Source organism: Aquarana catesbeiana, linkage group LG02, assembly GCF_042186555.1.
Source record: "Aquarana catesbeiana isolate 2022-GZ linkage group LG02, ASM4218655v1, whole genome shotgun sequence".
NCBI lineage: Eukaryota > Metazoa > Chordata > Amphibia > Anura > Ranidae > Aquarana > Aquarana catesbeiana.
Window position 1 is genome coordinate 657,999,668 of NC_133325.1, and position 60,948 is coordinate 658,060,615.

Consider the following 60,948-nt stretch of genomic DNA (forward strand, 5'->3'; position numbering starts at 1 on the left):
GCTCGAAAACTTTGCCCAACACTAGCTAACAGTTTGTGTATTGCATGAACTGGAGGAGTGGGGGGTCACTGTGGCTATTCCTCTCCTTCTGAAAATGTGGCTGAGATAATCTGGGACATGAACAAAATGGATGTTGCATATAGTTTTCACGTGCCGAATGTGTACAACCATTAGTCACAGTGCCTCCGATCATCACCGCACCAGTCACAGTGTCTGAACAATTATTAGGCAAGTGATTATTTTTACCAAATCATCATTTTTATGCTTATTGTCCAACTCCAAGCTGTATAATCTTGAATGCATATTGGATTTAAGCATATCAGGTGCTGTGTATTTTATTGGGATTTTATGGGACAGACCAACACAAATTGGCACATAATTATGAAGTAGAAGGAAAATGATAAATGGCTCAACATTTTTTACAAATAAATATGTGAAAAGTGTGGCATGCGTTTGTATTCAGCCCCCCTGAGTCAATACTTTGTAGAACCACCTTTCGCTGCAATTACAGGTGTAAGTCTTTTTGAGGATGTCTCTACCAGCTTTGCACATCTAGAGAGTGAATTTTTTGCCCATTCTTTGCAAAATAGCTCAAGCTCTGACAGATTGGATGGAGAGCATCTGTGAACAGCAATTTTTTAGTCTTGCCACAGATTCTCAATTGGATTTAGGTCTGGACTTTGACTGGGCCATTCTAACACATGAATATGCTTTGATCTAAACCATGCCATTGTAGCTCTGGCTGTATGTATGGGGTCGTTGTCCTGCTGGAAAGTGAACCTCCGCCCCGGTCTCAAGTCTTTTTCAGACTCTAACAGGTTTTCTGTCCTGTATTTGGCTCCACCCATCTTCCCATCAACAGCTTCCCTGTCCTTGCTGAAGAAAAGCATCCCCTCAACATGATGCTGCCACCACCATGTTTCACGGTGGGGATGGTGTGTTCAGGGTGATGTGTTAGTTTTCCTGCCACACATAGCATTTTGCTTTTAGGCCAAAAAGTTCAATTTTGGTCTAATCTGAGCAGAGAACCTTATCCACATATTTGCTGTGTCCCCACATGGCTTCTTGCAAACTGCAAATGAGATTTCTTATGGTTTTCTTTCAACAATGGCTTTCTTCTTGACACTCTTCCATAAAGGCCACACAATCGGACTTTCCGACAACAAAACCATGGATTTTTGTTCGAAGGTTGTTGGCTCAAACTTGTTTTGCATACACAGTGTCACACAAATGTTGGCCAACAATAACGTAAGTGGGAACGTCGTGAAGTACAACACGTACTGCGAGCCGAGAAAAAGGAAGTTCAATAGCCAGTGCGGCTCCTTCTGCTTGATTCCGAGCATGCGTGAACTTTTGTGCAACGGGACTTGTGTACACACGATCGGACTTTCTGACAACAAAGTTTTGTTGGCAGAAAATTTGAGAACCTGCTATCAAACATTTGTTGGCGGAAAGTCCGACAGCAAATGTTCGATGGAGCATACACACGGTTGGACTTTCTGACAACAAGCTCACATCCAATATTTCCCGTCGGAAAATCCGACCGTGTGTACGCGGCATAAGAGTAAAATTTGCAGAAAATAAAATGGTGTGTATGGGGTCTGATGCCCCGTACACACGATCGGACATTGATGGGACATTCCGACAACAAAATCCATGGATTTTTTCCGACGGATGTTGGCTCACACTTGTTTTGCGTACACACGGTCGCACAAAGTTGTCGGAATTTCCAATCGCCAAGAACGCGATGACGTACACCACGTACGACGAGACTACAAAAGGCCAGTTCAGAACCAAGCGCGGCACCCTTTGGGCTCCTTCCTTTTGCTAATCTTGTGTTAGTAAAAGTTTGGTGAGAGACGATTCGTGCTTTTTCAGATCGTTTTCTGCTGTTCAGTTTGTGCTTGTGGGTTTGTATCTGCTCTTCAGTGCATGCAGCGAGTACCATTGACTCTTGTCATTGTGTTCTTGTTCGTTCGTTACTGTTTTTCAGGTCGCTCTTCACAGGCCTTGCTGTTCTTCAGTGCGTTCTGTTACTTCGTTCTGAGCAGCCGACCGTTTTCTAGCCATGTTGCGTATACGTACTCCTTGTAGAGTTCGTGCTGTGCGGGGGCTTGGTGTTGGGGTCCAGACCTTGACACAAGTCCAGTCCATGAACAGGGTGGGGAGGAGTTCGTGGACCAAGAATTGGTTGCTCCAGCGTGACCAGTTCTGTCATATGCCTTTGTTCCGTGAGATCCGTGAGAATAATCCTGATGATTTCAGGAACTTTCTCCGGATGATGGACCCCGTTTTTCACCGTTTGTTGGCTTTGCTGACCCCCTATATCAGCAGGCAGGATACCTGCATGAAGGAAGCCATCACTCCAGAGCAGAGGTTAGTCGCCACCCTGCGGTACTTGGCGATGGGGAGAAGCCTGCAGGACTTGAAGTTCTCGACAGGCATCTCCCCCCAGGCTCTAGGGATCATTATCCCAGAGACCTGTTCTGCCATCATCCAGGTCCTGCAGAAGGAGTATATTAAGGTAAGATTTTTATCCTTTAACATCACATTTTAATATATTTAATGTTTGATAATATATTGTATTTCTATCCTCTACCATGATTGTAATATGCTGTGAATGTCCCCTTTGTCCTCATGCATGCTGGATTTTTATGTAATTATTTATTTGTCCTTTATACATATTTGCCTTCACTTACCTCCCCAGCATGGTCTCCTGGCCCTATATTCACCTCATGTAGTCACTTAACAATGTATTTTGATCAGCTCCATAGTAGTGCTTTAACCCAAACACCCCCTAAAATGTTTTTAAATGTGATTTGTGCTTTAAATTCAGGCAGAGTGCCAGAGGCTTTTTTGGGGGGGGTCCCCAAATCATTTGGAACCCTCCCTCCCCCCAACTGCTAAGTCAGCTGATAACAATTCTCTATCTATCCTCATCTATCTGGTGACTTTGCCAAACCCATACACACTATACCCATCTCTTTTGTGGTCAGATTTATGGATGAATTCCCCAAAGCATATAGTGCAAGGGCCTGCCTGAATACTTTCAAATGGTACTGTTTAAAGTTTTTGTATCCTATTATTATTTTGATTGGTAATAGTAGAATTTCCAAATGTGCTCAAATGTGTACAATGTGTATTTATATCTTTGTATTATGACACTTCTTACCTGTCCAGTGGGCTGCCAATAGTGTAACTAAGGAGGGGCTAATGACTAATTTGTTTTTCTTGTTTGAAAATGAACCAACCCTGACGGCGCTTGAAAGTGGCCGTCCTGGCTTGCCCCCCCCTGAATGCCCATAATGTCCATCTAAGATACCTTGAATACTTTGCGGGTAGGGGGGCTATCAATATGCCAGACAATGTCTGAAACATTTTTCAAAAAAAAAAAAAAATTAACTACTAAAATCTTTGGTGACATTTACTGCTTGTGTTTCTTTTAGCTGACTCTGACAGAAATGTGGTGAGTCCTGAAAATGGCGTGATTGTGTAACATTACAAAGCATTGTTGGGTGTTATTTACTAAAGGCAAAGACACTTTGCACTACAAGTGCAGTTGAAACTGCACTTGTAGTGCAAAGTGGATTTTCCCTTAGGAAATAACCCCCATTGTCACTGAAAACACCAATTAGTGCACAACAAAAGTTTTGGAGCGTTGAAACAATAATCCACACATTCTTGATTAACAATCTTTTTAATACCAGCACAATCACATGTGCATTTAGAAAAGGTTTTTAAAACAAACCAACCAATTGTTTGTTGTATAACAATTTTTGGGGTCACATTAGAAAAAGTAGCAATGTCCATTTAAGATAAAACAGGCATGTTTAAAACCAACAAGAAAGACACAAATCTTGAACTTACAAAGTTCACATTTGGTAGAACTTGAAGGCAATATCAGACATGAGTATTTTCAAACTGTGTTTGATATTGCGTTCAGATGGGGTGAAGTCACCCCTAGAAAAGCCAAATTTTGAAGATGCACACCAATTGTCGAATGTCAACATGTGCTAGCTGCCATAACGGGGGATCAAGGGACGTGTTTTGTGGGTGCAACCCCTTCCTCACAGCTACTTTATTATTGAGGAAGGGGTTGCACCCCCAAAACGCGTCCATTGATCTCCCGTGATGGCAGATAGCACATGTTGACACACTGTGTGCCTCTTCAAAATTTGGCTTTTCGCAAATATGTAAAAAGAATGGTAAAAATTCTTAGCTCACAAAAAGCGCAAAAAAAAAAAAAAACTCTTCCTAAAACATCAATGATGTTCTTCATTTTTTGTTGAACATCATTGATGTTTTTAAGAATGTTTTCCAAGTCCCTATTACACCCCATGATCTCCCTGATCAGGATATGTGCACTTTCCGAATGCCCTTGATCCACAACATCACAATCACCTAAAAAGATAGAAACAAAAACACACTATATTATAAATCTGCCGGCATCCATCTCTTACCTGAGCCTGTGGTCGCAGACACTCATTTGTTGTGGTGCCAATTTCCACCACGTCTTCCTCCTCCTGCTCTGCTTGGGTGGATTTTCCCTTCTTCCAGAGGTGGGGGGTCTGTGTTCTCCTCGGATGAGGGGTGTCCTCCGAGTCTTTTCTCCCCTATGTAAAAAAAAAATATGTATACTTAGCACACAGATATTTGATGGCAGAAATAGGAATATGAAACATTACTTGGAAGTGGGGTACAATTGTCTATTTTGGCAGAGTTCCAAGATGTAGAATTTTTAGTGTCCTTTGTCAAGCTTCAATACTTTACCTATTTTGTACAAGCTTCACAGATGGAGACACCCCTATAGTATACACTGGAGCACCTGTGTGGGGCCCCCTAATAAAAAGGGTGTTCTCGTGTCCCACACTAGTGCTACAGCGTCCAGATGTGTAAACAGCTGCTGATTGTCCTCTCCTTACACAGAATCTAGTTTGCATTTCATTCTAGTTACAAACCCATCTACACAACCAAATTATTTGCAGACAAGTAGGCCATAAAAAATGTGGGCAAATGCATATGGCCAAAAAAATGGTGTTTTCTAGGCCGAACGAACAATGTTTTATACGAACGAATAATGTGCCCATGAACATGAAAGTTGCCATTTTAAACTGGATAACAGTTAAGAAAAGCACATGGAGCAGCACGAATGTAATAAACATAAAGAATCTCCGGATCTTTCTGTACTGCTCGTGCTCTCTTAATTTCAGGTCCGACCACCGCTTCCTGAGCTGATCTTTCGATTGTCGTACCCCAAAATTCCGGTGCAGACTCTTGACCACTTTCGCCATGATCTTGGCCTTTCTGACATTGGGGTTGGGGTAAGGTCCATACTTCCCGTCATAGTCGGCCCTCTTCAGGATGTCGACCATCTCCCCAAAGGACATATTTGAGGCCTTAAATCATCTCCTTCTGGATCGGGACGTTTCTGGCTCCGGGCTTTCCTCCTCCTCGTTGGTGTAATTATCTGACACCTGCTCTGCCTCCGCCATGTGCTCTTCCCCCACTGCGTCGAACAAGAAGGGGCGGGGAATAGACTAGAAAGAACATCAGGGGCGGGCGGAGTTTCACGCATGCGCAGTGTCTATAAGACGTAACACGCGTGCGTAGTATGTACGATCTGTGAGCGGAGGAAGAAGTAACGGAGGCGCCGATCTTGATTGCGAAGGTAAGATTTAACATTGGGCCTATACTGCTTCTAGATTGAGGCCTGTATTTGCACAAGTTTAGAAGACTTTAGGCTGACATTAGGGTTTGTCTTGTGTTGTGTCTTGCAGTGAAAATGGATATCTTGAAAGATAAGGACTTTATGCCAATCTTCATTGATATGTTCAGGGAGCTGCCCTGTCTATGGCGGATAAACCACCCTGAATATAAGAACCAAACAAAGAGGAAGGCAGCGCTGGATAATTATTGGAATTTGTGAAGTCGGTGATCCCCACGGCAGACATCACCTGTTTGAAGATCCTAATTGGTGGCCTGAGGAGCACTTATCTAAGGGAGCACAAGAAGGTCCAGGATTCCCAGAGATCAGGAGCTGCAGATGACATTTATGTCCCCAGGCTGTGGTACTATGACAGACTGCATTTTCTGGTAGGACAGACTGAACCCAGGCCAGCACTCTCCAGTCTTCCTTCCATGCTTCCTTCCCCCCCAGCTGAGGCTTCTGACACCCAACCTGGGCCTTCCAGGCAGCAACATGTGGAGGAGCCCAGCTTGAGCCAGGTATAGCATTCTTCTAAATATTTCTGGTTGTCCAATCAATTATGTTAAATAGATGTTAGTTTGGATTGCTAATTTATGATTGTGATTGATGAAGCAAAAACTAAAACCATGTCCCTTTTTCATACACAGGGAAGTCTCAGCCAGGAGGTGGCCGGGCCAAGCAGGCTGCCTGATACCCAGGTCCTTCCCCTCCACCTTCAAAGACAAAGTGTCAGGAAGAGGAATAACCTGGAGGAGGCTGCCATAGGCCTATTTTGGAAGGATACAGAGGCCCTGAGAACCCCCCACAGTGTGGAGGAGGACTTTGCTGGCATAACTGCCTGCAAAATGATGCAGATAGAGGAGGGCCAACCACTCCTGTGTGAGTTCTTAATTTTGGAAGCTCTCAATGAGGGGTTGAGGGGCCAAATAACATGTGCTACCCACATTTGTGACCTCACACATAGTCCTCCTCCTCCTCCAGGTCCTACTCCTCCTCCCACATCTCCAACACCAGAGCCACAGCCGGGAAGGAAGCGTGGAAGGAAGACCAGAGAGTGATGACCCTGGGTTCAGTCTGGTCTGGCAAAAGATGCAGGCTCTTGTAGTACCACAGCCTGGGGACATACATGTCATCTGCTGCTTTCCGGATCTCTGGGACTTCTGGACCAGACTGCACTCCCTTAGATAAGGACTCCTCAGGCCACCAATTTTGCTGTAAAATAATTGATGTGTGCCCTGGGGGTACAAGGCTTCGCCAATTTCTGCTGTTTCTCCAGCGTTGCCTCCCTCTTTGGTTCTGAGCCCTTAATAAAGGAATTTTTGGTTAAATTATACTCGCCTATGTGTGTTTTCCTTCAAAAAGGACAGTTTGTTTGTGAGGATTCAGGTACAAAAACTGGAGTTAGACTTACCGGTAACTCCTTTTCCATTGGTCTTCCAGGACAGCCCTTGAGAGATGGAGTCCCTCCCATCGACCCAGGAAACACATTGCCAAAACAGTTCAAAAGGCGGTCCCTGGCCAGTCATTTACCAAGAACCGAAGGATGGAACTGCAAAAACACAACCATAACAGGTAATAATGTTAGTACATTAACACAATCAAAAAGGGTGGGATCGTGCTGTCCTGGAAGACCACTGGAAAAGGAGTTACCGGTAAGTCTAACTCCAGTTTTCCCCAGTTGTCTTCCAGGACAGCCCTTTGAGAGGATCCCCAAGTACTCACCAGATTAGGGGGGGACCACAGCTTGGAGAACTTTTCTCCCAAAAGCCTGATCCTGACTGGACATTAAGTCTAGTCGATAATGCCTTGTAAAGGTGGAAAAGCTTGACCACGTGGCTGCTTTACATATTTGCTCCGGGGTGGCACCAGCTCTTTCTGCCCAGGATGCTGATAATGCCCTTGTGGAGTGGGCTTTAATACCCCCCAGGAGGATCTTTGTTTACTGTCTTATAACCCTCTGCTATAGCTAGCCTAATCCACCTAGCTATGGTGACTTTAGAAGCTTTTTGCCCCTTGCGTTGTCCCGAAAAAAGAACAAAAAGTGAATCTGAGATTCTGAATGGATTGGTTTCCCTAAGATACTCTAGGATACACCTCCTCACATCTAATAAATGAAAACGCTCTTCTTTCTTGTTTGAAGCATTCTGACAGAAAGAAGGCAGGACAATATCTTGTGAGATATGGAAATTAGATGCCACCTTTGGTAAGAACCCAGGGTCTGTCTTTAGGATGACTCTGTCTTCTAGAATTTGGAGGAATGGCTCTCTGACAGAGAGAGCTTGGATTTCACTAACTCTGCATGCTGAAGTGATTGCCACAAGTAGTACTGTCTTGAAAGTGACCAGTCTTAGAGAGGCCTTTGAGATAGGTTCAAAAGGTGACCCCAAAAATGCCTTTAGAACAACTGATAGATCCCAGGATGGGGCGATGTTAACTCTAACTGGTTTGTGTCTGGAGATTGCTTTACAGAACCTAGCAATGAAAGGATCTTCTTGCAACCTTTTCTCTAAGTACACACTTAAGGCCGCTATCTGGACCTTAATAGTACTAGGAGTTAGCCCTTTGTCTATCCCCTCCTGGAGAAACTGTAGGATATTTGCTGTATCCATGTGTACCTCACCCTGGCTGTTCAACCAGCTGTTAAATTTTCTCCATACCTTCCTGTAAATGGCTTGAGTGACAGGTTTTCTACTCTGTAACAGGGTCTGAATCACTCTATCAGTCAGGCCCTTGCTCCTCAATATTTCCTCCTCAGTAATCATGCTGAGAGGTTCAGCATGGATACTTGTGGATGAAAGAGAGGTCCCTGAGACAGAAGGTCTGGTCTGCAGGGAAGCCTCCGAGGAGGTTGGTCTGTCAACCGTAGCAACGTTGTGAACCATGGTCTCTTGGGCCAAAACGGTGTCACTAAGATTAAACGCGTTTCCTCCACTAGAAACTTCGCTAAAACCCTCGGGATGAGGTGAAGCGGAGGAAATGCATACGCTAAGCTGAAGGTCCATGGGGTCTGTAAGGCGTCTACTGCCCAGGGCTGATCTCCTGGGTGTAGCGAGCAAAAATTTGGAATTTTTGCATTCTCCTTGTTTGCAAACAGGTCCACTACTGGTTTTCCCCAGTAAGCTGCTATGTAGTTGAACACTTCCGGGTATAGAGACCATTCTTGATTCGACACTCGTTGTCGACTCAAGAAATCTGCAGTGTTGTTCAGCTCCCCTTTCAGGTGAATTGCAGAGATGGATGCTAGGTTGGATTCTGCCCACTGAAAAATGCGACTGCCCACCAACATTAGTCGATGACTTCTGGTGCCTCCTTGCTTGTTTATATAAGCTACAGCCGTCATATTGTCTGAACGGACCTGTAGATGATGATCCTGTATTGTATTCTGAAAGAATAACAGAGCCCTGAGGACAGCTGTTAGCTCCTTCCAATTGGACAAGAGAAGTTTCTCCTCTGACGTCCACCTGCCCAGTCTGAGTTGAGGTGGGCTCCCCAGCCCCAGCTGCTCGCATCCGTAGTTAGTATGGATGTGACAGGAGAGATCCAGAGAACTCCTTTGTTTAAATTCTCAGTCTCCTTCCACCACCAGAGGGAGTGCTTTACTCTGGTGGAGATTGAAATCTCTTCTTCCAGGACCTTGTCTTTTAATTGTTCCAACAGAAACCTCTGAAGGTCTCTTTGGTGGAACCTGGCCCATTGTACAGCTGGAATGGCTGCTGTCATAAGTCCTAAGACCGACATCACCTCCCTCACTGTACATTTGGCGCTGCTTTGAAGAAAAGACATTCTCTGTCGCAGATTCAATATCTTTTCTTCCGGCAGGACTATCCTCTGCTCTACTGACAGGATCTTGTACCCCAAGTACAAAATTTCCTGTGTTGGGGTAGTCTTGGACTTTTCCAGACTCACTATCCACCCCAACTGCCTCAGGCTGAGCTGTGTCAACTCTAGGTCCGGATGAAGTTGTTTCTCTGAAAGGGCCGTGAGCAGTAAGTCGTCTAGATATGGAATAATCGAGACTGACTGTAGTCTTAACGGAACTAATGCCTCCCCGAGAACCTTGGTAAAGATTCTCGGGAGGACGACAGTCCGAAGGGAAGTGCTCTGCATTGGAAATGATAAATTTTGGTGTCTATCTGGATCGCCATCCGAAGAAATTTCTGGCATTCCTTCCTTATCGGGATATGCAGATAGGCGTCCCTTAAATCCAGGGTAGCCATGAACACCTCTTTTTGCAGAAGATTCCTTATAGAGTAAATGGACTCCATCCGGAGCTCGGAGGTTCATGATTAGTCTGAACTTCCCAGACGGCTTTTTTACCACAAAAATGTGCGAGTAAAAACCGTCCCCCTGTTCCTGAATAGGGACTGGTGTCAATACCTCTTGATCCACCATTTCCCCTATTAACAGAGGTAAGGCCTTGGCCTTCTCTGAGTGTCTTGGAAGCCTTGTCACAAGAAACTTTGAGGGTGGATCGCTGTGAAATTCCAGCGCATACCCCCTTTTTATAGTGTTTAAGACAAACTCGTTTGAGGTTATCTTTTCCCACTGTGGGAGAAAATTCACTAACCTTCCTCCCACGGGAACCCTGATGTCACTGGGGTTAAAAAGTATGCCCCCTTTCCCTTTTTTCCTGTCCAGTGCTTTTTGGGCTTGAACTCCTTCTCTGATTTGGAGGGTTCCCTTGCGGGACGAAAAAATTTTCTTTGAAAATTTTTCTTTTTAATGGAAAAGGTTTTCTTTTTATCCGCCGTTCTTTCTAAGGCAGTATCTAATTCAGGCCCGAAGACTAGGTCTCCTGTAAAGGGGACACTACACAGGCGTGTTTTGGACGCCGTGTCCCCCCCCCCCCCAAGTTTTCATCCATACTGACCTCCTGGCTGCGACAGAAAGCGCCTCGGTTTTAGCCGTAAATTTTACGGAGTCGGTGGAAGCGTCAGAAATGAAACTGCCTTGAAAAGCATAGGGAAGGTTTTCAAGAGCTTCCCCCTAGGCGTGCCTGCTTTTAAGTGTTCCTCTAGTTGAGACAGCCAGAACTCCAGATTCCTATCAACACAAGAAGTGACTAGAGCTGGTTTTAGGCCTGCCATAGAAGCATCCTAGGCCCTCTTTAAGACTATGTCTGTTTTTCTGTCCATTGGGTCCTTTAAATGACCCATATCCTCAAAAGCAAGATCAGACTGTTTTGAGACTTTGGACAGAGGGGCGTCTAGTTTAGGGTTCTTATTCCAGACCGCCTCTGGGCTCTCATCAAAGGGGAATCTTCTTTTGAGGGAATTTGGAAAGAAGACTTTTTTGTCCGGCTCGGCCCACTCCTTGCGGACAAGGTCAGAAAGCACATTATGTATAGGGAATACCTTAGCTTTCTTTTTCCCCAGAGCCTCATACATTTTATCATGTCTGGTCAATTGAGTTTCTTCCTCATCAATTTCCAGCGTATCATAAATAGCGCTCAACAGCTCGTCTACATCCTTCAGAGACAGCTTGTATTTTGCTGCTTTGTTAGCTACAGCCTGATCCTCATCCTGATCTGAGTCTGCGTCAGAAGATTCAGGGCTAACTAACACGGGGCTATGCTCCCTGACTATACGGGGCTCCCCAGAACTGGGTGTTGTAAGGCATGGTGAGGAGGGAATCGCAGCTGCTTTACTGGTGGAAGCAGACGTGTTTACATCTGCGATTAACTCCCGGAGAGATTTAAAGGTTGATGCCATTTCATCTTTAAAAGAGCCAAGGAATTTTGCCAAGGGAGAGTCTGCCTCTGTTTTTAGTAAGCCTGCAATACAGTGTCTGCATAAGGCTTTGTTAGAGCCTGAGGACAACTTATTTCCACAATTAGGGCATTTTTTGCGGCCTGACTTGTCTTCCCTTGGAGCTTCCTTACCCTGAAATAAAGAATAAACTATCTTAGCATCAGAACCTTTTTTAACTCTCATTAAAAACACCTGTGCTGCAATCACCACTGCATAAACCCGGGACTGTGAGGTAACCACCACCATGGGGTACTACAAATCCCAGCCTTATAACAAAACCCCAGAAAAAACCACAGTAAGGGCTTGCTCAGCAGCCTACCTGGGTTTGGCTGGTGCCTGCATCCACCGGAGTGTCCTGGGAAGTAGCCTCCATGGTCCCCCTCACAAGCTCCGGATCCAGCCGCTAGTCCGGTATAGCTGGACGCTGGTCGGGATTTGTAGGCCCAGGTTGGGCTTTCCCCTCCTCCTTGTGCCTCTAGAGACCCGGAACCGGAAGTCTCGGCACACAGGATGATGCGATTCCGCCGGAAATTACGCTTGGCGTCTCCGACCCCCACCGCTATTGCAGCAAGGAGCTGTGATGGAAGAATCCATCTTCACTGCTCCTGGGGGGAACCTGCACCAACCTGCCACTGGCCACCTCGGCACTGGAAATAGGGGGGTAGCGGGTCTGCTCCTTTTCAGCCGGACGGTACCCGAGCCCAAAAGATTAAAGGTAGGACTAACCTGGAGCCGCTGGATAGGACCCGGTCCCCCTGTGCGGCTCCACTCCCCTCAGGCAGCCCCTGAGAGATAGAGTCCTTCTCCTGGTTCCTGACAACATGTTCCTCCGACGGAGGAAACACAAATGACTGGCCAGGGACCTGAGGGACCGCCTTTTGAACTGTTTTGGCAATGTGTTTCCTGGGTCGATGGGAGGGACTCCATCTCTCAAGGGCTGTCCTGGAAGACAACTGGGGAAAATACAATGTTTCAGGTTTCAAAAATACAATGTGAAATTAACAAGAGACACCTACACCAAGCAATCTCCTTGAGATTAAATAATACAAGATACCAATGGTGTTGTGGTAACTTGACACACAAAACACACACAAAAATATTATGGAGTAAAACCAAGAAAAAAGATAAAAAACATCAGCCTTGAAACAAATACAAACACAAAAAAAAACAAAAAAAAAAAACAGCCTTGAAAAAAATACAAAACAAAAATAATACAACAAAAAACAAATTTGGTCAGATGTGACAAATGAAAATATATTGAGGGAATCACAATAAATAATAAAGAAAGAAGTTTGCGAGAAGTCTGTGTGAATATGAGCAGCAAAACTACTTAATTCTTCGCACATTATAAAGAAGAAGAGAGTGCGCTGTATTAAACAATTTTAAACATTGCAGCATGACGAAAATGCTCTATCCATTCCAAACGCTAATTTTACCAGACCGAGCTGTTCCGTCTCGGAATTTCTTCTGAGCATGCGTGGCACTTTGTGCGTCGGAATTGTCCACACACGGTCGGAATTGACGCAATCGGATTTTGTTGTCGGAAAATTTTATAGCCTGCTCTCAAACTTTGTGTGTCGGAAAATCCGATGGAAAGTCCAATAGAGCCCACACACGGTCGGATTTTCCGACAACACGCTCCGATCGCACATTTTCCGTCGGAAAATCCGACCGTGTGTACGGGGCATTATTGTTGTTCTGTGGACAGATTCTCCCACCTAAGCTGTGGATCTCTGCAGCTCCTCCAGAGTTACCATGGGCCTCTTGGCTGCTTCTCTGATTAATGCTTTCCTTGCCCGGCCTGTCAATTTAGGTGGACGGCCATATCTTTGTAGGTTTGCAGTTGTGCCATACTCTTTCCATTTTCGGATGATGGATTGAACAGTGCTCCGTGAGATGTTATCAAATTTTATTTTATTTTTTTATAACCTAACCCTGCTTTAAATTTCTCCACAACTTTATCCCTGACCTGTCTGGTGTGTTCCTTGTTCTTCATGATGCAGGTTGTTCACCAAGGTTCTTTAACAAACCTCTGAGGGCGCCACAGAACAGCTGTATTTATACTGAGATTAAATTACACACAATTGGACTCTATTTACTAATTAGGTGACTTCTGAAGGCAATTGGTTCCACTAGATAGTAAAAACGCTTGATTTAACCACTTAAGGACCGAGCCTCTTTCTGAGATTTGGTATTTACAAGTTAAAAACCGTTTTTTTTGCTAGAAAACTACTTAGAACCCCCAAACATTAGATATTTTTTTCTAACACCCTAGAGAATAAAATGGCGGTCGTTGCAATACTTTCTGTCTCACCGTATTTGTGCAGCGGTCTTACAAGCGCACTTTTTTTGGAAAAAATATACATTTTTGAGTTAAAAAATAAGATAACAGTAAAGTTAGCCCAATTTTTATACATTGTGAAAGATAATGTTACGCTGAGTAAACTGATACCCAACATGTCATACTTCAAAATTGAGCCCGCTTGTGGAATGTCAACAAACTTTTACCCTTAAAAATCTCCATAGGCGATATTTAAAAAAATTTTACAGGTTGCATGTTTAGACTTATAGAGGAGTCTAGGGCTAGAATTATTGCTCTCGCTCTACCGATCGAGGCGATATCTCGCATGTGTGGTTTGAACACTGTTTTCATATGCGGGCGCTGCTGCAAACCACCTGTGCCTGCTGTCACTTATGCTGGCCATAGACTAACACATTTTTCCTTTGATAATTTTCATTTTAAGATCGTTTGTTCGATTTTGTAATTAGTGGGGTCAAATTGTCATTCGTTTTCAACCACAGTGACGGGACAATTTGAAGGAGCAGAATATAAAACTTCTCAGTCTAATTCATTTTCGGACAGTGTATGTGGTTTTCATTCAAAAATTACATTTTGTTTTTTATAATTGAACGTTAAAAGCAAGTGTAATTTTCGAATGACATTCATTGAATGTACAAAGAATTTTTGTATAAATATTCTCATCCAAAAATCAATACGTGTATGGCCAGCGTAAAGCATTTAGTAGCAGCAGCATGCCCTTTATAGTACAAAAATTGCAGATAATTACTACTTTAACTGCTTGCCGACCGCCTCAAGCAGATATACTGCGGCAGAGGGGCTCGTACAGGCAAAACCACGTACCTGTACGTTGCCCTTTAAGAGGAGGCCAGCGGCAAGCTCCGTGAGTCAGGTCACGGATCCCACGGACTCGATCGCTGCGGGGATACCCGCGATCGCCTCACGGGGAGATGCTGATGTAAACAGTATCTCCCCGTTCTGCCTAGTGACAGTGTCACTCGATCTCTACTCCCTGTCATCGGAGCAGAGATCAGTGACGTGTAACATGTAGCCACCCCCCCCACAGTTAGAAACACGCCCCTAGGACACACTTAACCCCTACACTGCTACCTAGTGGTTAACCCCTTCACTGCCAGTGTCATTTACACAGGAATCAGTGAATTTTTATAGCACTGATTGCTGTATAAATGACAATGGTCCCAAAAATGTGTCAAAAATGTCCGATGTGTCCGCCATAATGTCGCAGTCACAATAAAAATCGCTGATCGCCACCATTAAAAAAAAAAATCATTACTAAAAATGCCATAAAACTATCCCCTATTTTGTAAACGATATAACTTTTGCGCAAACCGATCAATAATCGCTTATTGCAATTTTTTTTACCAAAAATATGTAGAAGAATACGTATCGACCTAAACTGAGGAAAAAAATAGTTTTTTTTAGATATTTTTGGGGGATATTTATTATAGCAAAAAGTAAAAAATAATGCGTTTTTTCTAAATTGTTGCTCTATTTTTGTTTATAGCGCAAAAAATAAAACCCGCAGAGGTGATCAAATACCACCAAAAGAAAGCTCTATTTGTGGGAAAAAAAGGACGTCAATTTTGTTTGAGAGTTCTCAAATGGGAGTGGTGCTGCGCTAATCCTTATATGCACGCCAGTGCATAGATGCAGATAAATTGGAGTAATAACTGGCTGAGAGGTAAATTGCCTACACTCGATATACTAAATAATGTTCAACTCAAACAAACGGTGAAAATAAACATGTATTGTGCTTAAAAAATTTACATAAATAAACATGAGTGATGGTGGTCAAGCAACGACTAAATAATGCTAAATCAAAATAGTGACATACGTATACACATTGTGCAGTATAGATACTTCATCTATAATAAAAATACATAGGTACATAGATTACTGGAGCCAAAAAATATAAAAAGGCAAAAAACACAAAAGTGCAATGTTATAATGAATGTCCGTGGAGATCATCCCCTGATGAAGCCACGTGACCCGTGACGCCACGCATAGGGACAGGCACCTTCCACTGTCAGCAGCGTATGAGCTCGCCGCTCGTTTGGATACATTTCACCCTCTGTCACATTACTGTGTGAGTACCCTTGTTTATTTTATGAATAAAGCTCTGAATATTTTAAATGACTACACTATATGGCATCCTTGTCTCTCCTTTGGTCGCTATGTCCTTGGTGGATCTGAGGTATACTGAATGATAGTCCGGAGCCCAGGACTCACCCCCACAGGAGACACCACAAGCGCTGATTGTTTTATGCTGTAACCTCAGTATAATGAGGTAAGGGGCCACTACCTTCCAGTGTAGGATTTCTGCATGAAGAGGACTTTCTTTATACACTTCACATGTCCACCTATGCTAGCAAATGATGCAAGAACCTAACTATTGCCTATACACTCTGGTGTCCGTTTATGAAGCAGTGAAATCTATTCACTGCTTCGTTCTCCGACATTCACAGTGAAGATCTTTCTCCTCTGTGTGCCAGTTTATGAAGCTTTGTAGATCGCTTCACCTTCGGAGGAGTGAAGAGATCTACAAATGCTTCAAACAGTGGAGAACGGCCCCTGATACTGGAATCTCGTGAGACTTTACGAGATTTCAGCACCAGAAATACAGAGATGTCAGTTTATTAAGCGGTGATAAATTATCACCGCTCAATACACGGACGATTAATGTTAATAAAATAATGAGTCCCCCTACATTATATACATATGTATACACACACACACATTATATATACATGTATTTACACACACATTATATATATATATATACATATACACATTATATGTATATATGTATACACATAAATATGACAGGGGGACATGCTAACAGTGTTGGGGGGTCTGAACGAGGCATAAGGAAGTTAAAAATCTTCCTCCTTCCCCCTCAGATCCCCCCAGATTTCCTCTTCACTCCCCGATTCACCACCTCTGAGCTGGTGAACCTGGGAGTGTGAATTCTGACACAGATCACCAGTGAAGCGCTGAGATCACCGCTTCATAAACTGGCCCTTCCTGTGTCATTCAATGAGGATTCTCTGTGTGTAGAGATAATCAGCGGGAGAACAAGTTCAAACATGTTCTCCCCCGATTATCACTGTTTCATAAACTGTTTATGGACTGTGATCAGCGGCGATCCTCAGGATCACCACTGATCACTGCTTCATAAACGGACACCTCTGACTGTTTGGCACGTTTGAAGAAGCATTGGAGCAAGTTGCTACTGCACATGTCACTTTTATTTCATAGTGTTTTGCTGCTACACAAGTCACCTTTTCTTGAACTTTAATATTGCCTTTATATAATTGCAAGCACGTATTATTGGCACTGGACACTTTAGTGGATCTGAAATTGATCTCCACGGACATTCATTATAACATTGCACTTTTGTGTTTTTTGCCTTTTTATATTTTTTGGCTCCAGTAAGCTATGTACCTATGTATTTTTATTATAGATGAAGTATCTATACTGCACAATGTGTATACGTATGTCACTATTTTGATTTAGCATTATTTAGTCGTTGCTTGACCACCGTCACTCATGTTTATTTATGTAAATTTTTTAAGCACAATACGTGTTTATTTTCACTGTTTGTTTGAGTTGAACATTATTTAGTATATCGAGTGTAGGCAATTTACCTCCCAGCCAGTTATTACTCCAATTTATCTGCATCTATGCACTGGCGTGCATATAAGGATTAGCGCAGCACCACTCCCATTTGAGAACTTACATCTGTTTCTAGGGCCAGGCTGGACCCTATTCGGTGCAAGCTGCTTTTCCCCTATTATTAATTTTCTGCATGGTAGCGCAGGAATAAAATACTTGACAATTTTGTTTGAGAGCCACGTCGCACGACCGTGCAATTGTCAGTTAAAGCGACGCAGTGCCGAATCGCAAAAAGTGCTCTGGTCAGGAAGGGGGTAAATTCTTCCGGGGCTGAAGTGGTTAAGGGATTCAATTATACTGTGAAACCGTGAAAATAGTAGGGATGCACCGAATGGTTTTTTTGGGGCTGAAACCGATACCGAAAATAAATCTTCCTTAAGCCCGAAAACCGAAACAGCACCGATACCGAAAGTGACTGTTTTTAAAAATATCTTTATACAGGAGATGGTCAGAGACTGGGGACATGGTACAGGAGATGGTCAGAGACTGGGGACATGGTACAGGAGATGGTCAGAGACTGCAGAGATGGTACAGGAGATGGTCAGAGACTGCAGAGATGGTACAGGAGATGGTCAGAGACTGGGGACATGGTACAGGAGATGGTCAGAGATGGTACAGGAGATGGTCAGAGACTGCAGAGATGGTACAGGAGATGATCAGAGACTGCAGAGATGGTACAGGAGATGATCAGAGACTGCAGAGATGGTACAGGAGATGATCAGAGACTGCAGAGATGGTACAGGAGATGGTCAGAGACTGAGGACATGGTACAAGAGATGGTCAGAGACTGAGGACATGGTACAGGAGATGGTCAGAGACTGCAGACATGGTACAGGAGATGGTCAGAGACTGAGGACATGGTACAGGAGATGGTCAGAGACTGAGGACATGGTACAGGAGATGGTCAGAGACTGAGGACATGGTACAGGAGATGGTCAGAGACTGAGGACATGGTACAGGAGATGGTCAGAGACTGCAGAGATGGTACAGGAGATAGTCAGAGACTGCAGAGATGGTACAGGAGATGGTCAGAGACTGAGGACATGGTACAAGAGATGGTCAGAGACTGAGGACATGGTACAGGAGATGGTCAGAGACTGCAGACATGGTACAGGAGATGGTCAGAGACTGAGGACATGGTACAGGAGATGGTCAGAGACTGAGGACATGGTACAGGAGATGGTCAGAGACTGAGGACATGGTACAGGAGATGGTCAGAGACTGAGGACATGGTACAGGAGATGGTCAGAGACTGAGGACATGGTACAGGAGATGGTCAGAGACTGCAGAGATGGTACAGGAGATAGTCAGAGACTGCAGAGATGGTACAGGAGATGGTCAGAGACTGAGGACATGGTACAAGAGATGGTCAGAGACTGAGGACATGGTACAGGAGACGGTCAGAGACTGCAGAGATGGTACAGGAGACAGTCAGAGACTGCAGAGATGGTACAGGAGATGGTCAGAGACTGAGGACATGGTACAAGAGATGGTCAGAGACTGAGGACATGATACAGGAGATGGTCAGAGACTGCAGACATGGTACAGGAGATGGTCAGAGACTGGGGACATGGTCAGAGAGTTAGAGACTACGGACATGATACAAGAGATCAATGCAGCCTCACCCGTGTCCAGTGAAGGGAGAGGAGAGCCGCTGCCTGTTTGATTACAGCGCCAGGAACATCACAGCTTTCATTTCAATAGCTGTGTGTTCCCCGCTGCGCGCCGTCACATACAGCCCCTCCCCCTTGTCCGGGCACTTTGATAGACAGATCACCTGTCCCAGAGCAGTGTAAGCCAGCAACAGTATTCCTCGCCACCGCCAAACCAGTCCATGTGTCACCAGACCTGTGTAAGCCAGCAACCTAGTTACATAGTTAGGTTGAAAAAAGACACAAGTCCATCTAGTTTAACCAAAAAAACAAAAACAAACATACAATCCCATATACACAATCCTTTACCCACAGTTGATCCAGAAGAAGGTGAAAAACCCCAGCAAAGCATGCTCCAGCAGGGAAAAAAATTCCTTCCTGATCCCCCAAGAGGCAATCGGATATTTCATGGATCAACTTTACCTATAAATGTTTGTACCCAGTTATATTATGTACAATTAGAAAAGTATCCAGGCCTTTTTTTAAAGCAATCTACTGAGCTGGCCAGAACCACCTCTGGAGGGAGTCTATTCCACATTTTCACAGCTCGTACTGTAAAGAAACCTTTCCGTATTTGGAGATGAAATCTTTTTACCTCTAGATGTAAAGAGTGCCCCCGTGTCCTCTGTGATGACCTTCAAGTGAATAACTCAACACCAAGTTCACTATAAGGACCACTTATGTATTTATACATGTTGATCATATCCCCCATTATTCTCCTCTGCTCTAGAGAGAATAGATTCAGTTCCTCTAATCTTTCCTCATAGCTGAGCTCCTCATTGCCTCTTATCAGTTTGGTTGCCCTTCTCTGCACTTTCTCCAGTTCCCCGATATCCTTTTTGAGAACTGGAGCCCAAAACTGCATATTCCAGATGAGGTCTTACTAATGATTTGTACAGAGGCAAAATAATATCTCTCTCTCTGGAGTCCTTACCTCTTAATACAAGAAAGGACTTTGCTTGCTTTGGAAATTGCAGCTTGTCATTACATGTTATTATTGAGCTTATGATCTACCAAAACCCCCAGATCCTTCTCCACCATTGATTCCCCCAGTTGTACTCCCCCTAGTATGTATGATTCCTGCATATTCTTAGTCCCCAAGTGCATAACTTTACATTTATCAACATTAAACCTCATCTGCCACAGTGTTCCTCATCACTGCCAAACCAGTCCCAATGTCACCAGACCAGTGTAAGCCAGCAACAGTGTCCCTGAATAAGCTACATACCGGTTGGCTGTAACTGAGCAGGGGGTGTGTTCCAGAGACAGGTCTGTGATTGGTCAGGGGGTGTGGCAGGTGAACAAACTACCCAATACAGGCATGTTGTGTGTCTGCACAGTGTCCTGTACCTCTGAATGGCCAGCCAACAGATAAAAACTGACTATTCTAAAACAGAGCAGCTTCTGAACAAAGAAAAAATGTGACTGGCAGGATAAACCAGGTACTTCAGATGGAAAAATCCATGAAAATGACACAGACTCGGATTTATAAATGACACACATACGTAGAGAAAACATTCAGGGTGACATACACTTCTAGAGAAAGCTGTAAATGTAAAATGATTAACAATGACATTAACATGGTAAAAGCTTATATAAGAATTTAGTAGCGTTAGTTCCCACCTCCTTTAATTAATATCAGTCCTGCCTTCTCACAACTATTTGGCTGACTAGAATGTCATGTGCTGCGCATGCTCGGACACAGTTGCACTCAGGAGGAAGAACAGATAACTTTGTAAGACTTCCCGCCCAGTCCTATCTCCAGAGGCGTGCGCCTCGTTCCGCGACGTCACTGGCGGAGTGCTCTAAAGCCACGCCTATCCAGGCGTCAAGCAGCGGTGCCGAGAAGAAAATGTCAGGCCGCTCAGTTAGGGCAGAGACCCGCAGCCGGGCCAAAGATGACATCAAAAAAGTGATGGCGGCCATCGAGAAGGTCCGCAGATGGTGAGCGTTACTCGGGACTCAGGGGAAGTGCCCTCCACTAGACTCCAGGAGGGGAAGAGTCGCTCATGTAAATTGGGGCTCCAGGAGCCGGCAAATAACTTACTAAGAGGGAGGTGCTGATTGGCAGAGCTGCTGAGTGACGTGGCTAACAGCCTGTCAGGCGCCTCTGTTACAGGGCTGAGCTGTCAGTGTCTCATTTCAATAGGACAAGGGCGTGTCTAGGGGTAGTGATGGGATTGGTGGAACTCAGCGGCAGGAGGGGCTCAGTGATTGGACGAGGAGAGCCTTGAGAGATCGTTAAGCCTGTGGAAGGGGGTCTAGTGTTGGTTGCCATGGGGATGGGCGAGAGATGCAGTTGGAAGGGAAAGTTGGCTCGTTCTGCTGGGATGTTTACTGGTGACGTAATGACTTGTGTGAGCTACGTCACCATCATAATGATTGTGTGTGGGGCCTGTATGGAGCCAACATGTTCCAGGGAGAAAGTTGTGATTTACTAGATGTACAAATATTTCTCAGATCAATAGTCCAGTTATCATTCTAAAGGGCAGAGACCACCAGAATAACCACTTTCTTAAAGGGTAACTCTAGATCCAGTCTTTTTTTATTTATTGCTGTGTTCCCATAAGATGAATTTCCTTTGTGTTGTCACCAGTTTAGAAGTCTAAACTCTTAGGGCTCACCCACATCAGCTTGCACATCAAAACCCCAAGTATGATGTGTTGTTCCAATCAGTGCTGAGACAAGGTCATCTGGTGCCAAGGGGCGAGGATGTCAAATGGTGCCCCCCCCCCAAAAAGAAAATTTTGAGCATGTGGGGCCCCCCAACTCACATTTTACCACTGCGCCCAGGGCAGCTGCCCCTCCTGCCCACCCTTAGTCCTGGCCCCGGTTACAATGCATCACATGTTTATCTATTTACTTTAACTTTATTGGTGTCACAAAATTACACTTTCACGTCTGTGAGCCGCAGCGCAATCCGCGTAAAAATATAGATTTGCTCCTTTTTTTTTTTTAATTTGCACCAGACTACAATGCACATAAACACTGTGTTCTACTGTGAACAGGGCACATAAAGATCATTTCTATTCAATGTGTTCTTGTATTGATCTGTACAATGGGTATGGTGTGAATGAGCCCCTGGAAGGGTTACAGGAATATTAGTGGAGGGGTCATCCAAAGGGGAACCTGTTTTTGGAAGAGCTGTCAAGACAGTGGAATGACCCCTCTTATGGGGGAGATTTCCTCTCACTTCCTGTGGCATCTATAGGACAAAGCAATGCCGGAAATAACACCTGAGCACTTCATGAACACATGCAGAATCGTGTGGCTTTTGTGTGCATTTCATGATATAGCAGACCGTTCATTTCAGAGAGCTGACCTATACACAACAAAGACACCAAAGTAGCTCCTGTAACTTTCTAAGCATTGACCTTTGTGTGTTTTTTTAAAGTGGAACTAAACCCTCCTATCATTTTCAGCCAAGAAAGCTGCCATCTTAGCCTTTGTTTGATCTGCAACTGCCATGGTGCTGCACATGTGATCAGTTATGACACCATCTATTTGATGGTTTGACAGTTTGGTGGAGGACACAACCAATGTGAAAGTTAGATTCCCGACATGTGTCGGAATGTAATGCCCTGTATACACAGTCGGACTTTCCGTCGGGAAATGTTGGATGTGAGCTTGTTGTCGGAAAATCCGAATGTGTGTATGCTCCATTGGAATTTGCTGTCGGAATTTCCGGCCACAAATGTTTGAGAGCAGGTTCTAAAATTATCCACCAACTTCACTTGTTTTCGGAAAGTCCGATCGTGTGCACACAAGTCTCGGAATCAAGCAGAAGGAGCCGCACTGGCTATTGAACTTCCTTTTTCTTGGCTCGTCGTACACGTTGTACGTCACCGCGTTCTCACGTTCAGAATTTCCGACAACATTTGTGTGACCGTGTGTATGCAAGACAAGTTTGAGCCAACAACCTTCGGAAAAAAATCCACGGTTTTGTTGTCGGAAATTCCAATTGTGTGTACGCGGCATAAGGCTCGGCTCACACTGGGGCAACCCGTCAGGCGACTTAGCTGCCTGGCAAGTTGCGCTCCATTCAGTGCAATGGAACCTTTCTAATCGGAGTGACTCAGGTCTCTCTGACTTAGAAAAAGGTTCCTGTGCTACTTGGGAGCTACTTTGGAGCGGCTTGCATTGACTACTGTTAAAGAAGTCGTTTGCAAGCCGCGCTAAAGGCCACTTTGAAGCCACCCCAGTGTGAACCAAGACTAACTGTTTTATGAAACTGTTAAAATTATAGGTTTAGTTCCACTTTAATGCAGAACTAAACCTATTGATTTAAAGTGGTGTTCTTTAACATGAATAAAAATACCCCTATAATACACAAGCTTAATGTATTCTAGTAAAGTTAGTCTGTAAACTAAGGTCTGTTTTGTTAGTTTATAGCAGTAGTTTGTTATTTTATAAACTTACAGCAGGCGCCATGGCCATCTTAAGTGTGGGCATCTGAAGCCAGACTGTATTTCTTCCTGGATCTCATCCTTGCAGATCTCGCACATGCTCAGTGCAGCACAAGCAGTGTAATAGGTTTCAGGTCAGGTTTCCATAGCAACGGCAGTGTCAGAGGAAGTTGCCGCCCCTTCCCAGAATGCATTGCAAACAGGAAATGATGCGATGGGCCAGGGAGGAGGAAGTGAGAAATTAATACAGCAGATATACAGTAGGTGCTGAGAAAAAAATAAAAAAATATCCAATTTGTGTACAGTGCACAGTTTAGTGAGGGATGCTAAAGAGTTGTAAAAGTGGGTGGAACTCCACTTTTAACATTTTTTTTTTTAAAACGGCTACATTCCCGGCACAAACTGTCAAATGGCTGGTGTCATAACTGTTCACACGTGCAGCACTATGGCAGTTGCACATCAAACAGAAGCTAAGATGGCAGCTTCCTTGGCTGAAAAGGATAGGAGGGTTTAGTTCCCCTTTAGGGCTTGTTCACACTGTGAACTCACACAGTGAGTTTTTATGCACGTTGACATCAGTTTTCATGCAGGTCAGTTATGTGCCTGGTCACATCAGTTTTTTTTCATCCCAGAAAACTTCATACAGATTCCTACACAGAAAAAATCTGCATGTGATACCAGGGTTGTGGTGTGAACAGCGCACAGAGAAATTTTTTTTTTTTTTTTTTGTGCCCTTGCAGAACGCATCCAGAAAAACTGACGTCTCTGCAGCATGGTGTGAACGAGGCCTTAACCCCTTATAGCCGGTGCCTGATGGCCCTTTAGCAGGTTTAGAATGGCGGGAGGGGAGGCGGGGCTTATGGTCATGTGACAGCAGTGATTGGCTGTCACGGCAGTTACATGATCTGAAAGCTCCCAATAGCAAGCAGCGATTGAGAGCTTTCCATTAGCTGTTGGTAACTGTGCCGAGAGCGCGTGCCCTGTGCGCTCCTGAGTTCTATTGGCGCTATTGCACACAAATATTCGGCACCGAGGCACCATATTTGCGTGCGCTCAACGTGAAGAGGTTAAAGTGGAACTAAACCCTCCTATCCTTTTCATCCATGGAAGCTGCTATCTTAGCCTCTGTTTGATCTTCAACTGCCATGATGCTGGACATGTGATCAGTTATGACACCAGCCATTGGATGGTTTGACAGTTTGGATGCACAACTTATGTGACAGTTAGCAATCCCAGGAATGTAACTGTTAAATCGATGGGTTTAGTTTTAGGCTCCATTCACATTTGGCATTGTAGGATCTCGGTCAAAATCGCTGCAATTCTGCCCGCGATCTCAAGTCACACTGCAATTGCAAAACGCATGTTCGGGTGCCATTCATTTTCAATTCTACCTAAAAAATGTGATTTGGTTTTGCTGGGATTATCTTGCGATAAATCGAAGAAAAACCGCAACTCACAAAGCTTGTCACCCAAAAAAATTAGCAGGAGAAATACACCAGGAGCAGAAGTTTGATTCATATTTGTTGACATCCTACAAATGACTTTCTAGATAAGTCCCTGACCAGGTTGTGTTTAGATGTCCCTTCCACAGTCACACTCATTTTTTCTGCTTTTTGGATGAATAACTTTAGTAGACCCAGTACACTTTTTTTAGTTATGTGTAGAGTAGGGAAGGATTAGCCCCCTCTGTGCTCTAATTGGGGAAACAAATAGAAGAAAAGGCCAGCACTCCTTGTAACATCTTTATATACTTTATATGAAAATTATGCCCAGATCTCCAATGTTCCTGGAACACAAGCCCCCCCCATTCTGAACTCCAGGCAGATTGAAAATAAATACATTATTTCAGCTTTGTATTAATTTATACATCCTAAATGTATTTTTTTGACATGTAAGCAGTATTACTCGAATGTGATGGTGTCAGCCTTGTGCAGTCCTTGTACAGCAGTGTTTAGACTGGGAGAGAGAAGCAGCCCAAGGAGCCAATCCGGTGCACAAGGAACATGCAGATAGGAAGAGAATGCAGAGTGAGAGATGAGCACGTTAATCTGCTCCTTTCCCAAAGACTGGGAGAGACTAGTAAATGTAATTTAACTTGTATGGTCAAAATACAAAATTATATATTCATTTCCACATTGTATTTCAATGATTTCTAACCTACTCCTTAATCTGAACGATCTTGAAGCTCCCTACACATTTTCTTCCCTAAATTCTGTTACACATATTCACTATGCCCTACGAGTAGGCAGTGCTGTGTCACACGTTCCACACTGAGCCTTCCTTCTGAACTATAAAGGTGTTGAGAGGAGGAGTGTCAGAAGGCAGAGTCAATACAGGAATTGGAGTGTGCAGGCAGCAAGGTACCATGGGATATGTAGTCCTTAGAGATTGAAAGCAAACGGTAGAGGAGAAGCTGCAAAGCATGAGACTACATTTTTCCCACAGGACCACAAACAGTTATAAAATCTGACAGAGGTTTAAACCCTTCCTCTGCTGCATAAAAGTACTGCTATGGTTATATGTAGCCCTATTGGAGCAAGAAGTTGAAACACAACCCAAAGGGATAGCTGCAAATAAAACTTGACAGGTTCTTACCACTTCACACTGCTAAAAAGCACTGCAATGCCCTGTACACACGATAGGATTTTCCGATGGAAAATGTGTGATAGGACCTTGTTGTCGGAAATTCCGACCGTGTGTAGACTCCATCACACATTTTCCATAGGAATTTCCGACACACAAAGTTTGAGAGCAGGCTATAAAATTTTCCGACAACAAAATCCGATCGGTTAAATTCCAATCGTGTGTACACAAATCCGACACACAAAGTGCCACGCATGCTCAGAATAAATTGAGAGACGAAAGCTATTGGCTACTGCCCCGTTTATAGTCCTGACTTACGTGTTTTACGTCACCGCGTTCAGAACGAACGGATTTTCTGACAACTTTGTGTGACCGTGTGTATGCAAGACAAGTTTGAGCCAACATCCGTCGGAAAAAATCCATGGATTTTGTTGTCAGAATGTCCAATCAATGTCCGACCGTGTGTACAGGGCATTCCTGTGGAGCCTGTAGCTCCACAGGAAAGAAGGGTGAAAGCAAGACACCCCAAAAGATGGCAAATAAAGCTGGACAGAGGTTTTAATTCTTCTTTACTGTACAATTTTTTATTGCTGTCTGTGTCCATGTTCCCTCATGTCCCAGATGGCACCACCAGAGCAGAAGTCAGGGAAAATTTCCCCAGTGGGGTCACAGAGCAATAAAAACCTGGCAGAGCTTCTAATCCCTCTCCACCCTGGCTGTATCCCCATGGAAGAGAGAACACAGACCTCAAAAACAATTGTCAGAGGTTTTAGTTCCCCAACCCTCAATAAAAATAAATAAAAACAAAAGAAATAAGCCTGGCTGGAGTGCCTTTTTAACCACTTGCCGACCTGCCACAGGTCGGCACGTGCAGGCACAATCGTGTACCCGTACGTTGTGCCTGCATCGGGTTTAGGAGTGTGCCCTCTCCCCCTCGAAACCACTGTTTCTTCTGGACACAGCGGATTGCGGATCCCAGTACTTGGGGCCCATTGATCATTTGATCCCTATGCAAACACATGATCACAATGTCAACAAAACTGTTATTAATTAATTAATAATGGCTGTTGCCTGTGCTGTGATTGGCCCACAGCTATCACATGGTACCTAGGCCAATCCTAGCACGCTGTAGCCAATCACAGATCACTAGTGATAACAGCTGTCATGAATTATTAGTTCATTCCTGACATTTGAAAACTTTGCTGTGGTGACACTGAACTACTCTGACAGGGTGTAAAAAAAAAAAAAAAAAAAAATTATGAAAAAAGGTGTTAAAAAAATGAAAATAATTACATTATTATTATATAATATGCTATAACTTTCACACAAACCAATTCATTCACACTTTTGGCTTGAATTTCTGAAGAAATTTTGATTTTATTGGATATGATTTATGACAGAAATTTGCGGTCTTTTTTTCATTTATATTGCAAAAAAATATAAAAACCCAGTGGTGATCAAGTGCTACCAAAAGAAAGTACTATTTGTGTGAAAAAAAATTGGGCACAGTATTGCATGACCGCGCAATTGCCGGTTAAAGTAGCAATGTGCTGAATAAAAATGCCTTGGTCGTGAAGGGGGTAAAACCTACTGGAGCTCAAGTGGTTAAATAAATAGCCTTCTTACTTTCCATGTATACATGTTTTTGTAGGGGAGGATTGTTTTCTTTTTTCCAAATTCTCTATTTAAGATACAAATGATAGCCAATATATTGTATCAAATCTGAACAGTGAAAACCTAGTCAAGTAAAATAAGTGCAGCAAGCATACAATATCAAAATACAGAATGTACGGGTAATAGTAGGACTACCATTGTAGCTAGAGTAAGGCTTAATGTACACGGGACGTTACAAAACCTCTCCTGAACGATTTAACTTGACAGATAGCAACGCGTTTTTGTTTAGAAGCGTTTTATTTATTTATTTTTGCAAATGGTCAAAAATGTATCTCCATTAAAAACGCCTGTAAACGAAATGCAGCTAGACGTTTACAAGCTGTGTTTGGCATTTCAAATGCCTGTGAACATCCGTCCTGAACGCATTTTTTTTTTTTTTTTTTTTTTTTTTTTTTTTTTGCTTTCCAAAAAATTCTGCTAAACTCCACTGCCTAGAAATGACTATAAGCGACCCTGTGTACATGTACTGATAAGATAACAGAGGGGAGTTCAGGGGCAGCTGAAAAAAAATGCCCAACTGCTCCTAAATGTCCGTTTACCACCTGAGTGTACATGGGGCCTTATGCCGCGTACATACGAGCGGAATGTCCGACAGAAAAAGTCTGACAGAAGCTTTTCATCGTATATACCGATCGTGTGTAGGTTTCATCTGACTTTTTTTTTTTTTTTTCGAAAATTCTGACGGACCTAGAAATGGAACATGTTCTAAATATTTACGACGGAACCAATTCCTACGAGAAAACCGCTCGTCTGTATGCTGTTCCGACGGACCAAAAACAACGCATGCTCTGAAGTAAGTACGAGATGGAAGCTATTGGCTAGTGGCTATTGAACTTCCTTTTTCTAGTGCCGTTGTACATGTTGTACATCACCATGTTCTGGACGGTCGGACTTTGGTTTGACCGTGTGTAGGCAAGACTGCTTGAGCGAATTCCATCAGAGTTCCGTCGGGGAAACCTTCGGAGTTTATTCCGACGGCAAAACCGGTCGTGTGTACAGGGCATTAGACTACTAAAATGAACACGAGGTTGGGTACCCGGGTTTTTTGTTTAATATAACAGGTAGAAAGAAGAAGAAAGCAAAGTGAGGAGGAAGAATACAGATAGAGATGGGGGGGAGGGGGGTGCAGTAAAGGAGGAAACTCGCTAGCCAGGGTGGGATTTTTAAGGCCGTTGTCGGAGGTCATCTAAGAGAGACCTGCCTTCATTGGAATCTATAAACATATTCTAGGGGAGCCATGTTTTTTTATAACGTTCGTGTTTGTTTCGTGCAGTTAGCACCAAGTCCTCCATTTTGTTGATATCCTCAACCTTTCTAAGCCACATTTGGATAGTTGGAGGGTCAGGTTCCTTCCATCGCAAAGTGAGGATTGTTTTCCCTAGACAATAATGTGAAAATTTTGATTGTAAATATAAATGTTTTATGGATGGCATTTCCCTACAGGCAAGCTCTTCTGATCTACAAGTATGTAGGAAACACTCACTGGTGCCTTTGAGCATCCTACAGAAGTAAAGCCACGGAATTTCTTGTTGCCCCCCAAATTACGTCCCACTGCTGCTACTACCCTTCTCTTTCTGGAGGAGTGTGGCTTGGGTACAATGGGGTGTATACATGAAAACTGCTGTACAGCAAGAAAAACAGTTTATATATCGCCCAATGCAGTACATGTATCACAGGTATTTTGTGCTCCATCATCTTTCCAAAAGATGTGAAAATGACCCTGTGAAAATGACCCCATGTTTTTAGTGGACTTCATTCTGAAGACTTGAACGTTAATTCACTGCAACTGAATAACAAATGTGTTAAAGGAGGTGAACAAGAAACACACATTTTCCCCTCCTTTAGAATACTAGCACTGTTCAATGAAACTTATAGTTTAAGCTTTGTATATATGAGTATACTGTTTGCTTTTCCTGCAGGGAGAAGAAATGGGTAACAGTTGGGGACACCTCCCTGCGGATTTTTAAGTGGGTTCCTGTTATTGATGGAAGAGATGTACGTACGGTAAAGGCATTATGAACCTTCCTACCTGCACCTTGTGTTTTTCACTTGCATAAGATGTGCATTGAACATATCATTCCATGGTGTCATTTTGTTTTATATAACTATATATATATATTTTTTTTTTTTTTGCTGTGTTCAAACATGAGGCATACAGCATTGTACTGCACAGGTTAATGCATGATCTCTGTCTGTTATTTACAAACTAAAACTTCCTGTGATGAAACTACATGTCTCCCAATCCCTGGGTCTCAAGTCTAATGCTGGTGCAGGTGAGAGTGAATTAGATCTGACAGTCACAAGCAGGCAGAGCATTCACAGATGCACAGAGAGCTTACTATACAGATTGTAAGATGGTTTTGTATTACATTAGCATCCCATATTTGTGATGTAACACAGAGCAGATGACAATGCATGCCCTGGATACTGTGATCCGGAACAGGAAGTTGTCTTGTTCCTTTGGCAATTAGGGACAAGTTAGCTGTAGCAAACAATGGACATAGTGAAAACAATCAATCAGTCATGACACTGCAAACTGCAGCCACAACAAATCAGCCCATTATTACAAGGTAGGGCAAACAGCACACGGAATATAACTTCCCTAATACCTAGTTAAAACAAAAACATATGAAATTGTGTTTAAATTTCTTCTTTCAAGGGAAGCTAGCTTGAGATAAAAATAGTGACTTTGGCAGTGGCTTATGCACAGGAGTGTCTCTTATCTTCTGTCCTGTCACAGATAAAAAAGGGACAATAATCTATCTGTTCAGAACTATTTGATGATACTTTGTATACCTGTGTGTTCTTTACATAAGGGTGGCTGTAGACCAATAGATGTCTCACCTGTCTGATTTTACTGGGTTGTAGGTGGGCTCTGAGCATCCTCACGTACAGTGTATGGCTGCTGGTCCTGCATTGTACAGTCTCATAGCAAATCTGCAACCAGTCAGGCAGCAAAGGAGATTGGGTTCTGGCAAATAAGAAATATATTGGACTGCCATTTATAACCTGCTTCTGAAAAATACTTGTTGCCTGGCTGTTGTGCTGATCCTCTGGATTCAGTATATTTCCTGAGTCATGGAACAGCTATGCTAGCTTAGAAAGCCCTTGAGGAAAAGTCAGAGGTCCTTGTTTTCATAATTGTTCTGGGTCAGTAAGCATTAAAGAAAGAAGCTCAGCATGAGAACCAGACAACTGGTATATTGAGAAGGAGAGGACATCTCCATGTTTTCCAAACACAGGTTTCCATTCAAGAACATGAAATCCAAAACGATCTGTGTGGCTACACTTACTTGTACAGCACATTCTGAACAATACAATCATAAACACAAATGTCCTATGTGCTACAAAGTTCTCACTGCGCCTCCTTATATAGTTTGCCTTTTCCTATTCACAAATCGATTTAAACCTTCCTCTTTTGCAGAAAGAGAAGGTGAAAGGAAGCACACCTCGGGGCAGCTCATCCACCTCCAACAACTCTCTCCTGCTGGAATTTCAGGGTAAGGTTCATTTTCTCTCTCACTCAAAAGCCACAAAGATTCTTTCATCAGTAATTGTACTATATATTACTTCACGTCTGACTAGTCATAATGTTTGTATGACTGTAGTCAAAACATGAGATGGCAAGCTTCCTTGGAGGCAAGAACTTATGCTATGGTAAGCAATGGCAGTTTAATCTGAGCCCTGGCCTTGATTCATGAGTTTCTTCATTGGTTCATTAATGTGATGGGTACCCTCACTGGCCAAATGGAAAGCTCTGTTTAAATTGCACAGATTTTTCTCAGTTTTACATTAAAGTGAACCTGTAAATTGCCTGTACTGAGCGCAGATAACAGTCTCTAAAAGAGGATTTTATAACAAATTTGTATTCAGTCCAGTGTTTTAGGGATCATATAGTGTAAACAGTATTCTAGAGGGAAGGGATATCCTGAATGGGTGGAGAGTCAGTTAAAGTTGACAAGGTTGTTGCATTTCATTTTAAACAAAACTTTACTGAAAAATATAGGGGGAGAGCGGCTGCTGTTCCTGACCTCTAATGCTAATTACATGGCTGCTATGTAGATCCCAAGACTTTAATACATTCTAAGCTTTTGGGGTGGAACTAGTATAGACTGGAGTCATAAGTGACATACATGCCTTTTGTCATTGACTGCAGTGAAATCAGCAGAACATTTTAGAAGGAGCCATAAACAATCGGCACCTACATCTTCCCTTATGCATACATCTCAAGTCTCCCGCATTTTTGCGGCGGCTCCCACACACCCTCAATCGCCTCGCGAACTCCTGGGAATGATCGGTGCAGCGGGGAACAGCTGTGAACACCGCTCTCCTTTGTATCGATTTTTAGCTGACGGCCGCTTCTCCTCTCCTTCCCACGGCTGTCAAAAGCTACACAGGAAGATTGGTGTTCACAGCTGTCCCTCCTGCTGCACCGATCGTTCCCAGCTGTTCTGTGTGCTCCTCCCCCGCCCCCCCCCGTTCTCCTCCGCCCCTTCTGTCCTCCTCCCCCCCTTGTCCTCTGCAGCTGGCTCCCCTCCTCTCCTCTTCCGCCAGCTGTGGGGGGACAACTGTCAGGAATAGGACACAGTGAGCGACAACTGAGCAGAGTAAACTGTGTTTACTCTGCTCAGTTTATGAATGAACAGGAGCCTCTGGTTGGGGGCGGGTTGTGGGCCTGCTTATGAGAAAAGATCTTGTGGTTTTGTACATATTGTCTTTATTATGGTCAAGACTAAAAAAAATGTAATTACATATTATTTGGATGCACTGGAAACTCTGTACATACAGTAGATCGCTGTTGCCAGGGTTTGCAAGGAAGATGCATTTGTTTGCATATCTTTAATAAAGGATAAACATAGGAGCCTACTTTTCTATCTGTCCCCTAGAGCAGCCTTTCCCAACACTTTGTAAATAGTTTCAGATCTCAAGGAAATCTTAAAATAATTTTTGGTCTACAGCTCACAGAACATTAGTGTGATCAGTAAGTTATACGTACAATAATAATTTTTAAAAAAGATTGGAAATTGTGGAAAATCTAGACTTTTTTTGTTTTTAGATGAACAAATACTCAATCCTGAGTTCAACTAGGGCAGGGGGTCTCCAAACTTTCTAAACAAAGGGCCAGTTTACTATCCTTCAAGCTTTAGGGGGGCCAGACTGCATCCTGTGAGAGTAGAAAATGACCCAGTGTCAGTGGGAGTAAACAATGCCCTATCACTGGTATGAGTGGGAAGAATAGTGCCTCCCTCCACTGAGTCTGGCTGCATCCATTTTAACTGAGGGCATATGAAGCTGCTGCCTGTTCACTGCCTGGATTTACACAGACACACAGAGTCAAGGCTCCAGCTCTGCAGCAGCTCTCATTGGCCCTCTTCTGACTCACCCCCCTCCCTTCCTGGCAAACTCTCACCAGAGTTAGAGAGAGAGCTGTGCATGATGTCATAAGTCTAGGCTTTTTACCAGACAAGAAACAGGAAGTGGGTTGTATAAGGTATTTACTGGCAGAAAAAAAATGTTTTACTATCCAAAGTTAAAACAACAAGGGCAGAAGATTTAATAGATGGAAAGATGAAAAAATGACTGAAGGTCCGCTTTAAACTTGCACTGCTGTTCAGTGGCAAGATTAAACCTGCATTGGTGTTCATTGGTAATACTGCTGCAAGTCTGTTATGCCCCAGCTCGTCATACTTTCCTGAGACTAGAGCTGATCCTCTTACTGCTGTCTCTTCATAGTGCCATCAGCACCACAACGTTAAAAGTATCATCAGACAAATCTATTTACTGCTTCAGCAGGCGGCACTGAAACTAAAGTACTGTCATGTGAATCTGCCAAAATGGTAGCTAATGGAGGAGCACTGAAAGCATTGTTGATGAGATATGACTCTGTGGGAGTAGCCAGGGACAGACTTCTGGGACCTCAGTTGAGAAACTCTGCTGTAGAGTGCAATAGGAGCCCCTAAACTTGGAGTACTTGGTACGCAATGGCTGCCTCTGATTCAGAGATGGAGTTTTGCCACACACCCTTGCCCTTGCAATCCAGTGCAACCAACCCCAATCCTCTTAACCAGAAGTTATTGCAGTCTTAATGGATAAAAGCGAAAAAAAAGTATTTGTATTCCAATTAGAAGGAACAGCCTGCAGCTCTTGGATTTTATTTTCTTCTGAAAGTGATGAATATACTGTATGCTTTCCTTTTTTACTAATGAAGTGTCGTGTTTCTTTTTTTTACAGATGAGACCAGTAACCAAAGTTCCTTTTCTGATGTATACCAGCCAAAGGTAGAAAGCAGCAACTCCAGCCCAAGCCCCCCACATAGTGAGTCTCCCAGTCCAGTGCACACATCTGACTCTCAGCCCCCAACCCTGGGACAGGAGAGCTTGGCTGGTAAGAATATGTGATCCTGAGACGTTTGTATGACGAGGCAACGAGGGGCGGCACCTGGATCACACTACTGTACTGTCTTTGTGTCAGAGGGTTGGGTAGCTGTCAAACACACATTAGTGAACCAATTGTATATATTAGCACAGAAAAACTGATAGGTATATTTGATAACTGCAAAATCACATATTAAATTGAATCTGTAGTTGTAATAAATATGGGAACTTTGTAAAGTTGGTCATATATAAGGTGCTATAACATACTGATCCGCTTAGAATCAGCTTTTGGAGCTCCTTCAAGGAGTCCTTACTTCATGTTATGGGGAGAGTAAGCACTCTGCCTCTTGCATTGCACAGTCTAGTGCTCTGTGCCTGACTAGTCTATGAAAATACTCAAGCCTAGCTATGTTGGTGGGGGTATAGCTCTGTACATATCAGTTTTGCATATTCACTGATACACTATATTGTCAAAAGTATTGTGACAGCTGCTTTTACATGCACATGAACTTTAATGGCATCCCAGTTTTAGTCTGTAGGGTTCAATATTGAGCGTCAAGTCTTCTGGGAAGGCTGTCCACAAGGTTAAGAGTGTTTCTATGAGAATGTTTGACCATTCTTCCAGGAGCGCATTTGTGAGGACATGCATTGATGTGGACGAGAAGACCTGGCTTGCAGTCTCCGCTCTAATTCATCCCAAAAGTGTTCTATTGGGTTGACGTCAGGGCTCTGTGCACACCAGTCAAGTTCCTCCACCCCAAACTCGCTCATCCGTGTTTTTATGGATCTTGCTTTGTGCACGGTCATGTAGGACAGGAAGGAGTCATCCCCAAACTGTTGGGAGCATGAAATTGTCCAAAATGTCTTGTTATGCTGATGCCTTAAGAGTTCCCTTCACTGGAAGTAGGGGGCCAAGCCCAACCCCTGAAAAACAACCCCACACCATAATCCCCCCTCCACCAAATGATTTGGACCAGTGCACAAAGCAAGGTCTATAAAGAGATGGATGAGCGAGTTTGGGGTGGAGGAACTTGACTGACCTTCACAAAGTCATGACCTCAACCCAATAGAACACCTTTGGAATGAATCAGAGCGGAGACTCCTAGCCAGGCCTTCTCGTCCAACATCGGTGCCTGACCTCACAAATGTGCTTCTGGAAGAATGGTCAAACATTCCCATAGCCACACTCCTAAATCTTGGGGGCAGCCTTCCCAGAAGAGTTGAAGCTGTTATAGCTGTAAAAGGTGGGCCAACTCAGTATTGAACCCTACGAACAAGACTGGTATTCCATTAAAGTTCATGTGTGTGTAAAGGCAGGTGTCCCAGTACTTTTGGTAATATAGTGTATAATCTATTGGCACTCCTAAGGTTTGCAAACAGAATAGCACAAGTATGATCTTGCACATTATGGTACGTGTGTTTTCGCTGCAAATTTGATTCAAATACTTTACCTTCACAAAAGGGGTTTACTTTAACTGCATTATCTGTTACTTGTTATTCACAGACAAATGTCATGTTTTGCATGTTTTATACTATATATGGACCCATTTTTGATCAATTTTGTATAGCAATTTAGCGATCTATTAGTAAACTTGTTTAGAACACAGAGGTGATCTTGTATGCAGCACAAACCAGCCATCAGTTCTGCTTCACTGTTACATCCAAAATGAAAAGTGAAACAACATTACATCACATGAAAACTGTTAAAGCAAAACTAAACCCTCTTATTCTTTACAGTCAAATGAAGCTGCCATCTTAACCTCTGTTTGATTTGTAATTGCCATAGTGCTACACACGTAATCAGTTATGACACCAGTCATTTGATGGCTTGACAGTTCAGTTACAATATGACATAAGCACCCTGATATCTGTTTTGGGAAACCGGTAAATCGATGGGTTTGGTTACCTGTTAACATTTACAACTGTATACTGTAAAGTTGCTCCATCTTAATCAGAATTTAGATATTTTTCATACTGATTTAATTTTTCTGTGCAGGCTGTCATTTTATGTTCGCAGCTATTGGATGCAAAAAGGTTCAGGAAGCTGGTTTCAATGAACAAATCTGTTTATAATCCGTTTTAGTTTTTACCTGCAAAAAAATGTGCATTTTTAAATTTTATTTATTTATTTTTTCTAAAAAGTGAACTTATTCTTTAAAGATCTTCCTAACTCTATTAACAATGGGGGATATTTTCTAAAGCTGGTGCACACAGACTCATGTGCAGCTGGGGATAGTAACCAATCAACTTCTAGGTTTTAGCCCCAGTTCATACTGAAATACTTACACCGCGCTACTTCTGCGCAATTTCAAAGCCACGACTTCATGCACAGATGTCAATGCAAATCGCACATGAAATTGCCAAAAATAGTGCAGGAACCTTTTCAAAGTCGGTGCAAGTTGGAGTCGCACTGATTTGAACAGTCCCATAGCCATAAATAGGGTGTGAGTTGACATGCAATTTGATCTAACAAGTTGTATGACAAGTCGCACTGGTGTGAACGGAGGCTTATTGTCAAAGCTTAATTGAACAATCTGACATTAGAAGCTGATTGGTTACTATGCACAGCTGCACCGGATTCTGTGTGCACCAGGTTTAGTAAATCTCCCCCATTGCGTCTTTACCCCGTTGGAGAGATTTTCTATTATTTTCTTGTTCTGACAGAATGAGAAGGGAGGTTTTGCCATTAGGGACACAAGTGGCAATAAAAACCTGACATAGGCTTTAATCTACCCCCGGTCTATCCAAAACAAACAACAAAAATTGGGCAGAAGCTGAGCTAATTTATATTCTAGCCTCTGTTTGATCTGTAGTTGCCATGGTGCTGCACATGTGATCAACTATGACATCAGTCATTTGATGACTTGACAGTTGGGTTGAACATCAAAATAAGCACACTAGTAACTGTAATAGTTATCATTCAAGTCATGCTCTGAATGTAATTATTAAATTAATGGGTTTAGTTCTACTTTAAAGTATAACTGAAGGCAAAACTTTTTTCTTTTTTTCCCCTGTTGTTTTTTTTGTACCAGGAGATTTTCTTCACGTCCTGTCCCATAACCACAACAGAAAGTGAGGGAAATCTGTGGTAGTCACCAGTATTACCAGAACTAGTGTCCCTATTGGTAGATTTCCCATTTATTCCTGATCTGGCACCCACAAATGTGGCATTTTCAATATGTGGTAATGGACACCAGGAGTGATTGAGAGGGTGACGGCAAGCGTCCAGGGTCCAGCGATGTCGGCAGCCGACGCCGATCTCTCGCTCGACTCTCGGCAGCTGCCGCCACCATCCTAGGTGAGGGAATCAGGAGGTGAAACGTTGCGGCTTCACTTCCCGGTTCCCTACTGCGCATGCGCAAGTTGCGCTGCGTGTTTTAACTGGTCCCCGCTATCTCCTGGGACTTGTGTGTTTCCCAGGAGACAGCGTGGAGAGATGGGAAGAGGCGTAGACTGCCATGGGAGTCTATGCCAGGAAGTGGGTGCAAATACCTGTCTTAGACAGGTATCTGCACCTGAAAGGTGCCAAATGTGACACTGGAGGGGGGGAGGGTTCCAAAAAGCGGAAGTTCAATTTTTGTATGGAACTCCACTTTAAGTGCTCATGTCAGTACACTGCTTCCTCCAATCTGGACCTTCAGATATTGGATATTACAGCCCATATGTTGTAACCTAGAACCAGACGAGACTAGCTTAGTTACACAGCTTGAACATGGAATCTTTATTAGAACTAGAATACAGTCTTATGTACAATTCAGATTCAGGTTCCCCCCTCCTGATCATATTACCCTACCAATTAACCAGAAACATAAATTAACATGAGCTATTTAACTAGTCATTTACCCAACCTAGGTGACTCAGAGGTTTGACCTTTCTGGTCAGCCTTGCCGTCTTTTAGCTCAGAAGACACAGCACACATTATCATAATTCTAAACACAGGACACCTTCACATAATAGCAGGAGCTCTCAAAACTAGCAGACACATTGCAGACCTTGAAATCCACATCCAAGCTAGTCGGGGATTGCAGACGGCATAGCAACCGTCTACAAAACTTTTACAATGTTCAGTCCCTCTGATACAGTGGATTTATTGTATCATATATTTCTCGAGGGATATTGTTGCAAAATATTACTGTTCCATTTAAGGTAATCCAAACCACATTTTTAATGTCCATCATTTTCTCAGTCACCCTGTGCCCCCAATAGACACAGGGTGACTTAGACATAGAAGGTGCATGGGGAGCTGGAACAAGGGTTTCCCAACTTCTCCAAGGGATTCTGGGTTCTATGGGCCCCCCACCCAAAGTGACTCCTTTCAAAATACTTTAATGAGGGACTTCCTCCCCCCACGTGTAAAAAAGCTGCAAATAAAAGAAAAACACCCTTGGGTGAAAAAAATGTATACATTTACCTTACCTCCCTCATGCCCATGGTGCTAAGGTGAGGGTAACTTCACCATCTTTCTAATGAGATGCTGGGAATACTGAGAAGAACCTCCTGTAATGTGCTGTAGCAACATCTAGGGAGATTCAAATTTTTTTTTCAGTGGTTTAATATGGAAAATGGGGTCTGGAGTGGAAAGTCAGCTTTATCATCTCAAAATGTTAATACCACACGGCAGCCCTTCTGGCACTATTTTCCCATTGAAACTGGTTCAGTCAGAATTACTAAGCGCAGCATTAAATTCACACAAAAAAAAACTGCAAATATAACAACGAAAACATCAAATGACGTGTTAATGAAAACATATTCTTTAATTCATGGTGCACAGAGACACTATAATGGATACAGCATTAAAGGTGCTATAGAAATCTATACAGTACATTGTACAAAGTGCTGAATGTAACACAACCAATATATAAGACACAAAACCATGTATATTGAATAAAGTCCATATATTTAATCTGAACTATATTTTTTAGTTCATACAACACATGTATCTTATTTATAAGTCCAGGAGTGTTTCCAAAACTACTGGAGATAAGGTAACATCATCACGTTTGGGTGAAGCTGAGGCGTGAGGCCTTGGAGACTGTTTACAGCAGCATCTCCACAAGCCTAGAATTACCTGTTTGTAAGCATTTTTATTTTGTGCGCTGTTACATGTCAGTGTGTTCTTTTGGGATTTTAATAAAGTGATTTTTTTATTTTTTTGTTTATTATGGAAAGTTTCTCCTCTTCCGAGCTACACATCCTGGAGAAATATTATAATCAGTCCAGATCCTTGCCATTTATTGTGCTGCGAAAAATGCAGCATGTCTGCATCACACCAGTGTTAGGCCAAGCTCCACATCTATATTGTCCATTTTCAGTGTGTTCTGTAATGTTCGTTGTAGCGCATTTACATGCATTTTCTTTATTCTATTGGCCATTACAGCACATGAAAATACACAGAAAAACAGTCATGCCTCATTTTTTAAACAGTACCACACCTCATAGATCTGAACAGCCTCATTGAATAACATTTCTTCTGATGACACATCTGTTTCGCTTAGCAACACACAATAAAATCTAAGGCTGGGTTCACGCTATTGCGAATTGGATGCGGCTTACACCGCATCCACTTTGCAGAACATTTGAACGTTGTTTTCAATGGTTATGGTTCACATATGTGCGTTGCATCTGCACTCCGCATTGCACAAAATTTGTGTGCGTTTTCTAGGCAGTGCAATGCGAATTGCAGGCACATTATCTGCAATGGGAACGCATCTGATTCGTAGATGTGCTCCATTCTGAACACAGATGCTCCCCCCCCTTCTCATTACACCTACCCCCCAGCCCCCCCCCCCCCCCCCGGTCAGCTGATCCGCAGCTACAACGGAGAGGAACCGCTGAATGAATCATTTTTATCTTCGCAGGGAAACCGGAACTGCAGTTCGCACCAGATGTGTGAATCCAGCCTGAAGGTGTGGGCAGGGCCTTATGCTGTGACTGGTGCATATAGAAAACAATCATTTTCTATGTGCCCTGGCGGAGACCTGTATTTTACATGTGCTTTGATCATGGTGTGAATGAGCACTCAAGGTCCAGGGCTTGTTTACACACGCATCGCTCATTTTTTTTTTTTTTGACAGCTTAATTGGCTGTTGGAATGGGAATACTGTGCCACAATTGCGAGCCTAGCATTTGGCTAGTGGTTGCAGTGTTGCCCTCATTCACTTGGATATGTTGTGCTCCGTGGTACTGTACATTCTAGAACAGCTTAAAGTGGAATTCCACCCAGAAATTGAACTTCTGCTGATCCGGTCCCCCCTCCCTCCGGTGTCACATTTGGCACCTTTCAGGGGGGAGCATATACCTGTCTAATACAGGTATTTTGCTCCCACTTCCGGCGAAAGAGCGTCGCAGAATCTGCGGCGAACTAAGCCATGTCCGGCCCCTCCTCCATCCCCCTGCTGACTTCTGGGAGACACACAGGTCCCAGAAGACAGCAGGGACCATTCAGAATGCGCAGCATGACTCGCACATGCGCAGTAGGGAAACAGGCTGTGAAGCCGCAAGGCTTTACTTCCCCATACCCTTACTGAAGATGCCAGCTCCTCCACCCGAGGGACGGATCGGCTTTGGGTAAGGACAACGCGGGCGCCCTGGACAGGTAAGTGTCCTTATTTTAAAAGTCAGCAACTGCAGTATTTGTAGCTGCTGTCTTTTAATTCTCTCTTTTTTTTTTTTTTTTTTTTTTTTTTTTTTTGCAGCCGGAACCCCACTTTAAAGTGGTTGTAAACCTCAGACATAAAGTATGAACAAAGCATATCCATCTATAGTTTGTACATGTCTCAATCAAGAGCACTATGTGGCATTTCTCTCCTTCTCTCCATTTCTTTTTTTCGGCTTTGTTCCTCTGCTATCAGCATGAATCACTTCTGACAAGTTTTATTGACACCAAGAGAAAAAAGGTGACGGGGTGGAAGCTTCAGCTGATTGACAGCCTAAGCTCTGTTCCTGTGTGCTGTGTGAAAGGTGTGTCTCTCTTCCTCAAATCAGCTCTCAGAGCTCTCCTCACTGAGCACTGCAGAGTGTAACTTCAGCTCTCCGCCCCCTTTTTCCTGAATGCTCAGACAGCTTTAAAACTTATGTAGGGCTATTTGTTTCATCTCTGTGTATCACCTGAGGCCAGTCACTTCACTGGGTATATGGACTGTTTTTACAATTTAATTTTTACAACTAGATGGATGGAGGAATGCCCTCTAACCCCGCCCCACAGGACATTGTATGCTTATTGGCGGGGCTATCCGCTGTCAGAATACCCTGATCTGTGGCTGCAGCCACTGATAGACAAACGTTTTCCAACATTCACATCCCACACGGGCAGCGATACATGCATTTAAACTAGGCAATGAGGGGGGAGGGTCCAGAAGTAGAGATAGTCAGTGCGGAAGATATTCCAGAGGGTAGTATTGGGGGCATTAGTGGTAGGTTGACCAAAGCACAAAAACACAAGGTAAGTATAGTAGCAAGTCCTAGTTGCAATCTCGAAACACCCAATACGAGGACAATATGCGACCGGTCTAAACTATGTGGCATGTTCACCAATGCCAGGAGCATGGCGGACAAGATGGGTGAACTAGAGATACTGTTGTACGAGGAGGATTTGGATTTTGTGGGAATTTCAGAGACCTGGTTCAACAACTCTCATGATTGACTGGCAAACATTCAAGGGTATACCCTTTACCGCAAGGATAGAGAGGGTAAAAAAGGGGAGGGGTATGCCTATATATCAAGAATAATGTACAAGTGAATGTGAGAGATGACATCACTGAGGGAGCTAGGGAGGAGGTGGAATCCTTATGGTTAGAGCTCCAAAGGGATGAAGCTAAGGGGAAAATAATACTGGGAGTATGCTATAGGCCCCCTAACCTGAGGGAGGAAGTGGAGACGGATCTCCTATCACAATTTGGATTAGCAGCAAGGATGGGAAGTGTTATCATAATGGGGGATTTTAATTATCCAGACATAGACTGGGCGGAGGGAACCGCGCATTCATTTAAGGCTCGCCAGTTCCTTAATGTCTTGCAGGGCAATTTTATGGGTCAGATGGTAGACGCACCAACTAAAAATAAAACATTACTGGATCTACTGATTACCAACAATACAGACCTGATCACGGATGTGGAAATACGGGGCAATTTAGGTAACAGCGATCACAGGTCAATTAGTTTCAGTATAAATCACACAAATAGGAAACATAAAGAGAATACAAAGACACTGAATTTCAAAAGAGCCAACTTCCCTAAACTACAAACCTTGCTAAAAGGCATAAATTGGGATAAAATATTAGGAACAAAGAACACGGAGGAGAGATGGGTTTGTTTTAAGAGCATATTAAATAAGCGCATTAGCCAATGCATCCCATTGGGTAATAAATTTAAAACAGCGAACAAAAGTCCTGGATGGCTTAACTCCAATGTAAAAATGCATATAAAAGCAAAGGAGAAGGCCTTCAAAAAATACAAGGTTGAGGGATCATACTCAGCATTTAAACTTTATAAAGAATGCAAGAAGAAATGTAAGGGTGCAATTAGGACGGCTAAGATATAACATGAAAGACATATAGCGGAGGAGAGCAAAAAAAAATCCCAAGAAATTCTTTAAGAATGTAAACAGTAAAAAAGGGAGGACAGACCATATCGGCCCCATAAAGAATGAGGAAGGACACCTGGTTACAAAGGATGGGGAGATGGCGAAGGCATTGAATTTATTCTTCTCCTCAGTCTTCACGAGTGAATCGGGGGGGCTTCAGTAACCAAAACTGCAGTGTTTATCCTCATGACACAACACAGGAAGCACCTCCATGCTTGAAAGAGGACAGAATTAAAATTAGACTTGAGAAACTTAACATTAATAAATCACCGGGACCAGATGGCTTGCATCTGAGGGTACTTAGGGAACTCAGTCAAGTGATTGGCAGACCGTTGTTCCTAATTTTTACAGATAGGCTACTGACTGGAATGGTACCAGCTGATTGGAAAAAAGCCAATGTAGCACCAATATTTAAAAAGGGCCCAAAATACATCCCTGGGAATTATAGACCAGTTAGCCTAACATTAATAGTATGTAAACTCTTGGAGGGGATGATAAGGGACTATATACAAGATTTTAGTAATGAGAACGATATCATTAGCAGTAATCAGCATGGATTCATGAAGAATTGTTCTTGCCAAACCAATCTACTAACCTTCTATGAGGAGGTGAGTTGCCATCTAGATAAAGGAAGGCCTGTAGGCGTGTTATATCTGGATTTTGCAAAAGCATTTGACACAGTTCCCCATAAACGTTTACTGTACAAAATAAGGTCAGTTGGCATGGACCATAGGGTGAATACATGGATTGAAAACTGGCTACAAGGGCGAGTTCAGAGGGTGGTGATAAATGGTGAGTACTCGGAATGGTCAGGGGTGGGTAGTGGGGTTCCCCAGGGTTCTGTGCTGGGACCAATCCTATTTAATTTGTTCATAAACGACCTGGAGGATGGGATAAACCGTTCAATCTCTGTATTTGCAGACGATACTAAGCTAAACGGCAATAACTTCTCCACAGGATGTGGAAACCTTGCAGACAGATCTGAACAAATTAATGGGGTGGGCAACTACATGGCAAATGAGGTTCAATGTAGAAAAATGTAAAATAATGCATTTGGGTGGCAAAAATATGAATGCAGTCTATACACTGTGGGGAGAACCTCTGGGGGAATCTAGGATGGAAAAGGACCTGGGGGTCCTAGTAGATGCAATGCCAAGCTGCTGCTAACAAAGAAAACAAAATTAGCAACAAAGCTAATAAAGGGTCTGGAGGATCTTAGTTATGGGGAAAGGTTGCAAGCACTGAACTTATTCTCTCTGGAGAAGAGACGCTTGAGAGGGGATATGATTTCAATATACAAATACCGTACTGGTGACCCTACAATAGAAATAAAACTTTTTCACAGAAGAGAGTTTAACAAGACTCGTGGCCACTCATTAAAATTAGAAGAAAAGAGGTTTAACCTTAAACTACGTAGAGGGTTCTTTACTGTAAGAGCGGCAAGGATGTGGAATTTCCTTCCACAGGCGGTGGTCTCAGCAGAGAGCATCGATAGCTTCAAGAAACTATTAGATAAGCACCTGAATGACCGCAACATACAGGGATATACAATGTAATACTGACACATAATCACACATAGGTTGGACTTGATGGACTTATGTGTTTTTTTCAACCTCACCTACTATGTAACTATGTAACATGGATTAAAATTTGGCCAGTCCATCTATAGCCAGCTTAAGCCTGAGAGCTTTCCCACACAGTGTGGAACATCAATGGTCATAACCACCTAGTAGTTTTGGGAACATCACTGCCCTTACACATAAGATACTTTTGATTCTCTGTCTGTTATAGTGTCTTGAAGAACAACACTATTGGTTATATAGTTGTTGTTTTTTTGTGTTAATATATAGCGCTGCACTTAGAAATTGATAAATATTGATTGACAGTATGTAACATTTGTGTGCTAGTAAGTTTAAAATAGTATTAAACCCAAAAGCAAACTTTTATTATATTGCAGTTCATTAATTCTAGGATGTGATGGCTGTGTTAGTTTTCTTTTTTAAGCTTTCTTTCCTTTATTTTCATCTGGCGATCCAACCAGTTTTTCAACAGAACAAGTTCTCCTGCAAATGTAGCAGTTACAGGGATGAGACAAACCATTTACCACTGACAGGGGCACTTACAATGATCAACTTTTATTTATTCATTGTAAAACCTTTATCCCAAAAGGGAAACAAACTGTTGCTGTAAATGCTTGGTATCTGCAGCATAAGCTGGAGTTTGTTTTCAATTTGTAAATGTATCTAAATCTGCTTGTACATTTAACCCCCCCCCCCCAAACTGAGAATGCTGCTGTCCAAAGGTGCCCCTGTGCTCTTTCATCCAGAGTGGAGGCACTCTAATACAGGTGGTGTGTTTATTGGCCAGATCACCAGGTGAAATCGGAGGGGGAAAGCCTAAAACAAGAAAACTAATGCAACCGCCACATCGAATTATTGGTAAGCTGCAATATACGGTTTTGATTTTGAGCAGTTAGCAATAGCAGTTTTCATTTTTTTACTGGTGTCATTTTGTGACTGTTATAAGTGTTAGGGCTGTTAGTGGTAGGCCCCTTTAGGTCTAGGGTACCCCCTTAACCCCCCCTAATAAAGGTCTAACCCCTTGATCGCCCCCCAGTTAACCGTTTCACCCCCTGTCGCCAGTGTCACTAAGCAATCTTTTTTCTGATCACCGTATTAGTGATGCCAGTGACGCTAGTTAGCCTGTTAGTTATTTAGGTTCACCGTCAGGTTTTTATAGCGTCAGGTACCCCCATATATTACCCAATAAAGGTTTTAGCCCCCTGATTGCCCCCTAGTTAACCTTTTCACCCCCTGTCACCAGAGATCACCGTATAAGTGTCACAGGTGACGCTAGTTAGCCAGTTAGCTATTAAGGTTCACCGTCAGGTTTTTATAGCGTCAGGTACCCCCATATATTACCCAATAAAGGTTTTAGCCCCCTGATTGCCCCCTAGTTAACCCTTTCACCCCCTGTCACCAGTGATCACCGTATAAGTGTTACAGGTGACGCTGGTTAGTTAGTTTGATTTTTATAGCATCAGGGCACCCGCCGTTTATTACCCAATAAAGGTTTAACCCACTGATTGCCCGGCGGGTGATATCAGTTTTAGGTTTTAGGGTCAGTTAGGGTCTGCGTCGCCCCAGGCAGCGTCAGATTAGTGCCTGTAGCGCTAACACCCTCGCACGCAGCATACACCTCCCTTAGTGGTATAGTGTCTGAACGGATCAATATCTGATCTGATCAGATCTATACTAGCTTCCCCAGCAGTTTAGGGTTCCCAAAAATGCAGTGTTAGCGGGATCAGCCCAGATACCCGCTAGCACCTGCGTTTTGACCCTCCACCCAACCCAGCCCAGCCCACCCAAGTTCAGTATCAATCGATCACTGTCACTTACAAAACACTAAACACATAACTGCAGCGTTCGCAGAGTCAGGCCTGATCCCTGTGATCGCTAACAGTTTTTTTGGAGCGTTTGATACAGTTGCTGACAGCCTAGGAGCTTTTTTTCCTGTGAGTCTCACTAGTGTACCAGTAAATGTAGAGGCCAAAATGGCAAATCGAAGGTACACTAGTGAAGAGGCCTACAGGTTTCTGAGCATGACAGACAGTGAAGAGGAAGTCACTCATCTGTCAGATTCAGGCTCAGAATACGATCCTGTAGACCACAGCAGCTCCATGACAGATAGCTCTGACGACGGAGTTGTGGTCCCTGCCAAGGTCAGGCGTACCAGACACTGATCTTCTTCTGCTGTTGTTGAGGTGCAAGAACCGCAGGGCTCTCGTATGGAGCAGAGAAGTACTAGTGCTTCATCCTTCTGGTGAACTGGCAAGCACCAGCGGCCTAGTACACCTTGGTCGTACATCCAACACTGCAGTATCACATGGTGACGTGGCAAGTCCCATAAGTCCAGTTTAAGCTGGCGAGGTGGCAAGCACAAGTAGTGTTCCGCTGCCACCAAGAAGACAAAGACAGGCCCGTCGTGCCCATAGTGTCCTTCCTGCAGAATTTGCCAATCCTAATTGCGAGCCCACCACTTCTGCAGCACCCGTACTTCCACCATTCACTGGCCAACCCGCAATTCAGGTGGAAACAGTTGATTTTACGTCACTTGATTTTTATTCGCTGTTTTTCACGGAAGATCTCTATAGATCTATTGCGGACCAAAGTAATTTGTATGCTGGTCAATTCATCGCCACTAATCCCCAGTTGTCCTCCCTTGCCAGAGATTGGAAACCAATTACGTTTTCCGAATTTAAGACCTTTCTGGGCCTATTCCTCCTCATGGGCGTAACTAAAAAGAGTGAGTTGCAGTCATATTGGTCCACTGACCCAATTCACCATACGTCCGTGTTCTCTGCTTTCATGGCCAGGGCACGATACGAGCAGATCTTGCTGTTCATGCACTTTAACGACAATGGACTCTGTCGTCCTCGTGGACGTTTTGCAGCCTTGTTTACTTCCGATCAAGTTGTCTGTGTTGATGAGTCCCTGATTACATTTTCTGGCCGCTTGTCTTTCAGACAGTATCTTCCCAGCAAGCGTGCCAGATACGGAGTCAAGATGTATAAGCTCTGTGACAGGGCCACAGGCTATACATATAGTTTTAAGGTTTACGAGGGAAGATAGTCACGTAGAGCCGCCAAACTGCCCAGATTACATAGGGAGTGCTGGCAAGATTGTGTGGGACTTGGTGTCACCCTTATTCGGAAAGGGTTACTATTTGTATGTGGACAATTATTCCACTTTTTAGTCACTTGTTTGATCATCAGATTGGCGCATGTGGCACTGTGCGATCTAATCGCCGGGGCTTTCCCCAGCGGCTTGTAGATTCCCATCTTAGGCTGGGGGAGAGATCCTGCTTGAAGTGTAATAATTTGCTCACTGTGAAGTGGAGGGATAATAAGAATGTTTTCATTCTGTCCTCACTTCACGCAGACATGACGGTCCAAATTCCTACGGCGACTGGTGTTGTGGAGAAACCCCTCTGTGTCCACGAATATAACCAAAATATGGGAGGGGTGGACCTCAGCGACCAGTTGTTGGCGCCGTACCTAGGTGCCCGTAAGGCCAGACGCTGGTACAAAAAAGTGTCTGTTTATTTCAATTGGCTTTGCTGAACGCTCATGTGCTATACAGAGCTTCAGGACGGACTGGATCCTTCCTTAAATTCCAGGAAGAGATCATCAGAGCCCTTCTGTTTCCAGGGGGTGCTTCACCTTACCTTTCCAATCCAAATGCAGTAAGCCGGCTGCATGAGAGGCATTTTCCGTATGTCCTCCCGAGTACCCCTACCCAATGAGCCCCCCAAAGAAGATGTCGCGTCTGTAGCAAGCGCTGATATAGGCGTGACACCAGCTATTATTGTCCCTCCTGTCCTGATAATTTTGGTCTTTGCATTGGTGAATGTTTTGAACGCTACCATACACTAGTGGAGTTTTAGCGTAGGGTACAGCACTGCACAGACTAGGACAACCTTTCACAGGGTCTCCCAAGATGCCATCGCATTTTGAGAGACCCGAACCTGGAACTGAATCGTTACAACCGTTACAGTTACAAATAAAAGTGTAAAAAAAAAAAACACAAAAAATATATAGAATAAAAAAACAAAAATAGTTGTTTTATTGTTCTCTCGCTCTATTCTCTCTATTGTTCTGCTCTCTTACTGTATTCTATTCTGCAATGTTTTATTGTTATTATGTTTTATCATGTTTACTTTTCAGGTATGTAATTTTTTTATACTTTACTGTTTACTGTGCTTTATTGTTAACCATTTTTTTTTGTTTTCAGGAACGCCATTTAGCTGCAGTGCGGATTTATTTATCTTGACAGCAACAGCGTTTGCTCCCAGGATACATAAAGCCGTGACTCCAGCGCTGTAGGAGATGATTTCACCACCACAGTTAAAAAAAAGAGCATATATGCCGAAGCATGGGGGCAGCAGGGGTGGAGGAGCGATTTGCTCCTAACTTTTGGGGCGGATGCCCCCATGCTTCGGCATATATATATTTTAGGCACAGATTGCGTTAAAAAATGTTTTATTTTTTACAAATTTTTTTTGTATTTGCTTTGCAGGTATGGTATGTCTTACTGTTATACTGTAATGTTACTTTGTTTTATTGTTAACCATCATTTGCTTAGCAAGTACGCCATTCAGTTAGTTATCTTGACAGCAACAGCGTTTGCTTCCATGATGCATAAAGCCCTGACTCCAGCGCTGTAGGAGGTGATTTCACCACCACAGTTAAAAACAAAATGGTGCAGGTATGCCCATCATTGGAAGTGGGTGGATGAAGGGAGGTATTCTAATGGTGGGCATACCCACCGATCAATCTTTTTTTCGTTCAGCCCACAGGCTGCATGGAAAAAAAAAAGGATTACAATATATGCCCAACAAGGACCAGCAATGTACTGGTCCTTGTTGAGACTAAGATCATCTTTTTTATTTCATCAAACATTTGGGCAATACAGTGTGTTTTAGTGCATTAAGATTAAAAAAAGTGTTTTTTCCAAAAAAAATGCGTTTGAAAAATCGCTGCGCAAATACTGTGTGAAAAAAAAATGAAACACCCACCATTTTAATCTGTAGGGCCTTTGCTTTAAAAAAATATATAAGGTTTGGAGGTTCAAAGTAATTTTCTTGCAAAAAAAAAAATTTTCATGTAAACAAAAAGTGTCAAAGGGCTTTGTCTTTAAGTGGTTAGAAGAGTGGGTGATGTGTGACATAAGCATCTAAATGTTGTGCAATAAAAAAAGGCCAGGACAGTTCAACCCCCCCCAAATGACCCCATTTTGGAAATTAGACACCTCAAGCTATTTGCTGAGAGGCATGTTGCGTCCATGGAATATTTTAGATTTTGACACAAGTTGCGGAAAAAAGATTTTTTTTTTTTTTTTTTTTTTTTTTTTTTTAGCACAAAGTTGTCACTAAATGATATATTGCTCAAACATGCCATGGGCATATGTGGAATTACACCCCAAAATGCATTCTGCTGCTTCTCCTGAGTACGGGGATACCACATGTGTGAGACTTTTTGGGAGCCTAGCCACCTAGGAACCCCAGAAACCAATCACCGCCTTCAAGCTTTCTAAGGGTGTACATTTTTGATTTCACTCCTCACTGCCTATATCACAGTTTCGGAGGCCATGGAATGCCCAGATGGCAACCCCCCCCCCCCCCCAATGACCCCATTTTGGAAAGTAGACACCCCAAGCTATTTGCTGAGAGTTATGGTGAGTATTTTGCAGATCTAGCTTTTTGTCACAAAGTTTTGAAAATTGAAAAAAGAAAAAGAAAATTTTCAAAAACAAACGAGAGCTGCAAAATACTCACCATGCCTCTCAGCAAATAGCTTGGGGTGTCTACTTTCCAAAATGGGGTCATTTGGGGGGGTTTTGTGCTATCTTGGCATTTTATGGCCTTCGAAACTGTGATAGGTAGTGAGGAGTGAAATAAAAAATTTACGCCCTTAGAAAGCCAGAAGGCGGTGATTGGTTTTTCGGTGTCCAGTATGCGGCTAGGCTCCCAAAAAGTCTCACACATGTGGTATCCCCGTACTCAGGAGAAGCAGCAGAATGTATTTTGGGGTGTAATTCCACATATGCCCATGGCATGTTTGAGCAATATATCATTTAGTGACAACTTAATAACTTGACAATATAAAATATTCCATGGACTCAACATGTCTCTCAGCAAATAGCTTGGGGCGTCTACTTTCCAAAATGGGGTCATTTGGGGGGTTTTGTGCTATCTGGGCATTTTATGGCCTTCAAAATTGTGATAGGTAGTGGGAGAAGCAGCAGAATGTATTTTGTGGTGTAATTCCACATATAACCATGGCATGTGTGAGCAATATATCATTAAGTGACAACTTTTTGTAAAAAAAAATTTTTTTTGTCACTTTTCATTCACTTGGGAAAAAAAATTAAATATTCAGTGGGCTCAACATGCCTCTCAGCAATTTCCTTGGGATGTCTACTTTCCAAAATGGAGTAATTTGGGGCGGTTTGTACTGCCCTGCTATTTTAGCACCTCAAGAAATGAGATAGGCAGTCATAAACTAAAAGCTGCGTAAATTCCAGAAAATGTACTCTAGTTTGTAGACGCTATAACTTGTGCGCAAACCAATAAATATACGCTTATTGACATTTTTTTTACCAAAGGCATGTGGCTGAATACATTTTGGTCTAAATGTATGACTAAAATTTAGTTTATTGGATTTTTCTTATAACAAAAAGTAGAAAATATCATTTTTTTTCAAAATTTTCTGTCTTTTTCCGTTTATATCGCAAAAAATAAAAATCACAGAGGCAATCAAATACCATAAAAAGAAAGCTCTATTTGTGGGAAAAAAAGGACGCAAATGTTGTTTTTCGTACAACATTGCATGACCGTGCAATTACCAGTTAAAGCAACGCAGCCAAATGGTCCGGGGCTGAAGTGGTTAATAAAGAAATCCCAAACCATCAAATGGCTGGTGTCATAACTAATCACATGTGCAGCATCATGGCAATTGAAAATCAAAGAGAGGCTAATATGGCCACTTGGCTGAAAAGCACAGGAGGGTTTAGTTCTGCTTTAAGGTGGACCTATGCTCAAGTATTAATTCAAAGTGAACTGTGGCAAATTAAAAAAAATAACAGAAGCAGATACTTGCCTGGCATTGCAGACATTTTTAGCATGCACAGCAATTCCGCTATTTGGTCTAGCACTCCAGGCTCCTTAAATATCAGTGTGCTTGTCTGCCATAAACAAAGATTAAAGAGGAGCTCCAGTCTGGAAAAAATTCAAAGTCAGCAGTTACAAATACTGTAGCTGCTGACTTTTCATACAAGGACACTTACCTGTCCAGGGATCCAATGTCGGCACCCCAAGTCGATTCGTCAATTGGCTTTGGGTGCAGGTGCCGGCATTGTTAGTAAGGGAAACCAGCAGTGGTTCACAGCCAGTTTCCTACTGTGCATGCACGAGTCGCGCTGCGCTTTCTGGATGGTCCTGCCATCTTCTGGGACCTGTGTGTGTCACAGAAGGCAGCGGGGGGGGGGGGGGGGGGGGGGGAGGAGGAGGAGGGGCCAGAAATGCACATAGATCTGCGATCTTACCTGGTAGGTGGTGCTAACCCCCCACCTCCCACTCCACACTGTCCATTACTTTCATGGGTATCCTCACAATAAGGTGAGGGTGGGCCAGAGCCATCAATCAGGTAGTTACTATTTGCAGGAAAAATATTCAAGGCTGTTCATTGATCCTGGGGCATTGAACAGAGGACGTATGGTTTGCAAGTACCTGAAGAAGCCTTCAACACAGGGTATCCATTTTTTTTTAACTGGTATAGGTTCAGTTTATAGCCTGACATGGATAAATAATGAGCAATAACCAGCAATAGAAAGGGTGGCATACATGACTTTTCTTCAGAAAATGCGTTTCCATATTCCCTCCGTTGATGCTTGCATAACCATAGATGATAGCATTTTATTATATGATCCCTGCTGAAGGAGAGGATTTGACTATCTGAATTCCGATCTTCCTCTGCAGTAGAACTCAAAGGACCACATACATACTGTAGACTCTTGGTTTTATGAGCAGCATCATAGCTACATTTTATGGCCAGGCTCTATTATTCTTTATTCATCCTGCCATTGGAGTATAGGAATGGTATTTTCACTGTGCTACAATCTTCTTCTTGTGCCTCTTTTCTGAAAGTTGGTTCAAGCTTTTCCTCGGCAACAATCCGGTTTACAAGCTTGTGTTAAGAAGACTTCTACATAGTCTTTCTTCAATTTTATTGCTTTTAATCTTGTTATATAGACGGCATAGGAGTAATGCAGTGGAAGCTGTAGTATGGAGGAGTGGATGGTAGTGACAGTTCATGAATACTATTTGATAAAGGATTTGATTCTTTGTGTATGCTTTTTTCAGAGCCCTCTGTTGCTGTTTCTGAGGGAGCTGATGAACCACCTACCCTGACCAAGGAGGAGCCTGCTCTGTCTTCCGCTCAGGTACATGTTGATGCTAGATGTTACAATACCACGTCCAATCCTACTAGTATCAGAAACCTTGCAGTAGACCTTTTACTTCCTAACAAAGCCACTCATGTGAGTCAGTCTTAATACCAATATAAGATCATTTCTTAGTGTATTTAAAACTTACTAAATTGTGGTGGATGGTGGAAATTCCCCCACCAGAACATTGTATTCTGACAGCAGAACGCGGTGCCATCAGAATACACTGATCAACAGCTGCATCTGATCAGCGACAATAGTTTGCCAACTTGTTCGGACCGGAGCAGCTGCAGAAAACTTATGTATAGCAATCTTTGCTTTATAGGGTTAGATAGATTAGTCTTAAAATGTGGCTGCCAGTTGATTTAGAGTTACTGTAGTTAGTTTCAGGCTGAACTTCTACTTTAAGTTTAAAAGTACAGATTTTGTTGCATTCTGCCAATTACATGTTTTAATAAGAAGGTTGTGGTTACAATGTATCTAGCAATGATGAATGACACCTAAATGCAAAATTCATTTTTTTCCTCCTTAGCTAGAAGATCTGGATGAGTCTGGAGCACCACCACTGAAGAGAGCATGCCCAGATGTGCCTTCCCATCCAACAACAGCTTTAAAAAGCTAGTGGCAATGTCAGCATGCTCAAAGCAGAACTAAACCCTCTTATGTCCTATCCTTGGGGAGGGTGCCATCTTAGCCACTATTTAGATTTGCAATTGTCATGGTGCTACTCATGTAAACAACTATTGCACCAGCCATTTGAGGGCTTAAAAGTTTGGCGGAGAGCAGACATATTGAATATTACCGTTTTGTGAAACAGGGAACCCAATGGGTTTAGTTCTGCTTAAATTGTCTTGCTGTAAAAGTCTTTAAAAGCCTTAGCTGACAATGTTTGCACTTAAAGGGAATATGTCAGGATTGCTGTTACTTGGCACAAGTTCAGAGCTGGAGCCTCCACTGCGTTATGAGATCCTGGGCTGTGAAGGATAACAGATGTCCTGATAGGTTTCATTAAAGGCTGGATGTTGTGCAATTACTGACCATATAGCTTTCAAAGGGAGGAAATTGTAACCTACCTGACTGAGATGCAGTCCAGACTGCAAAGTGTAATGGTAAAGTTTTGCTTTATTGCCATATTTTTAAAGGCACTTTTAAAATAATGTTCTATCAGTCCCCTGAAATCCGCAGATGCCAACTATGTATGCTGTTTCCATGCAATGTTCTCATCTAGCTTCATTGCCCTCCTTTATGGAGTTTATGAAGAATTGTGTCTAACAGTTGATATTGTGTGTCCTACCCTGTGTGGCCTAATCATCACCTGGCCAGTAAACAAAATAGACTGACACAATTGCACTTTGTCAGACACCTTCCAGAAGATAATGAGAGAATTGGAGCTAAAGTACATCTTTTATCCATCATAAACAGTTACATTCTTTCATTTGAAAGAAGAAATTTGATCATAATTAAGTTTCAGTGTCTCTTGCCTACCACTGAGAATAGAAAAAAAAATGTCCATGTGTTATCAAACTATTTCATTCCTTAAATCTACAGAGATCCTATATATTGTGTTAAGCTTATTTCATAAGAGTTATAGTACTACCTGTTCTATAACATTTAGAAGTTTATGAATGTGTTTCAGCACAACAAAAGATATTTTTAATAAATTAAGCTATTTGAAATGGGTTTTGTGGTTTATTTTTTTATGTTATATATTAAAAAATATATTTACACAGATAAATGGCACAGAAGGCAAAACTTTTTTTAATAGATTGAGTGGGAAAGGATTGGAACTTCTCTATGCGACCCTGTTGAGAAAGATTTGCTCTTGCTTTCTAGTATGCCTCTGGGACCGGATGAGAGAGAAAACCTTTCCATTAAGGACACAAGCCAGGAAAAAAAATCAATAGAGGTTCTGAAATAGCTTACTGTAGCAAGGTCCCAGGCCTCCTCTAGTCAAATGGGAACCTTTAGAGCCAAGAACTGTTGACATCCTTCCATATAGAGTGGGTTGTAAGGCATAGTGGGTGCAATGCAAGTTATATTCATGGGTGCCAGACACTTCTTGAATGCAAAGAGATTTTATTTCTCTTAAACAGAACTTTGGGAGAGAGGGTTAGGGCCAGGACACCCTTAGGTAGTTGCAATGTTAATTGGCAAACTCAGAGATTTCTACAGGTAGACAGCCATGCAGGGAAAGGCATCCAGCAAGATGCCGCATCTGCATGTGTAGGAATGCTGTCTCCTATAGCAACAGTCTTTAACAGTTTCTAATACAAGGTGTAACAGTTCCGTCACTTCCACTACATTCACTTCTTGTAGTTCTTCAACCAACTGAGCTCTCAGTCTCTCTCACTAGACCCATTCTGATTCACTGCCACTGAATCCCTCAAGCTCTTCCAATCTTCACTGTAGTATCTTCCTGGACAGCTGTCCAGGTGGCACAAAATACTGATCACCTGACTCCACCCAAATATATAGGCTCTGCCAGCAGGCCAAGGGATTCAAGAAAACCCCTGCCCATTGGCTGGGACACCCCATATACTCCTAATCTGGCCTTGCTTTGCTCTTGTCTTAGCTAATGCCACCAGGTACCCGGCCACCTAGCGGCAGAAGAGAGAAGTGCAGCAATTCTAGACTTAGGGTGAAATCAATTGATCCCTAACAATGAGCTAAGGTAACTACACCTGGCAGGTAAATTTAGGAGCAACCCTACCTAAACATCAGGGTGCTACATCACTTTTTGCTTAGACCACACGCATTACAATATGTACAATTTTTTTCTTGAATGAAAACCACATCCACAGTTAGAATTTTGTACATTTGAGAAAAAATTTCCATCCTACTCCTTCAAATTTTCCTAACACTATGGTTGATTTATGCCCACTAACTATTACAAAAACAATGTTCTGAAAACAAAAACTTTAGAATGTCCCAGGGCATCCCCATTGTGTGATACGTAGATGACCAACTGCTGAAGCTGTCAATGTAGCACAGACCATCCATCCAGAACCTTCAAATGTCATTGCTGGAACCAACCCAATATCTGGATCTTATCCTAGACACAGCTGAAGCCAGAGTTTTTCTAAACCAGGAGAAACTTCAGACTGTCTGCTTCCAGACTTGGACACTTCAGTTCAGAAGTACTGACTCTTTGTTTCTGTATTAAAGTTTTTTTGATGTAGTTTCCATATGCCCAGTTCTACTCTAGACCCCTACAATACAACATCCTGACATTCTGGGACAAGTCAGTCCAGTCCTTAGATTGATTTCCTTGGCACCGAAGACCATGTAATCCTTGGCATGGTGGCTCAGAACCCTGCTCTGGAGATGGGAAAGTCCTTCCATCTGATCCTATGTAAGGTCCTCAATGGATGCCAGCCTTTAGGGCTGGGGTGGAGTCCTGGATACCCTGAGCAGGAGACTTGGACACAGAATTTTACCTCCCAATGAACATTCTGGAACTTCGTACAATCTGACTGTCCCTGCAGTGCTGGACACCCTGAACGGAGGGTCACCTGATTAGGATTCAAACAGATAATGCCACAGCAGTGACATACATTGAACATCAGGGTGGAACTAGGAGTCTTGTTGTGGCAAGAGAGGTAAAAAGACATTAATTTGTCAGTTACTATAGAGCAGGGGTCCAAACTTTCTGTTCTGGTGGCTCAGATCAGTATAGGCCAGGGATCCTCAAACTACGGCCCTCCACCTGTTGCGGAACTACAGATCCCATGAGGCATTGTAAAACTCTGACATTCACAGACAGGGCTAGGCATGATGGGAATTGTAGTTCTTGAACAACTGGAGGGCCATAGTTTGAAGACCCTTGGTATAGGCTGATCTACACATCTCTACATCACTAAACCTCCTTCCCCATTAGTTTTTTTTTTTAACATTCCTCCTTAACTAAAAAAAAAAATGTTTTGTTAAAGATTAGTTAGACATTTGGGAGTATATTGGTAAGGAAGTGAACACAAAATTCTCTTATGAGTTTTAAAATGGTTATTCAGCTGTGTTGGAGTTCTGAAACACACATTGACAACCTAATACAGAGTCTAAGTGGCCAATTGCCAGTTGGGAGCATTGACACCTAGCTTTATGCAAATGTAGACTTTCTTAAAGTCAGAATTTACGTAGGATTTTTTCCTTTTTGGGCTCCATCAGCATTTTGGAGTAGTGAAAAGTAGAAGGCACTCATAACGATTCATAACATAACAATAGTCTAGAATCTTCATATCTGATACACTTCCCAGTCCCCCACCCGCTGTACTCTTTGGTTTCTTCTTCTGGCCCCTATATCTCTACTATGTCCCATAGTGGCTGATAGATGGAACCACAGGAGAGGCAGGCATCCGACACTCCTAGAAGTGCTGTTTGCTAAAGCTTCTGGCCTTAGTGCTGGAGGACAGGGGATTTTGAACAAAACCCCAGGTAAGTGTCAAGTATTTTATTATGGGTGACATTTTTTACATTTCATATTAATAGTTACAGAACTGCTTTATATGTTATGGTATATGAGAATGTACAGGTCTACATAATAAATACTTTAAATACCAATCAAGCAGGAATCACTAAAGGGTGTCCTCTCACAGCCCCCCCCCCCACACACACACACACCCACACCATCATCACAGTAGGGCAGAGGGTGGACGGAGGGCAGGACTTGCACAACTTTTCAACAAAGCAGAACTTTACCCATAATAACTTGATAAAATAATGATCTTTAGCAGGGAACATACATTCCACATTAATAATTATGTTCCAAAATGAGTGTGTGCTGTAAATTGCCTCCACCATTGTTCCTATTTCTTCTTGCTGGAGGCTGCCATTTTGTTGAAGCACAGAGCCCCTAAGGAGCAGTAAATCATAAAGCAGAACTAAACCCATCAATTTAAAGTAGAAGTCCAGCCTAACACTACAATCACTACATCCATAGACATCCACGATCCTACACTAACCTATCTAGCCCTACAAAGAAGAAATCAGTATATGTACCTTTTCTGAAGCAGCTCAGCTAAGCTGTCAGTGGCGGCTTCGCTGTGGAGGCGGGTGCAGAGGAGGCAGCTGACAACAGAAGCCCCATAATTGGTTTATGGGTGACCTCACTTCCCATTCATTTCACAGTGTCCTCTGCAGAGCTTCCGCCGTTAAAGACCAGACCAAAGCGGTTTCAAGAAAGTTATGTATACTGATTTCTTCTTTACAGGGCTAGATAGGTTAGTGTTAGATCATGGATGTCTATAGATGTAGCAATTTTAGTGTTAGTCTGGACTTCCACTTTAACGGTTTCAAAACACCGTTAGACCCCTTTCACACTGAGGCAGTTTTCAGATGTTTTAGCGCTAAAAATAGCACCTGAAAACTGCCTCCAATTCATTTGAATGGGTGCTTTCACACTGGGGCGGTGCGCTTGCAGGGCAGTAGAAAAAGTCCTGCAAGCAGCATCTTTGGGGCGTGAAATGAATGGGAAGCGCTTCCAAATCGCCTTAAAAGCTCTGCAAAACAGGTCTTTTTTGCTTTCACACTGGGGCAGTGCGCTTGCAGGACGGGAAAAAAAGTCCTGCAAGCAGCATCTTTGGGGCGGTTCGGGAGCGCTGTATACAGCGCTCCTATACCGCCCCCTGCCCATTGGATAAATGGGCATTGCTTCCGATCATCTAAGGATCATCTAAGAGTGTCAGTGGGCTGCTGTGGGATGGGAAATATACAGCCTCCTGACTGTCTTCAGACTGTGAAGTTTGTTCCTGGATCCAGTCTCAGCAACCTTCTGTGTCGCCATCTACTGGACTTAGGACTCCCGGCAAATCGGGTCTCAGGAGGACCCACTTCCTATTCAGCCGGGAGGAGAAGCAGCGGCCCCGGGTCTTCCCTAGAGCAAGGAGCAGCATCGGCATCGGCCTCCTAAGTGGGTGCCCCCCCCTTCAGGCAGACGATTTGGACCACGCCAGGTTGGAGACGCTCGACCCATCGGCTGTGTTGGACGTTATCACCTTATGGTCCCCGCAGAGGGCTAAATCTGCTTGCACACAAGACCTTGCCAATAGGGAGGTCCACCATTTCGGTGGGTGTCCCCCCCTTCAGGCAGACGATTTGGACCACGCCAGGTTGGAGACGCTCGACCCATCGGCTGTGTTGGACTCTATCACCTTACGGTTCCCGCAGAGGGCTAAATCTGCTTGCGCACAAACCTTGCCAATAGGGAGGTCCACCATTTCGGGTAAGGGTCCACCTTCAATATTTCTTGGATTCACTATATTTAGGAGTCACATTTATATATTCTTCTCCTCTTCCTTCACCCATATGGGTTACGGTTTGATGGACTGTGGACTTGTTCTTCTATTTTCATGGGTTTGAAATACGCTCATGGAATTTTTCTCTGTCGTTTACCATATGGACTTCACTCATTATTTTTTACATGTTTTCACTGTTGACTATTTTTGTTTTGTTTGGTGATAGATCGATGTGATCACAAATTCAGTACTTGATGCATTTAAATTTTAATATATGTTTTTTTCATTTTGCACATTAGTGTGTATTCATTTTAAGGACATTCAATCCATCGTACTTAGATTTATGTATATTTAATTAATTTAATCACATTTGCACACAGACTGTAAGCGCACTTATTTATTTTAATTGGCAGTTTTTACACAGATATTGGTTTTTTTTTTGTGCAGCTACATTTTTGTTGTTGTTTGAGCTCTATAGCGCGTTTTTTCTTTTCTATTTTAATTTTTATTTATTTATTTATTTATATTGCTTCCGACGTGCCTAAAAAGCGATTCGGAAGCGCTGCAACACGTGTGCTCTTAACCCCTTCGTGGGGGTTAAAAGCACCCTGCTAGCAGCCGAAAAGCGCAGCTTAAACAGCAGTAAAGCACTGCTAAAACTAGTGGTGCTTTACCGCTCACGGACCCGCTGCCTCAGTATTAAAGTAGCCTAAAGGATAGGAGGGTTTAATTCCGCTTTAAAGCAGAACTCCGGGGAAAACCTTCTTTACATGTTCCTGTTGCTTTTTTCCTGCCTTCCTAAATATGTCACCATCTTCTGGATCATTCAGTAATTGCTCTGAAATAACCTATTCATTTTCAAATCAAACTGTTAATTCTCTTTGGATTCCTGTTTGTAAGTCCGGTTGCTGCTAAGCCTCCTATTTTGCTTGATGTAATCCAGCCCCACTTGCTGTGGTGGGCAGACCAGGACTTTTTGACTCTCAGACACATTCAACATGTATAGACGTAGTATACCTGCCCCCATTCACTACAAATCCCTGTGGTTGATAGGAACTATAGTAGAGATGAGCCAAACACCCCCCGATTCGGTTCTCAGCAGAACATGTGAACAGTCACAAAATTTGTGCGAACACACGAACACCCAGAGGCGTAGCTTGAAGCTTGTGGGCCCTGATGCAAAAGTTGACATGGCCCCCCCCACTACCACCCACCACTTCCACCGTGCTTGCAGATACACCCACCGCATGCCAAGATACTCAAAGTGGCTTAAGAGTTTTGAATTCCCAGAGTTCCTCCTTATATCAGAGGACAGGCACCCCTAGCAGGTCACTTGGCAGAGCTCCTTTCCCATCCCAGCACTGTATACAGCTCCTCCCCCCCACACTACACAGGGCTGGAATCACATTCCTTTACACACAGTCTGTCAGCCTTCACAGGTTATATCTGCCTTTTATATTGCCCTTCTAAGCTGTGAAATTCTCTGGTCGGAATGGCAGTGTAGTTGCAGTTGGCAGATACACCCTGTGAAGATTGTGGCTGACTAGCTGTGTTGTAAAGGAATGTGATTTCAGCCCTGCGGAGGAGGAGCAGTATAGAGTGCTGTAATGGGAAAGGGGCATAGCATCTAGGGCGGGGGGTGGTCAGGGGGTTTTGGGGGGGGGCTCAACTTAGATCTGGGGGGGGGGCAAAGCCATGTGACATAAAATCTGGAGCCTGCAGCCCCTCAGGGCCCCCTTAGGAGGTGTTAAGGGATTTGTTTTAGCAATTTCTGAAGGTTTCTCTGTCAGTGTTGGCAGGTGTTGGGGGAAGGTCACCTCCCAGAGGTGTGTGTCTTTTTCCCAGTCATCAGGGAAGTGGGGTAAGCAGACATCTCTGGGTGGGGGGTACAAAGAATCCCAGCTGGTGAATAGGAGACACTGAGCAGTGTCTTACCTCACCAGTAACATCCGTCCCATCGTGGCTACAGGATGGCACTTTTCTCCTCTTAACTCGC

At 43.2% G+C, this 60,948-nt stretch overlaps 1 protein-coding gene across 3 annotated transcripts; it reads left to right on the plus strand.

Annotated features, from left to right (window-relative positions):
- The first annotated feature begins 20,775 nt into the window (after nt 1-20,775).
- Nucleotides 20,776-54,401, plus strand: BCL7B (BAF chromatin remodeling complex subunit BCL7B). Of its 3 annotated transcripts, none has more exons than XM_073616581.1 (6): nt 20,776-21,048; nt 29,687-29,771; nt 31,192-31,267; nt 33,999-34,082; nt 52,643-52,722; nt 53,258-54,401. In XM_073616581.1, exons 1-6 carry the CDS (start codon nt 20,780-20,782, stop codon nt 53,345-53,347), a joined length of 684 nt encoding a protein of 227 aa, XP_073472682.1. In that variant the 5' UTR covers nt 20,776-20,779; the 3' UTR covers nt 53,348-54,401. The 3 variants fall into 3 exon arrangements, with proteins under 3 accessions (XP_073472682.1, XP_073472680.1, XP_073472681.1); XM_073616579.1 differs by having other exon boundaries at nt 20,780-21,048; nt 33,999-34,151; XM_073616580.1 differs by having other exon boundaries at nt 20,782-21,048; nt 29,687-29,762; nt 33,999-34,151.
- The last annotated feature ends 6,547 nt before the right edge of the window (nt 54,402-60,948 follow it).

Coding starts and splice junctions, on each gene's coding strand:
- BCL7B (XM_073616579.1), top strand. CDS start 20,780: ATGTCATGTGCTGCGCATGCTCGGACACAGTTGCACTCAGGAGGAAGA. Junction 34,152..52,642: donor GGGACAGGAGAGCTTGGCTG/GTAAGAATATGT, acceptor TGCTTTTTTCAG/AGCCCTCTGTTGCTGTTTCT. Junction 52,723..53,257: donor CTGCTCTGTCTTCCGCTCAG/GTACATGTTGAT, acceptor TTTCCTCCTTAG/CTAGAAGATCTGGATGAGTC.